Below are 60,948 nucleotides of genomic sequence, written 5' to 3'. Positions count from 1 at the left end.
TTGGGACAAAGCTTATTGTTGTTGTTGTTGTAAGAAAAATTAATAATACTTTTTAGAGTGGTGTGTAGGGGATTCATCTTCTCAAGGCTCCAACGGAGAATGGAGAAAAGAAAAAAAGGGAAAGATGTGATCGAAGACTTTGAGAAGTTCATAGGAGTCCCATTTTTATTTCTCATTCAATTTAACATTATAAGAATCCAATGGAGTCTACAACCCGATTAAGTCTGGTTAAGATTGATTGTAATGATCCGATTATGGACCGAAAACCGACATGACGTATCGACATGGTCCAAGATTGGACTGGACCGAATAATTAATAGGCTCTACTAAGTCCAACTTTTTTGGACTGATAGCCCAAGTAGGCCCAACCGAGACTGGCCCGGCCCAATCAATTTGATAACCCCTTGGCATCCCTTCCTTCAAGGAGACTCCTCCATCCCCATGAAGGAAGGTTCCCCAATTTAGCATGCAAAAAATCACTCTTAGGAAAGTAAATATCCTTCATCATTCTAGCCCAAGTGGAATTAGGATAAGACCACAATCGCCATGCATTCTTAGCAAGCAAAATTTGGCTGTGTAAATAAGGACATCTCAACCCAAGACCACCCTTCTGGTAAGATTGACAGCCCAGATTTGTTAGACCCTTGTGGTGAAATTGGATCAGAACCTTCCCTCAACAAACCAATCTCCTCACAGGATTCATTTGGTTCAGACACATCTTGATGATCAACTGGTTCAGATTCATCTTTCTAGTTCAAACAAAACCCAGAGTGGTTGCAATCTGATGAGGCAATTTGAAAGGCGCCACCAGGCTCAATTATCAACACATTCTCAACAATTGGTCTCTGTTTTCTCTTCTCTTTTTAATTTTCCAATTTTCATATTGGCTTTTTGAAGCTCCAGACTTTCTTGTTAAATATAAAGAAGGCCATAGATTTGAGAGAGGATCTGTGTTTTTGTGTTGATTGAGATTGAAGAGTTATAATGCCTGGAAACTATTTGGAGAATTGTTCATAACAAAAAGTAATGAGTCTTGTAACTTGGAATGGAGTGGAAGATTCATATTCAGATAACATATTCTTCAAAAAGCAATTGCACCAAACCTATTTATAACTGTACAAATAGCAATTAATTAACCAAATGGATATAGTTTGTATACCATACCAAACACACATTCAAATGGGTACTAAAAGGAGCTTCAAGTTAGTTGTTGAGTGGTAACATCATATATGTTCCCTTTGGTCGCTGAAATATCCTTTTAAGTGCTTGTTATCGTACTCTTAAAAGTTAAAAGATATTGTTATCACATAAGAAAGCTCAACAATAAGTTTGTCATCATGAAAACTAACACTGAAAGACGTATATAAAGAGAAGCATCTTTATTAAGCAAAGTGATCTCACTTCAGTCGAAAGTGACATAGATCCTTGAATCTAGCACTTAGATGACTTATTTTAGATACACAAGCATAAGCATAAGCATAAGCATATAACTAGTAGAGTTACACATTCTCCTGCCAAGCCAAATAGGTGTGTATCTCTCCTATTAGTTTCTAATTAAGTAAGCTGAATTGTTGAGTCATATTCAACTCCAGGCATCCATTCACTGGAAATCACATTATTCAACTGCACCCATTTTGGTCCATCAACACTTCCGGTCACCTGGAACCGCAAGGTAAGTGCACCTCTTGGTGGGGATGGTGTATCCCAATATGTGCCAAATGCCCTTCTCATTGGTTTCCACTGTTTGTTGTCATCCTGCACCCAAAAGATATATTTGTTAAGTTTACATTAAAAAAATTTGTTGTCACTAAAGAGGTGAACTATGAAGTCGTAATCTTTTTTAAAAATACCCTTTATTTCATTCCTAAAGGATAAAAGAAATTTAAAGGGAGAACCTTATTGTAACAAACCTTGGTTAGAAAATAGTTTTTGTTGCCAAACATACCTGCCATATCTCAACAGCTACAATATCATATAAGCCACCTTGGTATAAGAAGACTATGGCTAAGTATTCAGGAAACTTGCTATGTTCATGAATCTTAACCACAAGGTTGCGCCCAGGGTACTTGCATGGAATCCTGCACAACAATAGCATATAGTTAATTAACTAAGCAATAATTATTATTTTTTTATTATTATCAAATGAGTCACAAGGATTGGAAGCTCATAGGCCCAGAGAATGGGAAACAGCAAGGATTGAGCTTCAGTGCTGCATAGGGTGAGGATGGAACTAGTGGTCCAGGTCGAATTTTTTTACCACTTATTTCATTTTTTTTTAATTTTTTAACGTCTTCAACCATAACTACCTATAACCGAAGAAAAAAAGAAAAAAGAAAAAAGCAAAATGAGTGGTTGAGATTTCGACCTCGACCACTCATTTAATCGTGGCCATACACAGCACTCTGAAGTTAAACCCAACAAGGAGGGAGAATTGGGGAAAGTGTTGAGGAATAGAAGTTCGAATTCAAGACTTCTTTAAACTAACTGCCCGTAAAGGAGGCTACCATCATTAGGGCAAAGCACATCTACAACCAACAATAATATAAAGTCCATGAAATTATTGTTTTTAGCACCACACCTTTGATATTCAATGTCAGCAACACCAAGAGCCAATAAGTCTAAGGCCACGTTTGGGTAAGCCAGCCTTGCGAAGGCACTAGCGCTTAAGATGAAGTCAGCACTGTCACTTGCACCATGGTCAGTGATCACAATGTTCACTCCTTCCTGTGTGCACTTTCCTGGGATCTTGCACCTAACCTGATTCGTGACGATGAATGAGCATCATTAGATATGTTGTAGAGTTAACATTCAGTTAAAAGGATTGTGTTTGGTATGTCTTGCTTGGCATAGATTTTTGGTACATACATTTTGAAATCCAATTATTCTCTCTTTTCTTGTTTCAGAACGCCTTTTTGGACCCAAAATATATTCCAAGAATGCATACCAAACACAAGTCAAGAATTTGAAATTAAGAATCACTGCTATGTTAGATACAGAAGCTCCATGAGGTAGAGACGAACCTGGTAGCATGCACCACAGCCGGCGCCGCCCTTCCAGAGTGTAGCAGTGGCTCCAACATTTCCATCGTTCACGCTTCGTCCATAGTCACCATACCCACAAGCTCCTCCTGTTTCAAACAAAACCATTAGTCATCTTCACCATCAGTTGTTCATATTATATATTCACTCTCAAGACTTGTGTGTGTTGTGAGAGAGAGGATAAAGAGAGGCATACGTGGGTTCCCTCGGCAATCAGGGCTACCAAAGTAAGTTGCCTTGGAGCTTACAAATTTGTCCTGGGAAGTACATAATGCTGGGAAGAGCAAAATGAGGAACAGAAAACAAGATGGGAAGCCAAGAGAAAAACCCATGTTTGAGGGAGAAATATCAAAAGGAATGAGAAAATTCAACTACTGAGCTCTGAAAGAGATGAACAAGGAAGGAAGAGAGCAAGTTTGTGGGTGACAAAAGAAGTGTAGAGAGAAACCTATATTTATAGTTGGAGTTATGGGACTAGTGCAGTTAACATGGGATTGCAATGTGCATCATGTTCAAATAAGAGAGACTTCCCCAGATAGAGCTACAGTGCTGTGCAATTAATGCGCAACATTGAGCTGCGTACGGTGAGGATAGAACGACTGGTCGGCCACTCATTTCATTTTTATTTTATGTTTTAAACTTTTTCAACCATACCGACCTATAACACACCTAAAAAAAATGCAAAATGAGTGGTCGGAATTGCGACTTCAACCACTCATTCGATCGTGGCCATACACAGCACTGAAGTTAAACTCCCTTTATTGTACTGAGACTTGAATATTTTGCATTAAATGCATAGAACTTAAATTGAACCTTCTTTGTTAACCCTTGAGTGTCAGACTCCCTTTCTAGATAAACTTGAAAAAGAAAAATCTCTTTTAAGAAGAGAGGAGACAAAGAGAATGTAAGTAGACATGCCTAATTTTTCTTCTCCACTCTCTCTTTTATCATTTTTGGTCTTGCTCTTTTCAACACATGTACTAAAAGAATCCAAAACAATTCTTTCTTCCTCTGAATTTGATTTAGTGGTTAATTAAAATATTCTTTCTCTAACGGTGAGTTGAAGTGAGTGGCTAAAAACTATTGGCTTATATGGGTTTGGTATTGACTACTGACCCACTTAATCCGCGTTCTTACCTGTGACTCTCTAGGCTTTTTCATCTTCTTAGAATTTGGGGCAAAAGCACTGAGAAAAACGCATAAGATATTCTCACTAGATCATTGATTTGATCCATTAGACCTATCACTTTTACTCTGAAAATGGTCTTAGTAGGGTACAATTGTATTTAGTAGAAAATTACTACTCTTTTTAAGTGTGTAGTTATCCAAATTTTGTAAGTCAAATAAATGGATAAATTAAGGTCAATTAAGGTATGTAAAATGAGACCAACTGGGATTCAGATACATGCACTTGTTTCATTTTTGTTTTGCAAGCTCACTTGAAATGGAGTCCAAATCCTTTCCATCTAAACTACTTATACAGTCATATACTTACACTCACATAAATGTGAAATTTACACTTAAACGCCTGCTCATTTCAGAACAAAGTAGATTGGGTCCCACACTCAAGTGATTGTGGGTGTATAGTTGTATAGATAGAATAGGTGGAGAGGATCTAAATTCTTAGGGATGTTCACATAATTTTGCATGTCTTCTTAAAACATTTCTCTCTTTAGGGAATTTTTTTTATTTTTTTAACTTTAAAATCAAATAAATATTATTTTGGAAGTATAGCAATTATGCTAGCATTACTGAATTGGAGGATGGTTGTACGATTGAACTCTCAAGCAACTTTGACCCAGTTGGGTTCAAGATTTTGGCTCTAAGGGTGAATTACAATTAAGGTTAAGTATCTAACTTGACTCAATCCAGCCTAGCGTTTTAGGGTTAAGGTCAAGGCTAGGGCAAGAGAAGGATATTTAAAATCAAAATTAGGGTTTTGAAAGTCCAGCCTAACTTGACCCTATTGCAGCTCTACTGATCATGCATTCCATAGTTCTATATCACGCCAGTAGATATGTTGGTTTGATGGTCGATAATCGACTTCTATTCTTGAAAATTGAAATTTGAATTTGAATTTGAGATTAATTGCTAACCACTAAATCAAGAGATTTGCCTAGATGATACACTAACAACTGAATGGTGCATAATAGACGCACATTCAAGAAATAGAGGAGCTCCGCGTCCTTTTATGTTCTATAACAAAATTTATATCGGAAACCATGCCAATTTTCTCCATGACTGTAGACTGGTGTTTTGGGTGAAATTTTGCTACCCAAGCTGTAGGGATGCTCCTGCTGCCTGATATTGCAGCCCAAAAAAAATGAGATAATTTTCTCTCAGGGTCTCTCTCAGGGTCATAGTGTGTTAAAAAACTGAAACATCTAAGATTCCATTTCTTTAAGTTGGGACAAGCAACAGGCTCACATATATTTGACTCTTCTCCTTAAAAAGTCTCTCCTTATAAATTATAAGATACTGTTATATATAACATTCAAACCAAAGATATTCATTCCTACCCAAAAAAAAAAAAAAAACCCAAAGATATTCATTGGTTTATCTTAAGCTAATCCTTTAATTAAGATGTTACACGTGATTAAATCTTATAGCTGAACCCTGCAAAAAAAAAACAGAAGCTAAACATTTCACCAGAATATCTTTTCAAGAGTCGTGGTGTGTTCTTTAAAAAAGAAAGAAAGATGACAATCGTGGTAGGTATCCAGTGGGAAAGACTTTTATAATTACGCGTGGGTGGAGAGTGATTCATAAATATTTCCGTATTCCATTTTGAGTCCATGTACGTCCGTCCCACTCATTATGTTTCGGGCTTCATATCTTTTTCTTTTTTTTCTTCTTCTTATTGTTCTGGTTTTCATTCTATTGTGAAGTCAGATTTATCTAATGACAGTGCTCAAACTCTGATTGGTGTTAAGTTTTTATTCCTTCCACCAACCGCACCCACCATGGAAGACGTAACTTAGCTTCAGGAACGCGTAGAGCCCATAATATTTGCATACAGCTGTGGAAATCTTGATATCTCCCTCTTACACCTGTGAGGTAAGAGCAAAGAGAGGAAGACAGAATAGAATGTGGGAGATGATTGAGACTTGAATTAGATCAGTTATGCAGTCAGAATGATTTCATTTGCAACCAACAATCTCAGTGCAGAAAGAAAGCAAAGCAAAATTACTACATAGTCAATGCAACTACTTGAACACCATTTCCAGATGTCTAATCTCCCCTAGGGTACTTGAACCTGCATGATAACATGTGGCAATGAAAAGAACAATCCATTGTCGTTTCTCTTCCAGAACCAGCTTCCACTTGACATTATCGTACTCAAGAACAGGAACTAGTGTGCCCTAGGCACATAAATATGGCAACTGATTGAGACTGAAATTCGATAAGCCATTTTGATGCCTAAAAGCAACTAGGCATGCTATTGTGATAAGGCTAGGCCATGAGAGAATTCTGAGTCCTGTTGTCAACTGAATAATTATATTGATTTACAGCAGATCGTAGTTTCAACTTTCATAAAAAAAAATTCATATTGATAAGGGAGGAAAAACAGAACAGTTAAACATAAGGCATGTAAAATGAAGCTCCAAGAGTAATGCTATAGACAAATTTCTAAAGGATGATAAAAACAAAGATTCTCCCCCATTGGAGGATTGATTAAATCCATAAAACTTATCTTACAATAGTAGATTCAGCTTCTGGTCACTCTGGAGTAAAATTGCCACCATATTACTGCTGTTGACCAGCAGAGTTCATGACTGCTTATATAAGTTGAGCCTTTTTCAGGTCAGAAACAACTCCACGATCTTCACTTCCTCTTTCGTTGTACAGTACCTGAAAGATGTTATATGATTAAGTCAAGTTTGTAGCAATAACAGAAGGAAATGGTTGTACTTTTTCACTGATGATACCTTATCAATAATACCATACTCAACCGCCTCACTAGGACTGAAATATTTTGGACGCCTGATGTCCTCTTCGATCTGCTCATGTGGTTTTCCTATATGCCTTGAGTAGAGGTCAACCTTGAGAAGAAATAAAATAGTTTAGACAAAGTTGGTTTCCCAACAGCAAATACATAGTTTACTGAAAAGTGCCATAGTGGCTTGGAAAGCAATTTTATTTAGAAACAATTGACCTAAGAAATTTATTCATGTAATTTTTTTATCTGGACATAAGTTACAAAATTTAAAATCTGGAGCCTGGAAAAGATACGATTGAAGATATTTTGCCTTTTTATAGCAACGAAATTTTCCCCAAAAAACTATATTATGAACAAAAGGTTAGCTAATGAGATGCTTAAAACTAATAATACATATTCCACAAAAAAGCTTCCATTTAAACCGGCTAATAATGTAAGACTGATGCCTGTCCATGCACTAGTGGAAAGAAATGATGGAAGGAAACCCAGACTGGAGATAACTGTATCTCATAAGGTGATAACATTCCTGTGCTCAGCTGGGTTTCATCCTACTGTGTGGCCCTTTTCTATTTCTATTTTTTATCTGTTTTAATTGCTGTTTCTTGGAATAATTACTTTGTTGTTGGATGTCATAGGCTTTCTTATTAATAAAATTGTAAATTAGCAAAATATATAAACACTAAAACCACATCACTGGTATTATAGTATCTAAAGTGTCAGCATCTTGCATGTGATGACACAGGAGATTCACCTCTTAAGTCTATGCAACAAAGTCGCTTGTAATTCTCTCCAAGTCAAGGTATCTTACAACGAGAATTGGACTTTGAGGTCCAAACTGACTTAAAAAGGGGTAAACAAAGTTGGTTCCATTTTAGACACTAAATCAGCAGGGGTGGAATTTCACACTTTTTATTACAAATTTAAGTCCAAGATCACAGGTAGGTAGGGAAAAATCGGACACCATTAGAATCCTTCATCATCCCTAATGGTCCAGTTTCAGTTCGTACGATCTGAATGAATGGTGCTTGATAGATAACCCACCAGAAAAGCAAAGCAATAAAATTTGATATTTAACCTCAACTCGTTTAGATTCTACTTCCCTCCTAGTTTGATGGATTACCAGTTTGGAGCCAGATCTTCCAAGATCTTTAAACAACCAACTCAACTGACCAAAAGACATGCCCTCCAAGACTCTTTTTTGTTAGGGATACACTTAAATGATGTTGATAGGCCACGGATTTCACAAAGTTTAAACTCGTGGGATCAGGTCTTGGATTGTCAAAAAACAAAAACAAAAAAATGATGTTTCATAGAGATGTAGGTAGGAGTCTTGGATCTAGAGATGTTGTGGTTGGATGGGGATGAAAGTTGGGGGGAACTTAGGTACTCAACTAAGGGAGATGATCCAATGGGTAGATTAAGATAGCTCTAGGATCTAGTTTTCAAGATTTTACGAGAACCAAAAATTCAAGAAAGGAGCCAACCCTCAGGCCTAGGACTGTAAATTGATGTGGACTCTTGACATGGTGAAGGTGATGGTCTATATAGGCTGTGGCATGGATTTTCAGCAGATTCTAATGGAAATTTTTGGTCTGTAGGCGGATCCCTATGAATGGGGTCTCCAATAACAAGACTAAATATTAAATGGGAATGAAGGGGGAAACTGATGTGAACCAAGGAGAGAGGGGCCACCGATACAGGGTTTAAGCCCGCAGCTAAAGGGATTAGGGTTTACAGCTTGTGGCTAGGGTTTCTAGTGTTTAGAATCAGCAAGGGGTTGATGTTTAGGTTCAGACAATATGATTTGACAGGGCTAGGGTTCTTTAAATTAAACTGAATTATCCAATTTCTGCAGATTCTGTTTTAGGTCTAGGTTTTGGGGTTGCACAAGAACAATGGTCGAGTTCTAGGGTTTGGAAGGGGAGCAAATTACCATGCTTCTGTAGTAGAAGTTAATGGGGGTAAGGCTGAAGCTAATTCCAAAGATAATTAAGGTTTTGGATCAATGGAAAGTAGGGTTTAGGGTTTTAGGGCTAGGGAAGGTTCTAGAACAACTGCAGGAAAGAGAGAAGATAGAGAGGGCTGGGGGAGGCTCTAGGGTTGGGAATTGGGATGGGGATTCGTATTTGCTGGAATTTGAAAAAGGAGTGAAGAACAAGTGCTGCTGCTGCAGGAATGCTTTACTTTTGTTGATAACAAGTCACTCTATGGATTCCACAGGGTTCCCTCCTCTTGGAATCCCTACTCAGCCAAACTCTCCTTGGCTATAAATTCCCTGCAATTTTTATTCAATAATTAAATCTGAATGTTTACAGTCACTGGTCTTTTAATTTATAGCCAAAACAGAAGAATTCCTAATAAAACTCGATACCTAGGGACTAGGGAGTCCTATTCAAAACAAACCTACTACTTAGAAAAACCCATACTCTTAACTAGGAGGACTCCAACTCAAATGAGACTTATCAACTACTAACTACAATCACATTCAAACGAAAAATTAAATGTAAAGAAAGGATTCTAACTATTACTTGCACTTTGACTGTAAGAGTCCTCTACAAACTAGGACTCTGTCATATAAACTTGAGAAGCAATCCATTAGCAAAGTAAAAGTAGATCTGGAGTCCTAGTGAGCTTCTAATTCTTCTGAGACTACTCAAAATGGGATAGGGCACCTGGAAAACGACCAAGATGCCCTCACTGGTGCAGCTTCTCAGTGGGAAAGGGCTATGCCCTAGGTCCTTGCGGCCTCTATTGGGGGGGGGGGGGGTCCTGGTAGTTGACATCAGAATCATGGATTGATCTCTTCACATGGTAGCAGCTTGTAATGGCAGATCTATGAGGACTGATTTCACAATCAGCAGTAAGAGTTGGGATTTTAAACATCTAAGGGCACAAAAGTAATCTTCTTGGACTTTGAACTACCAGGGCAACAAAAGGATCAATCTCTCCAGCAGAGAAGGCATCCACACAAGGGATAACTTAGGTTTGCTGAGCAAAATTTTAATAGCCATAAGTGTCTTTGTTCTTCCATCAAAGGGGTTATGGATATAACAAAGTTGAGTTGAAAAAGGAAAAGAGTAACAAATCCTACTAAAACTTGAAACACCACCAGGAATGATGGCCTCTCCATTTTCTCTTGTGAGGTTTCTAAGCACACGTGGGAAGGTGCATGGTGGGAGATCTCGCAAGATCGCGAGATATCTTGCTATTTTAGCCCAGCGAGATGAGAGAGGGGAGAGACGGGAGATGGGAGATCTCGCCTCGAGATGGCAAGATCTCGCCACAATGGGCCCAATCACATGCTTTAGGGGGTTTTAAAACCCCCTATCTCGTGCGAGAGAGGCAGATCTCGCCTCTCAACTCTCCAATCTCACTGGAAAATCAATTTTTTGCCTGAATTTTTTGGGGATTCAACTAGATTTTAACTTCCAAAAGTCCTTAACACATTTACAACATCAGATTATCATCATTTAAGCCTATTTCAACTAGATCTTCAACAAAGGTAAGATTTTTCCTCAAATTTGAATTTTTTTCAAATAGAATGTTATACAATAGGTGTGTGAGTCTAGTATAAATATGCGTTGATCTACTAGTTTTGATCTACACTTTCATGGAAACAAATTTAATTTTCTGCTATTAATTTATTTTTCAAAATTTTCGTATTTAAAAAATATAATATCTAAAAAATTAAAATTAAAAATATAAAAAAATCTTATGATATGAATGTGATTATCACTTATGTTAAACTACGTTGAGAGGGCTACAACCCCATGTAGTCATATTTTGATTATCATGCTTGCTGTATTTTTTTTTTACTTAAATAATTATGTAAAATAACATTTTATTAAAAAAAAAATTTAAATGATGCCCACGTTATTTTGTTTATTTTAAAAATACAAACATGTCTGTTTGAGTATTGTATATATGTATGCTAGAACAAAGTGTGTGTTTTGTTGTTTTATAAATTATTTTTATATGTTCTTAATTATCTAAAAATTATTCTAATGATTATTTGGGAACATTCATGTATGTATTTGAGTGTTGTAAACTTGTAGCTTAAATAGCAACTAATGGGAGTGGTAGCACTAGCAATGGGACTCAAGACATTGCTTGGCAACATGGGGATCCACTGATTGCCGACAAGAAAAATCTCAATGCAAGTATTGCCTCAAAACCTTGAATTCTAGTAGTTCAACCAGATTAAAGCAACACTTGGCTGGTGGCTACAAAGATGTTGCCAAATGTCCCAAGGTTCCTTGTGAAATGCAACAAACAATTGCAGCAACTTTAAAGGGAGGAAGACAAATAAAGGAGGATGAGATGGCACAAAAGCAAAGGGAATTTGAGGATACAGTGACTACACAGACCTTTTGTTGTCATTGATGAGGAGTCGGACAACGATGATGAAAGGAGGCGTATAGGTATTGAGTCACATACCGAGTGGAGACAGATAAATGCTGCAATGGAAGCTAGCAGACAGTCCTTATATTTTGAGAATGTGAGACAATATGAACAGAAAAGAGGAGCAGGTGGTTCAGGGTTAGGGGCATCCATGCCACATAGACATTTTTCATGGAAGTGAGAGGACTGAAAGGAGGAAGACTGCACATTATAATGTCACATTTGACCAAGACCCCTCCCTCTTCAGGCATCAAGGCACCTATTAAAGAAACATTCCATATATGATTGTTGGAGGTAGAGAAGGTAGAAAGGAGGAGGAAGCTAAGTTGGCGATTAGCAAATTCATGCTCTACAACAACATTACAGCCAATGTAGCCAAAACATCATACTATCAAGGGATGATCAATGCAATTGCTAGGGCAAGCGTAGGGGTTAAAGGCCCAACAACTTGGGAAGTAATGAATAAATATTTACCAAAGGTGAAGCAGGAGGTGGAGGAATACATTGGTTCATTGAAGGAAAGATGGACAACATATGGTGATACTATGATGGCTGATGGATGGACTGGTCCTACTAGACAGTCCATCATTAATTTCATGCTAAGCTGCAATAGAAAGACATCCTTCCTTAAGTCACTGGATGCCTCAGATAAAATCATAGATGTTGACTACCTTTACAAGCTTCTTAGGCAAGTGGTCCTCAAGGTAGGGCCAAGCAATGTTGTCCAAATTGTCACAAATAACGATGCTAACTTCAAAAAAGCTGGTGAAATGTTGATGAAGAAGAACAACAACAGGATCCACCTATTTTAGACATCATGTGCAACACACTCGATTGATCTTATGTTGAAGGAGACTTGGGGAAGAGAAAATCAATCAATGCTATGGTTGAGAGGGCTAGAAGGGTCAACAACTTTATTTATAACCACGGTTATGTGCTGAAGATGATGAGGAACCATTGTAAGGGTGATCTAGTGAGACCTGGTCTATGGCACATGTTTGCAAGTGGGGAGCAGTTTAATTGGCGTAGATCTAGTCATCCTGATGCAGTAGTAGTCCAACAAACCATCGACGATGATTCCTTTTGGAGGCAGCTGAATAGGACAGTGAGCCTTTTAGAGCCTATTGTGTTTGTTTTAAGGATGGTGGATTCGGAGAAGAAGCCCACAATGCCCCACCTATATGCTAGCCTCCAACAAATGAAAGAGTTGGTTAGAGCTGCTGCCCCTGGCTCCTTCAAATCCTACGAGAGGATCATCAATGATAGATGGGAGACGCACTTGATGCATCCTTTGCACTTGGCTGGTGAGTCACTTTTTAAGTCTTTAAGTTTTTGTTGTATACTTCAATTTACATTGTTAATTTGTTATAACGTATAATTTATAAACAAGTAAACGACCAAATCACTAACCAAATTTTTTATTTCCACAATACAAGCTTACTACCTCAACCCAAAGTACCATTACAAGAATGATCTGGGCCTTAATGTAAAGTTGATGGATGCAGTGAAAGACGTGGTAGAGAAGCTTGGGCCAAATCCCGTCATGCAAGGGACAATCAATGGAGAGGTGAGAACTTATTCAATTGTTTCTTCAACTTCTTGCATTGGTGCATATACAGTAGTAAAAGTACAATAATTAAATAATTGTTGTACAGATCAGGGAGTTTAGGGATGCCTCTAGGAGTTTTGGAAAACCTTATGCAGTTGCAACTAGGCAAAAAAAAAATTATCCTAATAAAAAGTGCATTACTATAACTCTATAAGTGATAACTGATAAGTCCATAACACTACAACCTATAAGTTATGTAACTATTAAGATTTACTTGCCTAATGTATTCTAATATGCAGCCACCGTTTAGAATCAGTTGATGTAGAATGTTGAGTGATACTCTTACAGTCTTGTGAACTTATGGATTATGATTTATGACTTACTAAAACTTCTTATTGTTGTACAATTTTAAGACATTTAAGTTCTTTGATAGTTTGATGTATAATGTATTTGATACTTGACAGCTACTAACTTGAATCACTTGATATATCTACATTATATGTTGTCTAACATTGCATTTCACAGCATTCCGATTTTACACATAGGGTCGACTTAGAAGACATACATAGGGTTATTTTTTTCACAAATCCAAGGTCACTAGTGTGTTCAAAAGACCTTAAATAAGCTAATACCAAGTTTCAACCCAACGAGATGGATCACCAAGTTTATGACTGAAAATGGTGCATCTTGACCAAGATCTCGCCATCTCGCTCGAGAGCGAGATCTCACACCATGGGTAGGTGTACCTATACGGTTATGAATGAAGAATATCAGTTGCACTTCCCTATAACCCTTTTGCGCACGAATTTTGTTCGACAAAAGATTTGATAACCATTCACTAAAATTGCTCTTGTTATTTATTTTATCACATGTCATCTTTTTTGGAATATGATCCAACCTAGGCTTGTTTTGCTAATTAGAAGCCCAAATGGGTGTTGGATCTGCATCATTCTGTTCTCTAACTAGTTCATCCTTCCCAGAGAAGTGACATCAGGAATCGCTGGATTAATAGGCCTTTATAACCATGAAACAGCCAAGAAACCTGCAGCTGACCGTCATTGAAGACATATGCTGGATGACAAAGCATGACCTGAGCAATAGTGGGCTGTTTTCTCATACCGGCAACTTCACTAATCCTTTGAACACATGGTGAGATTTATCGGCAAGCAAGGTGCCTGCAAGGCTGCAACACCAACAACAGCTGGTATCAATCTCTGATTAGCCGGAGAAAGAAATCCCTCAAGATCTCTCTCTTTCTCTCTCCTCTCCCCCCCCCTCCTCCACAGCTTTCAACCAATCTATTTCTCTTGCGCTCTGTATGACACCATTAAAATGAATGATTCTGCTTTTTGTGTGGGTTTTTTGGAACGCTTTTGGAACAAAGCAAATATTGTGATGTGCACATCTATGATGACTGAACCTATCCTTCCATTAGATAATCCTGTTCTAGTTCCTTATTCGAACAAATTCAAATCAAGGAATATATTAGCAAGCCAATAACGGGTTAGAAAATGGTTTAACCTGAGATCATTCATATTAGCCCTATATTAAAAGATCTGTGAGATACCAAAATAGACAAATTAATAGCTAATCGATTTTTCAGAACCAATAGCAAATCAGTTCAGTTTTGGTATGGCATCAATGGAGCGAAGGGCCTTGGTCATCCCAACCAAGACAAACCATACTGGCCATCTGAGATCTGACCCATTTAACCACAAGACGAAAATATCCCCATGAAACATGAGAACTGGTCTGGTTGGAATTTGGAGTGCTACCCAAAGAAGAATCTCCTCCCAATCTTAACTATTTATCATAATCATGAGAATTGAATCTCTCACCATCAACACTGATGCTTAATAGTACACAAGACAACCCCTCAGGCTAAGATCTTACTTTGTAACTAGTAGATATAACTCATTCAGAAATTTTAAAACATAAAATATTGTTCTTCCTTATCCCATTTTCTAGCTTTTTAGGGATTCGCTGCAGTGTACGCAAATAACCAGGTGGACTTTGAGTGTGTCATGAATATTTTTCATTAAAAAAATTTTGTACTCCCTTCATCAAATCCAGGTGGAGTATTCCAATAACAATGCAATTTCTATTAAAAAAATTGCAGGAAATATACAACAGGAGTACTTCACAACTACATTGAAACTGCAGCAAAGTCTTACCAACTCTTTCTTCACATTCTTTACTTCCTTTCTGGCAAGGTCAACATCTGTTGCTTGACCTTGAAACCTAGCAATTGGCTGCATATATAGGAAGAAAGATTGTTTTAATATTAAGATCCCATTAAAGATTGTTTTAATATTAAGATCCCAATGACGTAACTAGATTAGGCAAACGAAAGATGAAATGGAAGGCAAAACTAGATCATACTACACATGCGACTACACAAAAAAAATGGACTTAGCAGCTTTCCATCGCTAAGAGAAACCTGTTTTATCATGATGGTCGAAGAGGGCAAAGCTGAGCGATTCCCTTTAGCACCAGAAGCTAAAAGCAGTGCTGCTTCTCCCCAAGCATTGCCGACGCAAAGGGTGAAAATTGGTGGTTTTACATACCTGCAGTAAAGAAAGCTTTAATGGAACAAACTAATAAACACCAACATTTCATGGTATGAAGGAATTTATTTTTAAATGCATATGCATACAAAGTTAACCCTAACATTTCAAGTCTTAATAACGTATTGGTATTAGGCATCATATTAGAAGAGTGATTTATCAAACATACCATATTGTATATTCGCATCAGAGAAATGCAACATGAGCTAAAAATGGGTACGAAAATAGTCAAGAAAAATATGGAAATTCTTAAGATAAATGCAAAATACAGATTCTGAAGCATGTAATAGTATAACTAACTAATATGCAAAGTGTAACATGTATAAAAAACGACAACAAACAATAAAGAGACAAATGCATTCTACTGATTGTGTAAGGGCCTGTTTGGTTACATGAATCCGGAGATTTGAAATCTCGGGATTCACAAATGGGAGATTTATACCCATTTGGTTGTGTGAATCCTTGTATTCATGAAATCTAGAGATTCATCTTTTTACACTAAAAACGTGAATCTGTAGATTTATGGGTATGAGGTATTTCACCAATACTAAAAGCGTCAAACATTTGAACCATGATTTCATAAATGTTTTTTCAGGATGAATCTACAGGTTTTATTCCAACGATTCAAGCTAACCGAAGGGTTAATTTTATGAACCATGACTCCATTGATTTGAAATTTATAGATTTGAAATCTCTAGATATTTAAATTCTCCAGACTCAAGTAACCAAACAGGCCCTAAGGTGTTGCTTCCAAGATGTAATAATACCATTTTTTTAGGAATTTGTATCAGTACCATATCGAGTCAATACCTTGAAGATACAAGAAGCATTGATGCACATGCAGGGATAATTAAAACCATGGTGCAATACAGAATTGTTATCTCCAACTTCTTCTGTTTTGGAAGAAACTCACATGCACAGTAACTATAATTTGATCTCTAATAAAATGAATAATATAAATTACAAATAAGGAAGCACAAAAGATATGCTTCTGACAAAGTGGCCAGAGCTGCCAGACTAAATGAGAGGAATCCACGGAGACAACAAGAGGAGAGACACAAGAAATGATGAATGTATTTTCCATGCTTCATGGCTCAGATGTCAAGTCTTCTGTTTGGAATTTCTTATGACGTGTGAGACTGAGTTGGCAACCAAAATGTATTTTCCATGCTTCTTGGCTCATCTTTCAAGTCTTCCTAGTTGTCCGTCTCTTTCTCATCTCTAGTATGAAGCATGGGAACCGGGAAAGCATCATAGATCCTCTTTTCCTGCACTTAGTTCACCCCCATAATTCTTTATTATCCTTCGTGCATTCTGACATTTGGTGTCCTTCGTGCACTTGGTTTTTCCTGTTTTGTTAGTTTTGTTGATAAAAGTTCTAAGTTGACTTGAGCGCATTTGTTGAAGAATTGGTCTCACTTTGTTTACTATTCAGCATTTTTATACTGAAAAGCACACCTGGTTTAATGTTTCTATTAAAAAATTTTTGTTCTAACAAAGCCTTTGAATCTGTTCAAAAAGAGATTATGGGTTTTGTTTGTCCGGTGGTTCATGAACCAGCTATAGCAAAACAGGGTTATTGAACGCAAAAATAAACATCTCTCAGCCATTGCTAGGTCTATAATCTCTTTGCCGTTGCTATGACTCATTTGAAAGCTTCCTCAACCTAATCGCCATTCATAATTTGTCAAATGTGTTTTAATCATAAGAGAGCAAGAAATTTAAATTTCTGAGCCTGATCAGAGTATGCATGTCTTCAAGAGAATAGGTAGTAAATGCTTTCAAAGAATCATGAATCAGGATATATAACCTCATAACATCATAAATGGCAAATGCCTCTGTTTCATAACCCAACTTCTCCCCACCCTGGAAAAAATACAGAATTGTTATCAAAAGTAAGAAATATAACATTGAAGAGCAGGAAAAAAAATCTTATATGCACAAAATAAAAAAAAATGACCTACTAAGAAAATCTTACTGTCACATATAAGGAAAAACAATTAATTAATAAAGAAACAAAAACATCATTAAGCAAAGTACTCTAACAATTCAACACCCAATATTTTATATATATAATCGAGCTCCAACTTTAAACTTGTCAACATTCCAAGTTGAGGAAACATTCTGCATCCTACACTAGAAGGAAGAAAAAAAACCAGTACTTCCCAATGCAACATAGTCATTGATGCTTTTATTTTGGAACACCAGAATGTCTGACTAGCCATGACTAGAAAGGTAGAATGATGATCAAGACCAAAAAAGTCTGGGGTACAGATAATCCAGTGTAGGTCTTGAATGCAATACAGTTGAAAAAGAAACAAGGGAGATGGGGGAGGGGAGGGGAACAAAAGAAAACCTCGATCTGCTCCTGCAGTCAGAATCCTCTTTTATGCTGGGATTTGAGGAGCAAGATGTGATGATGGTTAGAAGTTTTTGAGCTTTAATCTAGAAAAAGGGCAAAGCACAAAAGTGACGAAGAGAAAACATTGGATGGTTCCATGAACAAATCATTTTGTTTATAAGTGTGATTATGGACAACTATGTAAATGACTGAATAGCACATGGAGGACAGAATTTAAGCCCCTGTTGCTGGGGTTTGACTCGGTTGAATCCAGGAGAGTATCAAAAGCATAATGCAGAAAAGGAGTTATGTGTCAGCTATTGGAATACTCTAAAGAATGTTGAAGAAGAGGGAAGCCAAGCCTCAACTTGCTAAGTGTAGCAGACCAGCAGCAGCAAAGAGGATAACGAACTCCCTTTGTTCTCAATGAGACTAGAGCTCAAAATTCCAGTCACAATCAAACTACCCAATCATGCAGTTAAACATTCAGTTAATCATGGCTACTTATGTAACTTTCATCTAATTTAATCTCGTTGAAGACTTGGAGTTGTTCAAGTACAGAATTTTGATTGTATCCTGTTGGAGTTGGTCAACGATAGAAGCTGGTAGGAATTTGAGTTTGAGTTAATTCAGAATCATGTTTTAGTTTAGATTACACTTGCGAATCAATGAGCCTCTCTGATGTAAACCCAGATTTTAGGGTTAATCTTCAGGATCTTCTAATTTGGAACCAGCACACAATTAGGGATTATAGGGTGTTTTGGCAAAGGCAGAATAGGGGTTTAAGCGTGTGGGGATTGTTATTTCAGACCTGAATTTATACGAGAATTAGAATTCAGACTTGAAGATCAGATCCTAGACCAAGTAGGACTTAGGTTTAGGGTTTCGGTTAGGCTAGGGTTGCCTAATATCTTGCTGTTCCACCCAGATTGGTCCTCAATGGAAGTCCTTTCAGTTAGGATGAATTCCCAATTGATCAGACTTTAACAAAATCACAATTCTGGAAATTTGAATTTTCTGCAAATCTCAAGGTAGAAGATGACTTGCAGAATTTTCAAACTCACCAAAATAATTCAGATTTGCAGAAACTAAAAGTAGGACTAGACTCACAAGCTTCCTGCAATTCTAATGAGGGAAAAAGGGGGTGAATGGGGCGGGGATTGATGATCTCATAGAAGGAGTAAGACCTGCTGCCGCTGGAAGAAGAAGATGATGGGGAAGAACAAAATGGAATAGGGGAGGTTTGGAAAAGAGCTGAAACTAAGGGGAAGGGATGGGGAATGACTTGCGATGGGATTAGGGGCAACTCTAGGCCTTAACAATGAGGGAAGGGGGCTGGGATGAGCGAATCCAAGTTGGAGTGGGAGCTGAAAACGTGGGGAAAAAAGGAGATGGGGAATGGCTTCTAAGGTTTGGGAAAGGGGCTGCAATGATGGGGAAAGGGGTTGTACTTATTTGTATATAGAAGGAACTGCAGAATACTCTTTGTAGGATGCTTGACTAGGTGATTGAAGATCTTGAGGTTGAAGAACAATGCAGAAATCCAGTCGCAGGTCACCCTCCCAAGGATCCCACAACTTCCCAATTCTATTTTCTCAAACTCAGTTCATTCAATTCATCTAATCTGAAGAAAAAAACTTACACTAGAAAGGCTATTTTTAGCCTGAAACAAAGGACTCAAACTCAAACTGGGTTACCCTGACTGTTAGGGTCCCATCACAACTTAACTTGAATTCTAAAAAAGGTATCTAATTACTATGCAATCTCAGCCCTTGGATCTGAGATCTTACTTAAGTTACCTAATACTAATTAAATAACTTAAGATTACAAACAAACTGGACCCAAAAAAAAATAACAGTTTCTTAATTTAAGTTATCCTTAAAAGTAGGACTTCTTAAAAAGGAAACAATACTTTTACAACCCTATGGCTCTCTTCAAAGCACCTAACTTGACCCCCAAAACTTCAAAATAAACTAAATTACTGAACTTTTGGTCTTCATTATAGCTCGATCCAAGGGTAGGAATTGACCATTCTACCCCTGGGATGGATTCGGCCTCCCTGGTTCAAGTTGGACGTGGGCCCTTTTTTTGGTTGGTTGGGGGGGGGGGTTGTTTCCAACCCTAGATACATCACTCTTACTAGATATTTTGACATTGGATATGTTCATCAACCCAACTTAGTTGAATCAAATTGATTAATTATTTTTTCTAATTAAGTGGTTGTCACGATTGCTATTTTTTGTGTAACAAGCCAATAGTACCATTACTTGTTCTCAACTATGAACAAACTTGGACACTCTGTTTTAGGATTGACATACTGTACAATCCCCAATAGTCATTGGCTAGAAATATGAATGTGTACAATATTGATCCATAAAATCCCTAATTGGTTTGCCATTAGTTGTTTATGTCAATAAGAATTTCTGGTAGTCTCTTACTCTCTTTATCCCATCCTTGGGAGGCACTTACTGTTGTGGTTGAATTTTGTGCATCTGTAATGTGCTAATGGTTGATGCTTATTGACAAAAGTAAGTACAAAGTATATAATAGTTGCTTAGCATACATGATATAGATGATAATCGGGGTGTGATATATTAGTCTTAGCCTAGCTTAGACTGACATAATCCACTCGGAGACACCAGACCAAGGGCTGGTCCTAAACAAGCTTATTGGTCTGGCAAAGGCTGGTAATATTTTAACTACTTTATCATGGTTTGATTATTTAGAGCTTCTAGATAGTTTCCTAGCTTGAGTAAGGGTTATTAAGGTTAGTTTCTTATATTGAGTTGTTTCCATTCTAGTCAAGTTTCTATTTTTATGCAAGGGCTATGACGTATTTATTCTTGTCGCAATAGTAAGTACTCAATCATGAGATTTGATTATCGAAGTTTACATAAAAAAGCTGTGTGGGACTATGTAAATGTGACCCATCGCTTTCCTCCTTCTCATTCTTCCATCTTTCGTTGTGAAGCCCAACACAGCAAATCACTTTAGGAAATTGAACTACATCTTATCCCTACATCCGAAACCCTACAACCTTGCATGGTTGTCAAAGCGTCCGCCTAGGCGGCAAGGCGGTTGAACCGCTTAATTGACGCCCAAACTACGAAGGAACTACAAGGCCCAAAGTGACCTAGGACCTATTTTTTGCTCCAGGGGCGCTGCCCCCACCACCCCAGCTGAGGCGGCCTCCCAAAACCCACACCCGCTCACCGGGGAGTGGGACCCCGTGCCAGTAGGCAACAGAATGTAAAGTATGAGCCTCAACATCAAAAATCAATGAATCAGTAAATGCCTAGACAGACGCTTTGACAACCATGGTTTGATCAAACTAACTTACGTTTGTGTTCTTTTTTTGAATAATTTTTCATAATTATGATTCTTGAATGCTTTTTTCCTATGAATGAGACTATTGAATATTTGTTTAGCTTATAATAGAAAGTAGTTGTATTGAAAAATTTTGACCCAACTGCTTAGGTCGTCTTATTGCTGTCTAGGTGCCACTTTGTCGCCTAATTGCCTAGGCGGAGCCCTGATCGCGTTGTCTCCTTGACAACGTTGCAACCTTGTGGTGTTCAAGAAACCTATTCGCTAATATTAGATTGGTTCTAAATTTGAAACACCATCTCTTTAGCTCATCTTGACATTCCACAGAAATCCTTAATCAAACCAACCATCCAGGACTCCAACTTAGGATAACCTATTTTCAGCCCAAAACACCCTAAGCGAAATTCCAAGAGTTTCCTGTTTTCCCTTAACTCGGGCTGCTTCTGATTGAGACCTTGGCATTGACCTTCAATCTACTTGAGGTTACATTTTATGAATCTAGGAGGATAATCATTAGTAAAAACAAAGATGAATGTCTAGATAGTAAAATGATTTTACCAGTTTACCACAAAATTTGAAGTAGGAATAAGTCCAAAATTTATAATATAGTCAACCCATTCATATAACTTGCATCAGGAACTAGTCTAAAATGATTGTTCCTTGTTTCATATTGTTGTAATTGTTTCAATTGGATCAACCATATGGATCAACTATTTACAAGTAAATTATACTTGTTAGGTTAATAAGGGAAAGCAAAAAAGAGTTGGTGCGTGTATGGTTTCAAGAAAATTTGACAATGTTAAGAAGAATTGGAAAAATAATCCATAAAATTCCTACATGTTCATCCATGCTCCACAAGTTTGGTAAAATAGAGAATGGTGTTTACCTTTGTTGTCCCAGTGGAGTTTATATATAGGTAGATTGGCTTTTCAGCATCTTCATACTGAAGGTACAGAAATTCAGCTAGGATCAACTCTGTGACAGAAGGAACAAGAGACATTCCCAAATATACAATACGATTCTTGTATAGGTACGATGCTAGATCTGGAGGAGGTTGCTCCCATGCACTTCCTCTCAAAAAAGGAATAACCTGTTAAAATATCAATTCCCATGGAAGCCATAGAAACCAAATGAAATGCCAATTAGAAAATGGAGGCACAATCAGATATATTACATACAATAAGTACAAAATTGGAGTGTTAGAAAAAATGATGCATAACTTCAATAAGAAGCAAAGAAGAAAAACTATGGACAACACTGACATGACCAATCTAATAGTATTATAGAAATACATAGCATTATGAGTCTTATGACATAATAAAGGATTAAATAAAAGACAAAAGAAAGATATTTAAGGATAATGATAAACTAGATCATTCTGATTATACTGAGAAATAGATACTTTCTAGTTGGGTATGTTGAATGATGGTAAATAGCTTGTAAATGAGCCCTTGAAGCTCAGTTTTTCAAGGATCGTCATCAGAAACATGCCATAGAGTAGGGCAAAAAAAGTAATTCGTGCTCACACTAAAGGCTGCATTCATCTAAAAGATGCCCACTACTAAAAATAAAATAAAATAAATAACATAAGTAGAAATAAGAATGAGGGTACTTTCCAAGTAAGAGACAATTAGCAACTCAGTGTTCTGAACCTTAAATAAATTTCATTATTAAATCATCTTCGACCAATAGGTTGATCCTTTTGGTCGAAACTACACACATCTTTAAGTGAATCAAGGACAAAGCAAGGTTGGTATCAGGAATGTCAGAAGAAACAAATCTGTTCAGTTTAACCCTTGATATCGATATAATAACCTACTGCAACGAGAATCTTAAAATTCAGATATAACTAGCGCTACAAAAGAGTACTAGTTCACCAACATTGATGAACAGAATAACCAATATATATGAATATCAAAGCATCCCATTTTGCAAGTCCAGAGGAGGGAGATACCCATTAGAATATGCATGCCATTGTTTACTTAAATTCAGTGTAGATGGTAGAACTTCAACTCAGTTGGAAAAAATGAGCGGCATGGCTCGGTAATTGATACAACCGTAAAGCAAGAACTGGAATAAACTTGTGTAAGTTGGCCAATTGCTGTGTGAAAGGGAAAATAATTTCCTGAATCATACAGGTTCTAGCAGAGGGACCCAATTACATTGAAGAACTCTGGACTTCTAGCCACCCAACCATATTTTACACTTCCCAGGAAAGAGGATGCCTACAGCTACACTCAACATCACAAGGGCAACAACAATGTGGATCGGAAATACAAAAATCCCGTCCTAACTCGGTTCTCAATGAAATAAGATCCTAAATACTATAACAGGAATATCAAACATTAAGAACTCCAAGATTGTCTAATTGTATATTCCAGACACTTATCGTTTAACGTTTTCCTCCATTGTCCGGAATCCAAGATACTACTTTGAAAAAATGCAGCCAAGAATGCAGTTGGGCGCCAAAGAATTTACCATAGTGACGACACCTCTCTTGCCGCGGGAACCGGATGAGATTGATGACGGATTGAGAGACGAAGGACGGATTTTTTGACCGCAGAAATCGCCAGTCACACTCCCGCCAACAAATGGAGCAATTAGGTTACTGGTAAGAGAAGCTTTCCCAGAAACACTACAAGAGGAACTAGAGAAGTGTTTTGAGTTTCTAGTTCTGGAATTCGGATTCACATAAACACTAGAACAGGGATTTGAGAAAAGCTTTGAGTTTCTCGGAGTCGATAGAAAACGCCCGTCCGGCGAACTCAAAGACATGGTGGCTACTTCCATGATGAGTGTGAGAATACTAGAGATAGGAGAATTCTGATGAACTTAGAAAAGATCTTCTGTTTTGGTAGAAGCACCTATAGAGAATCCAGAGATTTACCCCGAAAAAATAAACCACAAATAATTTGGGGTTCTCCAACTTTGGTTTTTCTCTAGCGGATTTTTACTTAGCGGCTGCCGCCAACGCTCAAGATACAACCACGTTTAGAAAACAAAGTCTAACAATGAGGATTAAAATGCGGAGGGCATAAATGTAAATATGACTATATTTTTACCTTCAAATGTTTTTTATTTTAAAAATTTACGATATCAACCCCTTCTCTCTCCATCTGCCGGATTGCTTCACCCGAGGACGAGGATCTCGTTAATCGGACGAGTATGTACCGAGACAAGCAGTACTCGTCGTTGCTTCTTTCCATTGAAGATCAGGGCTTTCTTATCTCTCCCCCACCCACTCTTTTCTATTATTTGATCAGCAAGTAGGGGTGTCAAAACCTAACCCGAATCGAAGCTTAATGGGCTGTGTTTGGGCTGAACAACCTCAGCCCGCAATGGTTCGGGCTGGGCCGGGCCAGCCAGTGTGTGGCCCGCTAGTCCGAACCGTTTGACCTGAAATCAGCCCGAACCTGAACCAGCCCGTAAACCCGTTATAAAGAAATAAAATAACTTAAATTTAAATGTAAAAGATAAGTAAAACCCCAAGATATCCATTTGTTTTTCTTAATTGTTTTGCTTTGGAATATGCAAACAACAAGTTTGTCAAAGCCTTCACCATTTGGAAGATGGGGTTGGTAAATATTTAGCAAGTGTATTATCATTTTAAAATCTTTTAATGCTTTATTTTGATCGATTTTTACAAGTGTCAAGAAGGGGGAGGAAAATAAGCAGAGACAACCCACTAAAATTCATCAAGATGCTAGCTTTCTTTTGTATAATAGTTCTATAAGTTTTATTTCTTTGTAAAAAAAGGTTTTTGGTTTTGAACACCCAACACAAAAGACTCGAAGATAACTTAATATTTAGAGCAAATTGCACTGGCACCCCAAAATGGAAGCATAAAAGCACTGACACCCCACTTTATGTTTAAAAAACACAGACACCCCAATTCAATAAATACACTAGTCCATTCCGTTAGTGAAACTGTTATTCCACTGTTAAAATCTTTTTAATTCCAAAAATACCCATACTAAAATCGGAATTCATGGACGGAGTGGTTGGTTGGCGTTTCTCCGGTGTTAGGGTGTGGATTTGATTAGTATAATCATGGCCATCTCCAGTTGCGCTAGGGTTCTTCCTTCTTGTTCTTTTGATTGCCGCCCAGATCCCCATTTATCCGGCAATCTTTGCCCTGAGATACCTTCTTTCTCTTCCGGCAAGGCTCGCTCTCTTCCTTTTCACCGTGGAACATCGCCTTCCTCTCCCTTTTATGGCTCTGGTTTGTCTTTGCTTATCCTGAGGTTTCCTCCCAACTTTGTTCGTCAGCTCAGCAATAAAGCACGGAGGAATTGCAGCAACATTGGCGTGGCCCAAGTCGTTGCGGCTTCTTGGTCGAACAACCCTTCTTCTCGCTGTACACCGCTTCCCACAACCGCCGTCAATCCCACTACTGCTGCTCCTCTTGACGATTTCAACGTCATCAATGGTGCTCCAGTTGTGGTCGATAGTGAATGTTCTGATAACACTAACACTAATGTACAGTTTAAGGGTTCGGCCGCTTTAAGGGCCTCATTTTTGCGCTCCGATGGGAGCCTTGCCATTCATGCCGCCACAGTCGTCACCTACCTCTCCATCACTACACTCCTCCATCTCAAATCAACGCCACGCCAGGCATCGCTGAAATCTCTGCACATGAGAATAAGAAGGAACAACAAAAAGTCGTCTCCGCTTCCAAGTTTTCTCCGTCTCTTGCTTTGTTGAATTTGTTATCTTCTCCTTTACCACCATTAAAGCTCTGGTTTTGACCTTCACAAGAGCTCCAGCCGCCATTTTGTTAAGCTAAAGAGTAAAGAGCAAAGAGCTTTGTTTTCTGATACGGTTCCTATTCAGTTTCAGGTTGAACAATAAGCCAACCAAAGCAACAGAGCCAGCAATCGTCTCACCTCAGATTTTCCTTCATTTTCCTAATCGCTCTTTCTCCCCTGCTTACACGAAGCAACTGATACTATAGATTACGGTTGTGGAACACGACTCACTCTTACTTGTTCGGGAGGAAATTCTCGCCCGGATTTATTTGCAGCCCTTGTTGGAGATTGCAGATAGCGCCGGATTGTTTGCAGCCTTGAGGGTTCGAAACTTCCGAGTGACTTCGGGCGAACTTTCGGCGAGATGTCGCCGGTTCGCCTGGTCCGGCAGTCTCGTCTAAGATTTGTTCCCTGGTCAAGGGTATAATAGTCTTTACACAAATATGACTAACCAGGTAATAACCATTTTAACAAAATAGGACCTATGTGTTTTTTAAACATAAAGTGGGGTGTCAGTGCTTTAAGGCTTTCATTCGGGGTGCCCAGTGCAATTTGCGTTCACATACTTTTGATAAATTTACATATCAACAATGTACTCAAAATACACTGTTAGTAAACCCAATTCTAAACCGTTAGCCCAAACCGTTAGTTAGCTCGAACTCAAATCGCACCGGCCCAAAACCGTTATTTTCTTAATGGGTCGTGTTTGGGCTGAGTGTTTTTCAGCTCAAAACCCTTAGGCCCGGTCCGAAACCGGCCCAATCCGAACTGGTGACACCCCTATCAGTAGGATTTTAGACATTTGGGTGTTTGGGTTTCTAAGTTCTTGAGCAATATTTTTGTTAACTTCAATCTCTGGGGTTCAGGTTTTCTTAGCCAAGATGGCAACTCATTTACTATGTTTCACACCCTCTGTTACTCGAACTTTAGTTGGAGTTTCAGCCGTTCTAGGAGGAAGAAATTTTATAGAGAATCGTATTGGTAAAGTTTGTCCCTAAACCTGAAGTTATTTGACGAGAAGAATCTGCCTACTGGAGCCAACTATAAGACCACTTTTAGTTTGGCCCATTTAAGATGTTTTGCCAACTCCCATAGTGCTAGCCAGTATCATAGTAAATATCCACTTCTAGTCTCTCTCTCTCTCTCTCTCGATTTCAGTTTGCATCACTTAATCCTCCTGTTTATGCACTTCGATCGGATTTGTTACTGGGTTGTGGTTTCTTTCCAGATTCTCTCGGAATATGTTTAATTCCTCAATTGATAAGCCACTTTGATGAGTTGCTTGCTTTAAACTTTTTCTCTTGATGCATCGCTCGCAACAGGTTTAGGGTTTAGAAAATTCATTTCTGCAATTCTTAATATGGTCACCTGTAACAAATAATTTGGAAACGGGAAGAAGCAGTGACGACTGCCGGCTTGTCTCGGCACATACTCGCCCGATTAGCAAGATCCTCATCCTCGACGGTGAAGCAATCCGGCAGATGGAGAGAATGAGTTGATATTGCAAATTTTTAAAATACTAAACATTTGAAGGTAAAAAAAATTAAGTTATTTACATTTATGCCCTCCGCATTTAATCGCAACCGTTGTATTTTGTTATAAAAATCCTTCTCTACCACCTCTATTTTTATAAAATAATAACAGATATATTTAGCATACTGTTATTATAAAAGCATGTACTCCTCTTTTGCTGCAAATCTTTCACTTGTATTGTATCTTTTGTCTTTATTTAAATGTCATCTTTTTTATATTAGCTTTGTAATCCTTTTTTTTTTTTTTGTTGCCAACCCCGGTTTATAAACCGGTGTTCGACCCGCGTCGTACACTTGGCTGTGGTGGGTGAGTCTCCCAGCAGGGATTTTTTGATTGTCATTTTATATTTTACTAATAAATTATTGGTACCCTTTTTATAAAGAAAATCTTTCTCCTTAAATTCACAAAATTTTTAAATCAAAATCACAACTTAGAAAAGAAAGTAGAAGAGATGAAATATAGCAGGTTTCATAGTTTACTAACGCAAGACTATTTCTATATTTTTGAATTTATTAAATTTAAATAATAATAATATTAGTATTAATAATTTGTTAGAAAACTTTCTTCCCCTCTAAAAATTGGTTTCTTTGTTTGGAGGCCGTTTCAAGTAAAAAGAAAATATTCTTAAATTCTTTTATTTCTATCCTCCTCTTAATTAGATTCTCTAAGTCTTTGGAATACATCGTTCATGTATTAGTAGTAGAAACCAAGGTTCGACATGTCGACTCGTGTCGCCGTGTCGGACTCTGGCGACACGGCGACACGGGCGACATGTCGCCAAAAGTCGCTCGACTTTTGGTAAGGGTTCGATGAAAAATCGAACCCCTGTTTCGAAGGGTATTTGGGGTCATTTTGACATGAAATTTGACGTGTAACCTAATTTGAGGCCAATAAACACATTGGGGGTGTTATTTTGACCTAAAACATCACCTAACCTAAAGTTTATAATTGGCACATGTCCAACTATATGCGGGCAAAACTGGAAGTTTGGAAAATTCATATAAACTAATGTAAATATGCAAAGAGAACACAAATACACAAGTAGTAAAGAGATGTACTAAAGTTTACAATTCATTATACAACTATGTTGAGTATGGCTCATGCTTCACATATTGTTGCCGACGGATACGGGGGTCCCGCTCCCCGGTGAGCGGGCGGGGGTCCGGGGGAGGCGCCCCGGCGGGGGTGTGGGGGCAGCGCCCCCGGAGCTTTTAGAGGCCCTACATCACTTTGGCAAAAAGCGAACGAAAAATCGGCGAAAAACAAACGAAAGGCTGCTAAATATGACGAATGTAGCGACATATCGCCGATTTTTCGGCGATATATCGACTTTTCGGCGACATATCGCCGACACAGGGCGATATGTCGCCGACATTTGGTAAATGTCGTGTCGCTGGGGGGAGTCGTGTCGCCCCCCAGCGACATGACGACATATCGCTCTGTGTCGGCGATATGTCGCCGACACAATGAACTATGGTAGAAACCTCTCTTTCGACGAATGTCTCTAGCAATCCAATAGCCAAAGTCTAGGTACCATCTAATTCTCTGTTTGCCAAACTCAAATATGCAGCCGTTTCTCTCAATCTTGTCATTCTTGAATTTAATGTTCTTATTAAAGTTGATGGATTTATGCAAGTGTTCAACATAAAGTAGTTTCAGAAGCAACCAAACGGTATTTCTTTCCCTCTCCTTTATTTGGTTACAGTTTTCCTTTTTAATTGAAGAGATTTCTTAGGTTAAGGAATTTTCTAGAGGCACTTCTCAGGAATTAAGCTTATAATCATGAAACATTCTCCTACTTCTCAAGGATACCTTTGTACCCCGTGCGAGTGAAAGCTTGCTGCTCTCTTGGTCGTGAAACTGCATCTCTTTCACATAAAGAACACCAGTTCTCTCTTCTCATGGCATCTTTTATGTTACATAAGAGTAAGGCTCTGATGCATGTGTGTATGTTTGTGTTTAATGGTGGGGCTATGGAAGTTGATGGGATAGGCATCATAAGATTCGCAATAGTTTATACTCTTCACTCGCTCGGTGTTGTCCGTACTAGGTCTCAAGGTGTCGCTTTGTGGCTTCCATGGGCAACCAAAATGAGGAGAATCAACTAATGATAGGAGGCCCAATCATCCAGGTACTAAAATATACATGTTCCTGGTTGCCTTGGCCTTGAATATGGCGATGTCGTGAGGAACACAGACAAACCGCCAGTGCCACCCTACTCAAAACCAGGTGTCTCTAATACAAAGGCTATGAAATGAATTTTGTGAAGAAAAATTTTGGCCGACGACGGGGAAGAAACATACTGGAAGTCCATGTGGATTCTCCAGGTGTTGTCTAGACTAATTTCTAGGGAAAATGTAAGGTATCACTGTGGTTGTCATCATTACGTGTTTTCTCACACTTGTGAATGTTTTATTCAACATCTATTGCTACTATTTGATAGGAACTAGATAAAAACATCAAAGGTGTTAGGATTTTTTTTTTTTAATTTTTTTTTAATTTTTTTTATTTATTGTTGAATCAACATGAATTACCAATGTTTTGAGTCCTAATCCTTCGCTTAGCAATAGGATTTGAATAAGGCTCTTAATAACTGGTGAAGTTTGGATTTTACTCAAGAATGTTGTGTTGTGTCTTGGATGGGGTATTGCTAATCCTGCTCATTATAAAGCATAAGACATTGTGTGAAATCCAGTGTGAAATCCAGCCCTATCCTTACCCTGATCCGGAACCCTTGATGTTTGTAGGTCCGAAGACTTGAAGTGGTAGTAGAAGAGACTTGTGGGCCCTACTAGTTGATGATCTAGTGTCGGAGTCCGAGCCCATGGGCATTGACGATGATGCCCCTTACTTGAGTACATTGTTAGTGTTTAGTGAAAATCTGCGCATCGAAGAGGGATGAACTAGTTGAAGTACCTAATGAACTCCCGTGCACAATCCAAAGGTATTCCCTGAAACTAGACTTCTTGATTGACTTGTAGAAGAAAACCTCACTCAATTTGACCCTAATCCCTGTCTGAAGTTGCTGAACTAGTACTGATTTTTTTGCTGAAACTTGTTTGGTCGATCCTCCTTGGCCCATCAACCAAGAGCATCGACCAAGGCTACCAGATTCGAGTTAATGATTCCTTTGGAATATTCCCTACCCTATTTATGCTAGCCTCGTGTTTTGAACCCTATTATAATCATTGCAACACTTGAGAACGTGGAGAAGGTTCCCCAAAGCTCCTCCTTGATATTGGTGAAGGATATTCCACTATAATCATTGTCAATTATTGTTCTTTGTCTCTATCATCATCTACAAGGTATGATTCATCACTCTCACTCTCTATTCTATTCTTTTCTATTCCTTTTCTTGCTGTTGTAACCATGGAATTGATGCTGCAACCTTACAACCATCACTCCAAGTGTACACTCTTAGCTAACCATTGATCTTATTCCATTTCCATTGATGTTATGCTCTCATTTCAAGCCTTGCATATGCAATCCTTTGATTCTCTTCTTAACTTCATGCATTCTTGTCCTAAACTAAAGTATATAGTGTGCTATGTCTATGTTTATTGCTAGCATATGATTCTAATCCAATTCCTATTAGTTCCCCTAGCTAATTCATGCATTTCCAATGCAAATGCATTTGATTTCAATCCATGCTTTGATTCTTGTCTATAGAACTTAGTAGTCCAATTTGGGGCTTTCTAATTAGACCTTTAGATTGTATTAATTTTTTTGATTAGTAGTGTTCTTATACTGTTATTAATTATCCCTCCAAGTTTCGGATCGATCCGAACCCCGGAAGACCGATTTCGGACCAAAATCCCAAAATCCACTATGTAGCCCCGAGACTGTCTTGGTCGATCCTCCTTGGTCGATCCCATCGACCAAAAGCATTGACCAAGCAAGCTGCTGAACTGTGTCCTTCGCCGTTTTGACCCATTCGACCTCCGATTTCCCCGATTTCTTCTCTAATCTTTCATTTATGTTTGTCTAGGATCATTTTTGTGTGACCTTTGGATCATCATCATCACAGCGTAAGGTAAGGACGGTTATCACCATAAATACATAGGCTATGTGATTATGTCTTGATGTTCATAACTGAGTGCACATAGTCTCTTTATTACTTTTGGATATCATAGGACTGCTATACATGCTTTAGAACAGTAGTATTGTGTTTTTATATATTATTGTTATAATGATTAGTCATTCTTGTTACTTATATATATGATGAATCATTGCAATGTTATGACTTAACTTCTATTATGATGATGTATCATTTGTATATGATATAATGGACTTGAGCATCTGATTGCTTAGGTATAATCTGGGATTGGGAAGTGTCCTATTGACGCTTTTGTCCTTGGGCGTCGGAGGGAATAGTATGGGATGTTCTCCGAAGGTGTGTGGCTAGGATGTCCTTGTCGTGTCAGATCCGAATCGGAAGGGCATTGAGACCGAACGACCCGGGGTAGTGTATAGTTTGATGGGCGCTCAAGACCGGTAACCAACCCGTGAAAGGACATAAACCATGCTACGGATATCCGAAAGGGGCATTTATTGGTAGGGTTGCAAATAGCTAGACTTGGGCTCACGGGTGCTCGAGACCGGTGAGTCATATCCGTGAGAGGTCATGAGAGCTTCCCGTATACTATTTGTGGATGACTAATAGGGTTGGTGAGTCCGGTGGGTAATATCCGTGACTCTAGTGTGAAGGGTACCGAAAAGGATCCCGGGATGGGAGGAATGGAAGTATCCGGATTTGACTTAATACGACTGAGTAGATGACTTGTATTGGGCTAGGCCTTACCCTTAACATGCGCCAATACTTAGACCAAATGGTAATGTGAGGGAGTGGTGACCGAAACCCCAACCATGGATTGACCGAGAGGGATGCAAGACCCAATTCCCCCCGGTGCTGAGTGACTAAGACTTACCTAAAGAAGTATGGTGCTATGACTTAAAGCATGTCTACCATAGAGACTAGCATTCATAGAGTTAGAATTATATTTGCATCATGTGTCTCATATCATATTACATCATGTTATGAATTGTACTCATATGGTTTATGAATTATGGAATAATTGCCTTGCTGAGTTCTTTTGAACTCATTCCTTTTGTGCAAATGTTTGTGAGATTATCCCACAGGTGTTGAAGACCCCGATGGAACAACCTACGAGACGGACCATAATTCCGCATACTACCCTCTGGGTGGTGGCTACCATGAAGATCAGGGTTATGGTACCGAGGAGGATTACACTGCGTACCAGGGTTAGCCCTACAGTGGTGAGGGAGTGGCCGTGTTGGGCTTTCTTCGTCTACACATACGAGAATGAACTTATTAAGATAGAGGAAACCCTTGTTTAGTCCCCCACCCCCTGGATTTTGTTAAACACTAGGATATGTAATTAACTTTCACTGAGTTACTCTTTAGATATTGGATTGTAACTTAACTTGATTTCTTACTACTTTTCCGCTGCCACTGAGGGAGTGACTTTTGCTCACTCTCTCTTTTTTTTTATCACACTTATACATTTGGTATCATTTTATTCCACACTCTGATTATCTGTTTGTATCTTATTCATGATATCTTTTATTATTTGTCTTACCTTGATTATTATTGTTTATGATTGTGTTATCGTGTATGTGGGAGGCATGGTCCCTCGATGCTTGATCCTTGGACTGTGGATCACATACCCAGGTATGCCAGGTAGGTTAACGGCTGGGTGGATGTGACACATTGGGATTCCAAAGTTGAGTTAATATGTTGGGTTCAAAACTCTATTTATTCTCTCAATGCTCTATTCAAATAAGAAGAAACTGGTTGAGTTGAACCAAAATCAGATGAAAGCATAAACATAATAACTGAAATTGGGACTCACTCCATTACGCCGACCTTGATTTCACATACTCTTAGCATAAGTCTAGTCCAAGTTACATCTATAAGAGAAACAATGCCTTGTATAAATACATTTTTACTTTATTTATTTATGTATTATTGTCTTCTTATAAAAACAATACAAATAGTGTTCTCAAAAAAATCAGTCTTGGATTAATAACCATGTGGTTAGTAGTTGGTACAATCAGAAGCCTCGGCAGTTTAGTTTGACATTTTCTAGTACCGAGAGCCACCTAACAGACTACCACACTTAGTGAGCTGGGCTACTATGGGAGTTTAATTCATTAATACTGATAATGTCTACGGTGATAAAGAATGACGAATTGAAGAAGGACCCAAATTATTTGTGTAATTGAAACTTAGTGTCTTTCTAGGTTTGTCAATAGAGACACTCCCCGATCCATATCCGGCATAGAAGGACGACGCCCGAGAAGAAATGAAAGATCCTAACCACATGCCTTGGGGGTGCATAGATAAGTTGTTCAGGTCATGGATCATCAACACATTGTATGACAGGATGTTTCAACATGCCTATGCAATTGAGACTTCAGCAGAACTGTGGAAACGCCTTAACGATACTTTCCATAAAAGCTCAGAAGCTTGTAAAGTCGCGCTACTTAGCAATCCCCATTAAATGAGGAACGGGGAGGACATGAGCCTACAAGAGTGCATATGGAATTCTCAAGGTCTTTGCCACAATCTATCCTTTGTTGGTAGCGTTGTCAAAGAAGAACAAAAAGTATATATGTTCCTTGTTGCTCTTGGCTTTGAGTATGGTGATGTTGTGAGGAACATGGTCAAACTGCCAGTGACACCCTACTCAAACCAGGTGTCTCTGGTGCAAGGCTATGAAACTAATGTTGTGAAGAAAATTTTGTCCAATGATGGGGAAGCAACGAACTCGAACTCCTTGTGGATTCTCCTGGTGGTGTCCAGTCTGACTTCTTGGGAAATCATAAGGTGTCACTGTGTTCGTCATCATTACGTGTTCTTTCACGCTTGTGAATGCTTTATTCTCCATCCATTGCTACAATTTGGAAGGAACCAGATAAAAACATTAGAGGTGCTAGAATTTTTTTTTTTGGTTGTTGTTGAATCAACAAGAACTACTGATGTTTTGAGTTCTAATGCTTTGTTTAGCGTTAGTTTTTGAACAAGGCTTATAATTATTGGTGAAGTTGCATTTTTTTGCAAGAATGTTGTGCAATCATGCAGTGTCTTGGATGGAGATATGATTATCCTGTTCGTTGTAAAGCCTAAGACATTGGGATTCTAGAGTTGAGTTTATAAGTTTGGTTCAGAACTGTACTTATTGTGAGATTCCATGTTCAATTCAAATAAGAAGAAATCGGATAAGTTGAACCAAAATTTGTTGAAACGACTATTTGAACAACTTAAACTAGGACTTCCTCCATTAGAACGGCCCACCCATTATTAGCTTATGTTTGGTTCAAGGTACCTTCTATGAGCGAAACAGTGCGATGTTTATACACATTTTTCCTTTATTTGATTACTATATTCTTGTCTTCCAATGGTGATCATAGAAAAATGAGTTTCTGATTAATAACTGTGGGCTTGGTGCAGTCTGAATACTAGGCAAATTAGTCTAATATTTTCTAGTACCAATAACCACCTAACAGACTATCACACCTAGCGAGTAGGGCAAGTGTGGGGTTCAACTCCTTAATATTGGTGATGTCTATAATGATAAAGAACGATGATCTGAAAGGAGGACCCAAATTCTTTGTGTAATTGAAACTAAGGGTCCTTCCGGGTTTATTAATGGAGGCACTCGCCGTCCAAATCAGACATGGAAGGATGATACCGAAGAAGAAATGATGAATCCTAACTACGAGCCTTGGGTGTAGGTAGATAAGTTTATCAGGTCCCTGATCATCAACACATTGTCGTCTAATGGGATGTTACAACTAGACTATGCAATCGAGACTTTGGCAGAATTGTGGAAATGCCTTATTGATACTTTCCGTAAAAGCATAGAAGCCCGTAAAATCGCGCTACTTAAGGGGGAGGACACAAGCCCACAGGATTTTGTAATGAATTTCGAAGGTCTTTGATATGATCTAACCTTCATTGACAGGCCCGTCAAATGGTATAGTTGTTCCTGGTTTCTGTTGGCCTCAAGTATGGTGATTCTACAAGGAAGATGCTCAGACCACCAGTGCCACCCTACTCAGACTTGGTGTCTCTGGTCCAAGGCTATGGAACTAATGTTGAGAGAAAAATTTTGGCTTGTGACGAGGAAGCAACGAACTTGAACTCCATGTGGATTCTCCTAGTGGTGTCCTGTCTAACTTCTAGGGAAATGGAAAAGTTATCATTGTCTTCGTCATCATCACGTATTTTCTCACACTTGTGAATGCTTTATTCTCCAGTCATTTCTATCTAAAATGAAGCAGATAAAACATTGGAGGTGCCACCGTGCCAGGAACTTTGAATTGACAGGAGCTACCGATGTTTTGAGTTTTAATGATTTGCTTTGCAATAGGTTTTGAACAAGGCTCTTCATAATTAGTGATGTTAAGATTTTCTGAAAGAATGTTGTGCAATCGTGAGATGTATGGGATGGTGTTATGCTAATCATGTTCATTGGAAGGCCCTAGACGTTGGAAGGCCTTAGACTTTGGAATTCTAGAGTTCATATGTTGTTTCAAAACCATATTTATTTTGAGATTCCATGCTCAATTCCAATAAGAAAAAATCGGATAAGTCGAACCAAAATCATATGAAAACAGAAACATAATAGCTGAACTGGGACTTCCTCCATTAGGGCAGCCTTGATTTCACCCATCATCAGCTTAAGTTTGGTTCAAGGTACCTCATATGAGGGAAACAATGTCCTGTATAAACACATTTTTCCTTTATTGTATTATTGTATTCTTGTCTTCCCATAAAACAGCACAAAATGTTGGTCATAGAAAAATGAGTTCTAGACAAGGTGCGAAAATTGCCAACAAAAGGGGGTTTGCTAGCTGGAAAAAGCACGAAACCCTTAAATGTCGACGATATTTCACCGACATTTTAGGGGCGCCGCATTTTCGACATGCTTCGGTAAAGATCAGTCAAAGTGTCAAACTTGGTTTATAATGACAAGAAAGGGATTGAATCCGTTGTTCCGCTTCTCTGCCCATTCCTCTTTAATTCCAAGCCTTCAACTTTCTCTTCCCTCTCTCCGTATCTTACTATTGCAAGCCTTGACCTTCTTTGTCTCACTATGAGATGGCCAGGTTAGAACCTAAAAGCTTCTCAGTTCCAATAGATTTAATGTGAAGAGCTTTGTTGTTGGTGGGTTTTTTATTTCACTTTTGGTTATCTCAATTCTTCTCTTGCTATGTTGACCAATCATCGATTCGGAAATAAGAAAATATTAGTTTTAGGGTTTCAAGATGTGTTTCGATCAGCAACAATTGTTATTTTTATTGGAACTAATCGCATGATCTCCAAAGACATCTTTGCATCTCCATCAAAATACTATGAAAATCATTGCAAAACTCAAATTGTTTACCCTATTGGCTATCTGCCCACTAATCCGACAAAGAAATCTAACGCTATTTGGTCGGCATGAAGATCTGAGTTTTCTTTTACCGTCGATTCTTGGTTGGTTGTTCAAGACAAAGAAACCGAAACAGAGTCATCTGAGGATATATGGTTGAGAAAAGAAGAAGAAGAAGAAGAAGATAGTGGAGAAGCAAAGAAATCTATGAAGGAATAAGATGATTTAGCGATTTTCGCTAATGTTTCACAGGTTCAACGATTTTCCATGATATTCGATTAATCTCATTTTCGGAGAGTCTTTTAGTTCGTTGACTATCGAACAGGGCAAATTTTGTCAAGTTTCGGCCAAAATTTGCTGAAACTTTTTACCATGGTTCCAGATTAATAACCATGGGGTTGGTGTAGTTTGAATCTTGGGCAGCTTAGTCTGATGTTTTCTGGCACCAAGAGCCACCTAAAAGAGTATCACACTTTGGGAGTAGGGCAAGTATGGGGGTTCAACTGCTTAATATTGGTGAAGTCTACAATGGTTAAGAAGGATGATCTGACAAAAGGACCCAAATCTTTGTGTACCTGAAACTAAGGGTCTTTCAGTGTTTATTAATGGAAACTCTCCCCGTCCAAACCAATGTGGAAGGATGGCGGCAGCGAAGAAATGACAAATCCTAACAACGAGCCTTGGGTGCTGATGGTGTAAAATGCAGCCCTAACCCTAACCCGGAAACCCTGTTGTTTTTAGGTCCAAAGACCCAAAGTTATGGAAGAAGGCAACTATGGGCCATCTCAATGGAAGACATGGTGTTGGACCCAAAACCCATGGAAATTGATGATGGTGTTCCATACTTGGAAACTTTGTTTGAGTTGGAGAAGAAACTACACATTGATGAAGGAGAGCCTGTTTGTTGGACCTAAAGCCTACTTGGACATGGTTTGAAGGCATCCCTTCATGCTAGGTAAGTTGTTTGATGAGTTGTGAGAAGCCCATTCAAAAATATTGAGGTTTGGACCTTGAATACCCTATTTTGGGCTTTTTGTCAGCATTGGTCGACTGACGGGTTGATTGGGCCAGTCGACCAACCAATCGACCCACAGTGATAGTAGGGTCAAAATTGTAAAACTTTAATTTTTTTAAAGGGTTTTTGTTCTAATTTAAAGGGGAACTCCGTGTTTTTCACTCATTATCAATTCTAAGCCTCTGAAGAATGTGGGAAGAACCCTAGAACTTCCTCTTCGAAGCCAAGGAAGATCCCCAAGCATCCGTCTGAGTTTCTTCGTCAAATTTTTTTCTACAAAGGTTAGTAATCAATTTGTTTCTACATTCATCTATTCTCTCTTCTATTTTCTTCTGATTGTTTGATTATGAGGAATGTATTACACTACTGTAATGGCCTCTTCTCTGATCCTCTTAGCCTTAGAGTGAATCCCCCATTCACTCTATGTTCTTGAAGCCATATGGTGATGTTCCTTGTATTTGATCTTACCTGAGATCTTGATTACTCTTTCCTTAATTTTCCTACCTATCTATATGATTGTGAGGAAGGTCTCAGACCATTACCAAGACCTTCCCTTGCATCCCCATGATTGTTGGGTGGATCCCTATTTTTCCCTTGCTCTCTATGAATCTACCTTGGGTTTATTTTGAAGGAAATTTTGGTAACCTTCTAGAAAGGGTATCCAAATTGGGAACCATGATTTATCTTTTATTTGCTGGATCCTCCCCAACACCTTTCTTGATTGTGAATTTCTATTTTTCTTTCCCTACAATGAATCATTATTCTCTCTAGTCTTTCCATGAGATCCATGGATTGTTTGCGATGAAACCCTAATCCTATGATTCAATTAGGATTCTATCTTTTTGACCTTGTTTGATGTCTAGAACTTCTTAAATAGTCTTAGTATGTTTTTGGGGAACTCCCGTTCGAATTTCGGAGCAATCGGACTTCAAACGAAGAAGTTATGACCGATTTAGGGTTTTCTGCCCCGTACCGTTCCTTGGGTCGACTGGACCAAGCTGCCCAAGCTGACAGTAAATTGTTTATTCATCTGATTTGATCTTTTTGACTTCTAATCTTTTAGGGTTTATTCTTAATGATTGTTATATTCTTGTTTAGGGCTTGTTTGCTAGTCTTGGACCTCTCCTCTTTATTCTCTGGAATTCTTCGAAGATTGTTTAAGGTAAGGACAGTTGATCCCTAATAACCTAATATACATGTCTACTTGTAACTGAATTGGATCACATGATCATACTACTGTTGTATTAGTTTTCTTACAATTGTATTGTTGTTGTAGTTTCTTCAACTACAGTAGTACTTGTTTATATGATTCAATTATTATTTCAGTCATGTATGAATGATTATTTACTTATGTTTTGTATTATCATTTGTGCTTGTGAATGATTGATTTGAGATTGTGATTGCTTAGGTTGTGATTGGGGAATAGGGAATGCCCTTTTGGTGTTTCTGTCATTAGACACCAGTGGAGGTGGTATGGGACGCATTCCTATGGTGCCCCTTGGCACTTTCCCTGATTATTGGTTGACATACCTAGGGCATGTCTAGAAGTGTTTGGCTAGGATGTCCCTATTATATTAGACCCGATCGGAAGGGTATTGAGACCGAGCATCCCATGGCAGCCATTCATTGGTAGGGTTGCAGTAGTAGGTGTGGGCTCATGGGCGCTCAAGACCGGTATCCAACCTATGAGAGGACATGAGAGCTACATGTTTACTATTTGTGGATGACCAATAGGGTTGATGAGTCCGTAGTCCGAGTTCGTTGTAGCCATAGGATATGCCGATTATAGGGAGAAGGATACCGAAAAGGATCATGAGAGGCGAAGAATGGAAGTATCTGGATCTAAGTTGATATAACTAAGTAGAAGACTTGCATTTGGCTAGGATTAACCTTGACATGCGCTAGTACTCAGACCAAATGGTAGATTGAGAGAGTGTTGACCTAAACCCCAGCCAAGGTTTTCCAAGAAGGTTTCAGGACCCATTGCCAACCGGAGAACCCAAGATACCGAGATGGTTGAGGGAGAGTGATTTAGACCCTACCCAAAGGAGAATGGTGCTATGACTTAAAGCATGTCTACCAATAGAGACCAATATACATAGAGTTAGAATCATATATGCATTGTCTGTTTCATATCATATTGCATTCAATATGGTTTGCTATCATGTGCTATTATGTTATTATGGAATGAACTATCTTGCTGAGTTCTTTTGAACTCACTCTTTTTTGCAACATCTTTGTTAGACTTATTTGCAGGAACTGATGATTATGATGGTCAATACTATGAAGACCAAAATGATCACTCATACGGTACCCAAGGTATTGGCTACGGTGAAGACTACCAGTACTAGACTGGAGCTTGTCAAGATTAGTCCGACTCTAGCACTTGTGTTCCAGTGATGGGACATAATCTCTTTTACTTATGGTTATGTCTTATATAGATTCGAGGAGACCTTAGTTTAGTTTTGTTTCCTTCTTTTCTTTTCCATTTCTTTTTGGGAACCGATTGTAATCTTTCTTTTATGTTTGATCTACTTTTCCGCTGCTACTGTAGAGTAATTTTCCGCTACACTCTACAATTGATTTATTCTATTGGTATCATTGTCCGCACTCTAATTGTATTCTTTGAATATTATCTTGATCTCTTGATTAATATAGTTAACTTTGATTTAATCTTGTTCTTGATTATATTATTGTAAGTGTGGGAGGTTGATTTCCTCGATACTGATCTTTGGGGCTGTGGATCATACACTTGGGTATACCATATAGGGTACCCACTAGGTGGATGTGACAGATGGATAAGTTGCTCAAGTCATCGATCATCAGCACATTGTCCGACAAGATGCTTTAGCACACTTATGCAACCAAGACTTTGGTAGAACTATGGAAATGCCTTACTGATACTTTCCATAAAAGCATAGAAGCCCCTAAAATTGCACTACTTAGCAATCTCCATTGCTTGATGAAGGGAGACGAGATGAGCCTACAAGAGCTCATAATGAAGTTCGAAGGTCTTTCATATGCAACCCTCCAAATGCATGATCAACAGTGGACCACTAAGTCTCTAAATGGATTGGCTACCATTGTAGGATGAAACAAAGTCACATCACCATTATCACGGGTCATTTGGCTTCAACGCCCTTGCTGAAAGGGTAGTAGCATGTATGGGTACCTAACTATGCAATCTAGACATCCTAAGTATGTAATCCAGCAAACATGATAATGCTAGGGGCATCAGAGAATATTAGCAAACATGATAATGTCCCATATGACAGTCCCTAATATCCCAAGCTAGGAATACCCAGCGTGTACCTCAATCATAGTTACAACATCTCATCATTCAATATCACATAATAAGTCATTCAGTATCACATAATTAGTTGAGTACATCTAATCATCATTCACAACGTATTATTAACAAGAACTCATTTGAAACTACTATAACATCATGTTGTAAGGCCACTTATGCATTCAAAGTTATAAACAATTCATCACATTACATGTCAATTCATAGGTAAGGAAATGTAACCTTACTTGTCGAAGTGAAAAAGCTATTGAAAGTACAATTAAACTTCACCAATAACAAGTCTAGTAGACCTCAGAGATCACCTAGATTAGGTTACGATTCATTAAGATCACAAGTCAAAACAGAGCAATGATCAAGCTGATAGGGCCACTGTGACCCAACCAGTCACTTATGGTGGTTGGTTGGGTCAATCAACCGCCTTGATTGACCACCCCCTTCTCGGGCAGAATCTCAAGTCCAAAATTCCAACTTTTGATCACCCCTCCTTGATCTGATTTTGGGATGATCGAGAGTTCATCTCATTCTAGAAATACAGAAGAGGAAGTTTTAAAATCCGCTTCATCTCTTTCAACTAAACAAACCCTTGATTCAAATATAGAAATCCATGTTCGGGTGTGATCTAGTCGTATCATCAATGGAAAGATCCTTACCAGCTCAACTTACTATTTACATAATCATAGAGGGAAGAAAAGCACACTAAATAACAAAGAGAGACAAGTTGGAAGAGTGTGTGATTAACTAAACCTCCAATAGATTTGAAAGACCAAGCAAGAATCAAACATTCTCTGTGATTCAAGCTTTCTTCACCACCAAACATGTGTGCTTTGCCTCCTAACTGTCCATAGTAGTCTCCATGAATTAAATAATACGAAATTAGGTCGTGGGTGGCTATTTATAGAGAGCCGAGGCAAACCAAGGTTTAAAACCCGCAATTAGACCTGTCCAGTCACTTGGGGCGGTTGGTTGGGTCAATCAACCACCTTAAGCAACCGCCCCCTAGTACTTTCTAGTACTTGGGTGCTTTAACCAGTTGACCATCGACACCAATCTAACTTAAACTAACACATGGGGGGTCCCTTCCTTGATCTCAAACATCTTCAAACTTGACTTGTTTCAGGCTAGAGATCCATCTTCCCAGTCTATCAGGGTTTCCATTGGATCTCCTTCAGGTTCTCAGTATGGCAGGTTCTTCATCGGTAAAATCAAGGTCCATGGGCTCAGGGTATGGATCATGGGCTTCAATCCGGATAGCCCACAACTTCATTTGGTTGGAACTTCAGGTACTCAGACCTGCAATACAAATCCTGGGTTAGAATTACATGGGTTGTTACAAAGACCATTCAATTCACTTGCAAACCAATTCTCAACCAGTCAATGTTCAGCCATATAGGTATCCACACTTTCAAAAGGAGGAAATTGAGAAATAAGTGACCCTGATGCTTGTTAATGGCATCATAAGACCAAGTGTTAGGCCATTCTCCTCTCCAGTGTTGTTAGTAAAAAAAAGGGGATGGAGCATGGAGGTTTTGTGTGGACTATAGGGCTTTGAACTCCATCACGATCAAGGATCGATTTCCCATCCCAACGGTTGACAAACTTTTTGATGAGGTTACATGGAGCCCGCCATTTTTCTAAGTTCAATTTACAGTTTGGATACCATTAGATAAAAGTTAGAACAGAGGACGTGCCCAAGACCGCGTTTCAAATGCATGAAGGGCATTATGAGTTTTTAGTAATGCCCTTTGGGCTAACTAATGTGCCCAACACCTTTTAGGCCATGATGAATACAATTTTTAAAGCCCATCTTCGCAAGTTTGTTCTATTATTTTTTAATGACTTGTTAGTCTATAGCCCATCTTGGGCCCATCACAAGCAACACCTAGAAGTGGTCCCACAAACACTCAAGGTCCATAGCCTATTTTCAAAAATGAGCAAGTGTACATTCGACCAAACTAAGGTGGAGTATGTGGGACACGACGTATCTGGTTCAAGTTTAGAGATGGACCAAGAGAAGATCTGAGCAGTGCTAGCATGGCCGGTTCCAAAAACGGTTCAAGAAGTAAGGGGTTTCTTGGGACTCACTGGTACTATCGTTGGTTTGTGAAGGGCTACACTAATATCACCTCCCCACTCACTGATCTGTTGAAGAAAGGCAAGTTCACTTGGATGCCAATAGTAGAGGCATCCTTCAAGGAGCTGCGGCATCAATTGATACAAGCACTAGTACTGGCCCTCCAAACTTTAAGCACCCATTTATAGTGGAGACTAATGCCTCCAGTTCGGACATTGGGGCCACGCTTCCCCAAGATGGCCACTTGATGGCATTTTTCAATAGAAAGCTCTCCGTTAGGGCACAAGCTTCTTCCACTTACAACAAAGAGATGCTAGCCATCACCCAGTCTGTTGCATGCTAGTGGCAATATTTGTTGGGACATAAATTTTATATACTCACGGATCAACAAAGCTTGTGAGAGCTCTCTTCTCAAGTCATTCAAACACTAGATCAACAAGGATGGTTGGCAAAGTTGCTAGGGTTCGACTTTGAGATTCAATATTGGCCAAGGAAGGAAAATCAGGCTGTTGACTCTCTATCTCGCATGCCAGAAGTAGAAGCCCTCGCACTAACTATAACAATGCCAACACCTGTGTTCTTGAGCTATCTGCGAACTGAGGTTGCAAGCTCTTATACACTTCAACAATTGGTTCAAGAAATCAAAGCTGGGATGCCAAATACAGGGGAATTCCCAATTTAAGGAGTTCTTCTTAAGGGAATTCCATAACACCCCTATCGGAGAGCATTCGGGGTTCCTTTGGACATTGAAAAGATTGACTTCTAACATCATTGGAAGGGGATTAGGAGTCATGTGAAGAATTATGTGGCCAATTGCGCGAATTGCCAACAGAACAAGACATTGCATGCAAATCCCGCCAGCCTACTTTAACCTCTTCCAATTCCAAACCAGGTATGGGAAGACATCTTTATCGATTTCATTACAGGTTTACCCAATTCTAAGGGAAAGGTTGTAGTGATGGTGGTGGTGGATCACTTGTCAAAGTACACCCATTTTATTGCTCTTCCTCCCCACTACAGTAGTCACAATGTTGCGGACATCTTCGCCTCTGAGATATTAAAACTCCATGGAATGCCAAGCTCCATTGTCTCAGATAGGGACCCTATATTCATGAGTGACTTTTTGAAGTAGCTCCATCACTTGTAAGGGACCTTTCTTGCACACAGCACCAGGTATCATCCTCAATCATGTGAAATCCCACCTAACCCTAACCTGGACACCCTGTTTGTTTTAGATGAAGAAGAACTTGTTTGGTGTTTCACCTTAAAGTTGGACCTTGAGTACAGTGTTGATATCTTTGGAAGGTCCTAGGAAGTCATGTCTGTTGGTGCAACCTAGAGGGGGGGGGGTGATAAAGTTCAACTAGTGGATTGTCCCAATTTTTCGGTTTGTGCGGAAATACAAAGTAAATTGAACATTCAAATGAAATTAAACAATACAATCAACCACAAGACAAGTATTTTATAGTGGTTCGACTTTGCAAGTCTACGTCCACTCCTCTCTTGGCCTCAAGAGAGTATTCCACTAGTGATTCTCTTTCAATACAATGGGTAGAGATCAAACCCTTTACAGTCTTTGTTACGGGGCAAGAGCACCCTTTACAATCTTTGTTCATCTTAGGGCAAGAGCACCCTCTTCAATCTTTGTTCACGGGAAAGAGCACCTTCACGGGCAAAAGTACCCAAAACCAATGCTAATCTACCTAGACTAGAATTGAAAACAGTTACAAGAGAAGGATGTTACCTTAACAAGAGGTGTGACACTTTACCTCTTGTGTGTGTGTGATGCAATAAGAGTTGTATGCTCAAGATATGAAATGCATGCACCACCAAAGCCTTCAATCACCTCAAGCTTGACTTTCACAAGCTTACTTTAACACCTTGGTATGTTCTTCAAGGTTGGGGAGAAGGTGAAAGGCAAAGCACAAGGCTTTCTTGCAATTTGAGAGCTTTAGGATCACTTGGGGAGTGGGTGATCAAGTGTGAGTGTTCTTGCTCTCAAATGAGGTGAATTGGGTTTATATAGAGCACCTTTGAGTGCCAAAACCCAATCCCCAACGGATAGAAAACGGACACATTTTTGTCCTGTTTTTCAGCCCAGACGGACGTCCATCTGGTCAGACGGTCGTCTGTCTAAAAAGAGCCGTTAAACTAGCCGTTATAGGCTGTTTTTACACCAGATGGAATTCCGTCTGGGCAGACGGTCATCCGTCTCAGAAAAGAGCCGTTGCAAACTAGCTGTTATGGCTTAGTCAGGGCCAAACGGAGGTCTGTCTGCCCACGGTCATCCGTCTGGCCTGGACTGGCCCAGACGGAAATTCCGTCTGGCCTTCTATGATTGAAAACACATAAATGCTGAACCATACGGGCATCCGTCTGCCCAGACGGTCATTTGTCTAAGCCCTGTTTTGTTGAATTAAGTTGGGGCTCGGACATGGCTTGGGTTTTTGGACTTTTTGGTCAACCCTAAGCATTGTACACCTCACTAACATGTCCTAGGTCACTCTAGTAATATGAATTACATATAATTGATGCATTTACATGAATGTGTATGCGAGAGTGCCCTAAGCCCTAATTCAGCCTAAGTCTTGATCTTCGACTTGATTTTGTGCAACGATCTTCATGTCCATCTTGGCATGATCTTGGCTTTGACTTGGAGTTGGTCCACTTCTTCTCATCTTAAACTAAAACATCACAACTCAATATAGCCATTAATAATTCATGCTTATTATCATCAAAACCAATAGAGGCTGATGTGGCAAATGCTGACATGGCATTTTCCAACAATGTCAAATATCTCCTTTAGTGTAGAAGCTGACCCGAAGTGAAGGAAGAAGTCTTTGTGGGCCATCTTAGTGGAAGACATGGTGTTTGAATCAAAACCCATGGAGATTGATGATGGAGTTCCCTATTTGGAAACCTTATCTGATTTGGGATGAGCTACATCTTGATGTTGAAGAGCTTGGTTGATGGACTTGAGGCCTAGTTGGACTTGTTTTGTAAGGTCCCTTGATGCTAGGTAAGTTGCTTGTTGAGTTGGGAGAAGCCCCATGTGAATTTGGGCTTGCTATCAACCTGAGTCGACTGGGCCAAGCTACCTAGCCAGGCTGCCCAGTGACAAGGGCTCATGTGTAATTTCTGGATTTTTAGGATTTTTGAAGCTCTATTTATTAGAATTTCGTGGTGATCAACCCCATTATGTTCCTAAGCCTCTGAAGAATGTGGGAAGGACCTTAGAACCTTCTCTTCGAAGCCAAGGAAGATCCCCAAGCATCCGTTAGAGTTTCTCCGACAAATCTTCTTCTTCAAGGTTAGTAATCGATTTGTTTCTCTCTAGATCAACTCTCTCTTCTATTTCTTCTAACTGTTTTGATTGTGAGGAAGGTATTACACTTATGTAATAGCTCATTCTCTAATCCTCATAGTCTTAGAGTGAATCCCATTAACTTTATGTTCTCCCTTGAAGCCATACGGTGATGTTCCATGTTTTTGATCTAGCATGAGACCATGAGTTACTCTCTCTTTGTTTTCTATCTACCTCTGTGATTGTGAGGAAGGTCTCATGACATTTCTTTTGACCTCTCCTTATATCCCCATAATTTTTGGGTGAATCCCTTTTCCCTCTTTTACTTTGTGAATCTACTCTGGGTTGATTTTGAAGGAAATTTTAAGGTAACCTTCAAGAAGGGGTATCCATTCGAAGACCTTAATTTCTTTTCATGATTAGACCCTTCCCAATGCCTATTCTTTATTTTGAAATACTATTCTTTCTTTCCTAGAGTGAAACCCCTTTCTCTCTAGTCTTCTCGTGAGATACACGGACTCTCTTCAGTAAAACCCTAATTTTATGGTTTGATTAGAACTCTATTACATTGACCTTATTTGATGCTTAGACCTTCATAGATAGTCTAGGTATGTTTATGAGGAACTCCCCTTCAAATTTTAGAGTAATCGGACTTCAAACGAAGAAGTTATGAGCTATTTAGGGTTTTCTGTTCCGTACTGTTCACTAGGTCGACTAGGCCAAGCTGTCCAGCCAATCGACCCACATAGTCAGTGACCTCAATTTTGCTCTATTTTTCTTCCGTTTCGTCAGCGATCGTTAAGGTTTGTTCCTTATGTTCAATACATGTTTGTTTAGTGTTATTTTGGTGATCTTGGACTTGCCCATTGATCTCTTTCTCGAAGTTTATGAAGTCGAATTCAATGTGAGTACGTTCACTCACAATACGCATATTTACATGCTTATTATGATATGATTCGAATGCATGAGTTAGCTACTGTTGTTTTACTTTCTTTACGTTATATTACTTATGTAAGTACAATAACATGTTCATTTTGAGATTTACATATTAGAATTGATTATGGAGTAATGTGAATGTGATTTGGACTATGATGTGAATGTGATATGTATGGAATCATGATATGATGTGAATGCCTAGGTTGTAGATGTGGAATGGGGAATGCCCTTTTGGCGTTTCTGTCTTTGGACACCAATGGAGGTGGTATGGGATGCTTTCCTATAATGCCCTTTGGCGCTTTCCCTGACTACTGGTTGACATACCTAGGATTGGTCTAAGTGTTTGGCTAGGAAACCCTTGTCATATCTGACCCTATCGGAAGGGGAATTGAGACTGAGTGACTTGTGGCAGCAATGGGGATTTGTGGGCACTCAAGACTGGTAACCAACTCGTGAGACGACATGAATCACATTGTGGGGGCCATTCATTGGTAGGGTTGCATGTGGTAGACTTGGACTCGTGGGCACTCGAGATAGCATGAGAGGGCACAAGAGCTTCCCGTTTACTATGTGTGGATGATCAATAGGGTTAAGAGTCTACATAGCCAGGAAGGAGACGATGACTCTAGTGGGAAAGGTACCAGAAAGGATCATGGGAAGCGAGGAAGGGATGTATCTAACCCTGATAGATGTGACTCTGTAGATGACTTGCATTGGACTAAGATTAACCCTGTACACGCGCCAATACTTAGACCAATGGTGATGTGAGGGAGTGTTGACCTAAACCCCAGTCAAGGTATGTTCGGGAAGGTTTCAGGACCCAATTACCAAACGGAGAACCCATGATGCCGGGAAGGCTGAGGGAGAGTGATTTGAGACCCACCCAAAGGAGTATGGTGCTATGGCTTAAAGCGTGTCTGCCAATAGAGACCATCATATTTAGAGTTAGAAGCATACTTGCATACATTGTTTCATCTCATTGCATTTATTCTTGTCACATCCCCCCGGCCGGTACCCTAATAGGCATACCCGGGTGTGTGATCCACAGCCCCAAAGATCAAGTATCGAGGAAATCATCCTCCCACATATGCAATAACATAATCATGAACAGAGAATAATCAACGTTTTAATATTATATACAAAAGATCTAAAATAGGAAATGAATATTAGTATAATCAGAGTGCGGAAAAATGATACCAGATGTAAACACATTAAAAGAAGTAGAGTGAGGCGGAATCTCACTCCACAGTTACAGCGGAATGTAGCACGTAAATCTAAAAAGAATTACAACTGTTTCTAAATGAGAGTAAGGAAAGAAAGTCAAACTGAACTACGAGTTTTCTACTCTATAGATAACATCTTCAAAATAGTGGATTTCATCAATCCAACACAGATGTTCCCATTCTACATTATGTCTAATTGTAGTACGCAACGTGATCGCTCATGAGATCATCAGTGTGTTCTTCATTGTTGGCAGCACCTTGCTTGTAGTACGCTTCATCGGCTTGCGCTTCATCGTATTGTCCTTCATAGTAGTCAATGCCTGTAGAATAATCTAACAAAAAGATTGCACAAAAAGGAGTGAGTTCGAATGAACTCAGCAAGGCAAGTTAACTCATAACAACATAAATAACATGCAACAGAACATAACAAGATGCAATGCAATATAAAACAGATAATGTATGTATGCCTCTAAACTCTATGTATGCTGGTCTCTATTGGCAGACATGCTTTAAGTCATAACACCATACTTCTCTGGGCAAGTCTCAGTCACTCGGCTTCGGTTGGTAATGGGTCCGGCATCCCTCGGGACATTCCATGGCTGGGGGTTAGGTCACTGCTCTCTCACATCACCATTGGTCTAAGTATTGGCGCATGTCAGGGTTAAGCCTAGCCAAATGCAAGTCATCTACTCAGTCACATCAACTCAGTTCCATATACGTCCATTCCTCGCCCCAGGCGATCCTTTCCGGTATCCTTCACACTAGAGTCCTCATAGTCCCTGACTATGGACTCATCAACCCTATTGGTTATCCACACATGGTAAACGGGAAGCTCTCATGTCCCCTCACGGGTTGGTTACCGGTCTTGAGCGCCCATGAGCCCAAGTCTATCCATATGCAACCCTCCCAATAAATGGCCACCACAATGTGATTCCTGTCCTCTCATAGGTTGGTTACCAGTCTTGAGCGCCCATGAATCTCCATTGCTACCACAGGTCGTTCGGTCTCAATACTCTTCCTACTAGGGTCTGATATAACGAGGACATCCTAGCCAAACACTGCTAGACAGCCCTAGGTATGACAACCAATGGTTCAGGAAGGTGTCAATGGGCAACCCCGGAAACATCCCATACTATTTCCGTTGATGTCCAAGGACATAAGTGTCAAAAGGACACCTCTCAATCCCAAACCATACTTAATCAAACACATTCTCAGATTAATCATGACATACAAAATCAACACCTCATCATACAAAAGAGAATGTTAAAGCATAATCCAATCATTAAACAATATGCAGTAATAAGCATTTCATATAAGTTTGAATAATGAAAAAGAAAACATAAGTGAAGTGCTACTGTACTTACAGTAGTACATCATAAATAGAAAATACAATAACAGTAGTTAAACTCAGAGTTTCTTAAATTAGAAACCTAAGTATACGCGATCTATGTTATTATGAAATAACTTTCCTTACCTTAATTATCGTCGAAGATAATCCAAAGATCAAAGAGAGAGGTTCCAAACTTAGCAATTAAACCCTTAACAATCATAGATACAACATTAGGAAAGAACCCTAAAAGATTGGAGAGAAAACGAATCAAACTGAGCAAAAAACAGAGCTACTGACTTCATTGGTCGATTGATTGGTCTACTGACCCAGTCGACCAACAGAGTCAGTACGAAGCAAATACAGGAAATTTGATCCGAAACTCAATCTACAGGTTCAGAACTTCACGAAACTTGGAGGAAAACTTTAGGATAGTATTCTAACACTAAGGGAGCAAAGATTAGGCAGTAATAATGATTAAAAACACTACCTTCTAATTTGAAATCATGGTTTCCCCAATTGGGTGAAAACCCTAGAATTCGATGAAAATATACTATGAAAATCACAGAAAAGACTAGGGATGATTTAGATCTCATCCAAGAAAAAGGTAATCAGAATCAAATACAAGTATGTCATGAAAATTAGATTCAGTCGGCTAAGAATTTAGATCCATAAGAAGGATTAGGGTTTTAAGAAGAATTTTCAGGGTTAGGGTTGAGATCACTATGATGATCATAGACCATAAAGAAAAGAATGAGATCATGGAACATATGGTTGCAAGAATGCATCATCTTCTTCCCAATCTCAAACAAGAACAAGATCGAAGAAGGACAAATCATGACACCGAAGAGATTACTAACCTTGAATTGGCAGATCCCAGATGAGAGACTTTAGATCTAGCGGAGAATTCTTCGAAATCACCGAAGAGAGTTTCAAACAAGTCTTCCCACGTTCTCTGAGTGTTTTGGAGGCAGAGGACACTAAGAAACATGAAGTGTGTTTAAATAGAGAGTGAAAAACCCTAAAATTGGATTTTCTAGGATTTAACACAAGCTTGGTCGATCAATCGACCAATCAGGTCAGCAAAGTCCAAACAGGGAAATGGAGGATCAAATGAACACCAAACCTAAAGGGCTTTTACACACACATCAAGTGACATACCTAGGGTGTAGAAATGCCTTCGAACCAAGTTAAATAATACTCCAAGTCTTTCAACTAATCTCATCTTCAATCAGGTGCAGCTTCCTTTCTAGATCTGCACAAACTTCCAAGTATGGAACTCCATCATCAATCTCCATGGGTTCTGGGTCAAACACCATGTCTTCTACTGAGATGGCCCATAGTTGGCTACTTCCTTTACTCCGGGTCTTCGGACCTACAAACAACCGGGTTTTCGGGTCAAGGTCAGGGCTGGGTTTCACAATTCTGTCTTGGATTGTGTGTGAAGATGTTTATTGTGATTGGACTACTTGCTAAGTTCTCTTTGAGCTTATCCTTCGGGAGACATGTTTTTGGATGCTTTTGCAGGAACAGAAGACAACACGTGCTACGGTATGGAGGACCCTTCCTTACATGTTGCAACTTCGGAAATCCTTGAAGAAGGTCATGACCAGTGGTGTGACCAGCACACAAGTTTTGACTACATTGACGGCTCCTATTGACAGCAGTCGGCATCGTCTTATCTTCCGTCGGGATTGTGAGCTAGAGGCTGACTCGAAGTTACAAGAGCATAACCCTACGGTGAAGAAGATGAAGACTGAAGAAGAAGGAGAGCCGACAGAAGTTTTTGATTAGTTTACTCTTGTTCTTCTATACTTTTATTTTAATTCTGATAGCTTTAGACTTTCCTTTAAATTTCGATCTACCTTCCATGTTTGTTTGTGGGGTATATTTCCATTATACTCTACAATTATCTTTTGATTTGGTATCTTTATTTTCGCACTCTGATGTTCTTTTGTGATCCTTCTGTGATCCTTTCTTGATTTTATTATTAAATTACTTGAATACAATGATTTGTTCTTGCTTTTGATTATGTTAATGTGCTAAGTGGATATGATCGTTCCTAAACTTGATCTTCGGGGCTATGGATCACACCTCCAGGTAATCCAGATAGGGTACCGGCTAGAGAGATGTGACAATCAGACCAATTTGTTGTGATTCTAAGTAGGGGGTTGAGGATTAGCAGAATCTGTTTGAAGAATAGAGAGAATTTTTACGAAGGTTCAGAGAAATTAGGTAGGAGGAAAGAGTTGATAATTTTATTGCCTCTAAGGTTCTCAAAAAGGGTTATTTATAAATGATTCATAGCATTCCGTTTGGCAATGAGTGTTGCCAAAATCATTGATTCTAACCCTATGATGACATCTGTAATGCCTGCCCTCTAAATGGAATAATCCTTCAAATATGTTGGAGCCTTGCTCATGCGTTGAGGCCTTTCAGAATGTCTTGTCTTGCCTTTGTCCTTGTCACCTCCGTAGTGTCCAAGTTGCTCCTTCTCAGTGGTAGTCCCCTGTCCTACATGGTTCACAACACCCTGGCTCCAAAGAAATTCAAACTCTTAACCTCATACTACGAAGTGTCAATCTTTTACCAACCAACAAACCCTCAAGGTACTCATATTGGGGCCGATTGTATTCAAACAACAATTTATCTCTACTTGTTTTAGCAGTTTGAGCCAATTCTTATTGAAACATAATCAAATTGGTAGTGACTGATCAATTCACCCAACCTCAGTGTAAAAGGGACAACCTTTTTCTTCAAAAATTATTTAAATTTTTATAATAGATGATTAAGCTTCAACCTTGTCAGTCTCACATACTCTTTGTGGTTAGGATTTCTAATTCTGCTATTATGAGAATAACAATAATAGAGTGGAACGCAGTGCTCTACTACAGAACATATCTTCACCCAGAAAGGGCACTATGGAAAGTATATCTTTCATTCCTTCTTAGTGGGCATAAAACCGACTAAGGATACTAGGTAGAAAGCAAAATCAGCCTAGAAGCATTCACGAATACACACCAAAAACCCCTACAAAAATGCTTCAACCATGATAATATGACACTATCTTTGAGGGAACTGAACCAAACTCAAAGTGAACATTAGATGGAAGAGAGATGTGAAATCGATGGGGGCATGGGACAAGACATCATACATGAAGAGACAGAAGGGAGGAAGGGAGAATTCATCATATTATATCTTATTGTTTGGATAAAGAGTACTTTACTACTATGTCTTATAAATCATCGCTAACAATATAAGTTACAAAATTGTAAACAACTTCGTTCTCACAAGACTATCTATAATCCAGGAATAGGGAACTGGCTGGCCAAAGCTTCAACTCTGCTTTGCAGATCAATGATACGATTCTTCAAGGGGAACTCCGGAGATTCAATGAAGTTAAAGAAATCCTGCACCTTTTTCCCTGAAACAGCTTGTTTTGCCTCCCGAGTTATCTGAATACCTTCGTGAATGAAGTCTGCAGTTGCAATGAATTGCTTCTCCCCAAATCCTCTGGTAGTCATTGCTGGCGTACCAATGCGAATGCCACCCGGCACTAGTGCACTCTTATCACCTATACAGTCCCAAATAGGAAGTCATTATCGAGTACAAAAGAGGGAAAATAAGAGACATTATCAAGTACAAAAGAGGGGAAATAAGAGATATTAAAAAAAAAAAAAAAAAAAAAAAAACCAAAAGAACAGAGGCACATCCTCAGGCTTTTTTCTTTCTGTGAGGGGATTACCAGCAACAGAGTTTTTGTTGAGAGTGATAGCGGCAATATCAAGGATTTTCTCAACTCTAGCTCCATCAATGTCCTGTGATGGGAGAAAACAATCATGAATAATGTGAATAAAGGGGAAAAAAACTTGAAAACAGTGGACAGTTTGCGATAGAATAAATCACAACAAAAGGCACAAGCACCCACTCTGCCAAGCAAGTTTGACCATGAAATCAATTTGTCAAAAAGGCAGAGATTTTTCAAAAATTATTTCATAAAGGATGTTCAGATTTACCCACATGGTGGAACTCAGACATAAAAAAACTGGAAGGCAATAACAGAGAATAACTCAAAAAGTATGCTTTCAATCACCCAAAAGAGAAAACCCTCCACCCTCTAAAATTTAACTGGGAATGAAAGTCGAAATAAACAGGAATGGATAGAAACTCTTATACAGTGAACTAGAGGCAGATAATAGACGAACTCGATATGGTTAAAATATGGACCCACACAGGGAGAGAGGTTAATATTTATAAAAATAGTGGTTAGCTGAACAGAAACAGAACATAGAATTCAAGTTGAAATATCAAGTCTTACAGAACTATCGAAGAATGAAAAGACAGTCTGATGGATAGTTATGCAGAAATTGTAAAAACAACAAATACTAAAATCAAACAGGAAACCAACATTCACACTATAAAAGTTGAAATAGACTACCATACTTGAGAGCAAAGTGATGACTTATAAGAGAAGATATGATCATTAAGAACTTAGAAAACACATTTCAACAAGGGTGGGGGGAAGAGACAATGAAAAACAACAGAGTACCTGCAGACTACAATATTCATGAAATACTAAAACCTCAAACTCTATTCCAACTTTGAAAAACCAAAATTACGAGTTAAGGAACAACAGGCAAACATATAAAATGTAGATAACCACTAGTTAAATGCCAGATGACACACTAATAACTATCTTTTCATATATTATAAGCGCAACAGAAAGAAGTGAGGGCCAGAGAGGAGGGAGAAGAGGACTGCTATGACTAAATAACTGAAAAAAACCATGGATCTATTAAATATTGGAAAAAAATAGACAAGAGTAAAATTTAGCATTTTACCATTGGCCTCAAATTGACAAGAACAAGATGATTATCACTCCCACCAGAAACCAGTTTGTAACCATGTTCAATCAATCGACCAGCCAGAGCTTTACAATTGGATATCACCTGCAATAGGATGAAGCAGAGAGATCGACTTGGATACAGAGGGAAGGAAAATGGGCTATTCTTCATCTCTTTCGAACATCAAAAGGGAAGTGAAGTACCTGCGCCTGATAAGCTTTGAATTCTGGGGACTGGGCATGTTTCAAAGCAACTGTCAGACCCCCAATTGTGTGGTTATGAGGACCTCCCTACAAAGAGGCAAATAATGTTCAACTTGTTTAGGCACAATAAATTCACAATTAAAGAAGCCGAACACAGAAACATGTAGGATGGAACATGGACCTAGATCAAATGTGAGATCAAAGAGCAAAAGTTGCTTCCAAAACCAACCTGCAAGCCTGGGAAAACAGCATTGTTGATGCTAGATTCCAAATCAACTCCCAGAACAGGATCCTTCTTGAAGAAGATCATACCACCTCTAGGACCTCTCAAGGACTGCAATGCATTGTCATGATTTATCAGATCAAATAGCCATAGTTATAATGGGAGGAAAAAGACAGGCTCTATGAAGAAGACAAGCCTATTTCTAACAGACTGGAAACAAACAAACAAACAAAAACTATTTTTTGCATCTAGTGAAACCAATAAACAAAATTGCCAGGATCCTTTGTTCCTGTCTGTGATTCAAACGTCACATATAGGATATCTATTTGTCTAAAATAGGACATTAAAAAAGAATCATGGAAAGATGGAAACACATCAATCAATAATAAAAGAGGTCATTAATAGTTCAATATTAATTCTACCATAATGAGCTACCTTCCTACTTAATAGGGCAGCTCTAAAATCAATTTTTCCTTCTCCTTCACCCTCAATTTTTTTGTCACTAGAAGTTTAGGAATGGATCATCAAAGCTGAAAAGCAAGGAGAGCTTAGGGTAATAAAATCTCCATAGAGATCAGCCAATAATACAACAGAATAGTGGATAACAGCTGGAACTTCATCTATACTGCAGTCTTTGGCATGATTTTTGTTTTTGATTTGTAACCAATAAGTAGAAATGGTAGTGTTTGGCTCAATTTATACAGCTTATTTCTATTTAAAAAGGACTGAAAAAATACAAAAACCAAAATCAAGTTGACACCTGTTTTTTTATTTTTCAATGAAAATCACTTTCATTTGTTTTTTGCAGTGGTCTTGAAAACACATGTGCTCCAAATGCCTAGGTAAATTTGTAACATTTTATAATTTTTTCTTCAAAATGACTCATGTATGATCAGTAACCTGCGAAATCAGTTAGCAGCAGAGAGAACTTTGTCCTCTTCAGTGCATTCTTGGTCTGTGCGGTTTGGTGTGGCTGTTCCTTAAAGAGTATTTTCCTCACCAAGAGCTCTGTACTCAAATTTGCTTCTTCCTCTGGCATCTGTGGGACTCTCGCTGTAACTTGGTAATGGCTGGTAAAGATGCTTCTCTGAAGGATGTTATTCACCGAGTGTTTTGGGCTGCTTGCAAGTTTCGGCAGGCCATAATGCCGTCAGTGGGGATACAACGGGGTATTTGTGGAACCATCCAAACGACCACCTAGCGCAGGCCCACCTATGTCTGTCGACGTGTTGATCCTTCAACGTGATGCTAGCTTCATTCAACAGGGTCACATGGGAGGTCTCGGTTATGCCTTCCTCTCTCACGTGGGTGAAATTAGATATGCTGTTTCCATTCCTTGCCCTCTATCTGATATTCAAATGGAAGAGGCTCTAGTGATTCACGAGGCATCAAAGGGATGCTGTGCAGATTTTGGAGTTTTTAACATGAAATGCAGATTTTGGGTTATGAATCTGTTAAGCCTTACATGATCTCAATAGCTAGTGTTATTATTTCTACTTGTGCTTCTCATGGTGCTCCAGATCAAGGGGGAAGGTCCTACAAAAAAGAAAAAGATCGAGGGGGGACGGATATATAGTTATTCGGAAAGAAGTGGGTAAGAGTTTGACCTGGTTAATAGGTACTGCACTTATTGACACGTATGGGAAACGTGAATGTGTGGAGAGAGCAGTTGAAGTCTCTCTAAGGATATACTGAATAAGGATATCTTGGCAAGGACAGCTATCATTTCAGTTTTTGGTTTTCATGGGCTTGCAGAAAAGGCCTTTAGTCATTTTGAAGAGATGAGAATGCGAGAGGAAGAAAGCCAAACCCAGTGACATTTGTGGCTCCGCTATCCGCTTGGGCTCATTCTGGTCTGTAGATAAAAATAGGCTATCACTATTTCAATTTCATGAGACAAGTTTACTCCATTGAGCCACAGGTTAACCATTATGCTTCCATGGTTGATACATTTGTCATCAATTAGCATTCTCCCAAATGCCCTAATTGCTTTGCATTCACGTTGTGATTTTAGTGAGGTTGCATTTACAGTTTTCAGTGAAATGTTAGCAAGGGATCTTGTCTCTTGGAATACCATGTAAAGGATTGATGTCTCTATGAGATGCAGTTTGATCGATGCCGTAGAAAGGGTTTTTTAGAAGAATCGTCTTTACGACTTGGAGGATTCATATATGAAAAATTGTTTTGCTGAAAGATATACCAAACACATTTTCTAGTAAAAAAAAAAGCTACTTTTCTATTGGTTACCAAACATGTTTTGCATTTTGGTCAGAATTGATTTTTAATACTGATTTTTGAAAAATAGGTAAAAATCAAAAAGAAAAACTATGCCAAACACAGCCTTAATTTTCTAATTTAGTGGATGAACTTTCATAGCCTATTCAGAGTGAACTATTCAACAAAAAGGTAAAGATGTTTATCAAAAATGTCTTGGTGGGTTAAACAACCAGGAATATAAAATGCCAGAACACAAGATTTAAGTTCCTAAATGAGTAGCCTTGTGTTATGGTTTAACTCATACCTTATGCGTAGTTGTAGTCACAATATCACAATACTCAAAAGGGTCAGCAACCACAGACGCAGCAACTAGTCCACTTATGTGAGCCATGTCCATCATCAGAAAAGCACCAACAGCATCCGCTATCTTTCAAAGGACACCAAATGGCACTCAGATGTAAACAGACCAGAAAAATGCAGAGCAGGGACATGAAACTAATATATTGCAATGTCTATGATTTATACCTTTCTCATACGAGGATAATCAAAATCCCGAGGATATGCACTGGCACCAGCAATGATGAGCTTTGGCCGAAAAAGAGTAGCTGTTTTCTCAAGCATCTCATAATCAACGAGACCTATTTACAAATGTAGAAACAAACTTAAACAACTCATGTTCAACAATCTCCACAGAACAGCTAATTCAATTATAGCTAACAAAGAACTGAAAGCAACACCTGTAGATTCATCAAGCCGGTATGGCATGGACTCAAAATAAATTGATGCAGCAGAAACCCGTCTTTTAGGAGTCATGAACCCATGAGATAAGTGCCCCCCATGTGGTAGGTCCAAACCCTAATCAGTTATTTGAAAAAGTTGGCACCACTTCAAATGTCGAAGAAAATATAATACCATGACTGTAGTTTAAAGGAAGAGGGGTAAAAAGAATAGGCATACCATTATTCGATCATGAGGACTAAGAATTGCAGTGTAAACCGCAAAATTCGCAGGGGAACCTGATAGAGGTTGAACATTGACACCCCAGATCTTCGGATCTAATCTATATGCTGCCAAAGCCCTCTCCTGACAGAGCCTCTCCAGCTCATCTATGTACTCATTGCCACCATAGTACCTATGAGACAAAAGAAAGTTATTGATTGAATGCACAAATAAAAAGAAAAAGTCCTTAAATTTGATGTGTAATATTTATGTCAAAAGTTTACCTTTTACCAGGCAGCCCTTCAGAATATTTGTTCGTGAGGCAAGATCCCACTGCTTCCATTACTGCTCGAGATGTGAAATTTTCTGAAGCAATGAGCTCTAGACTTTTGAACTGCCGTTGCTTTTCCTTGTTTATTATTGAGCATACTTCAGGATCTACTTCACTGAGAGCATAGTCTACGAAACTACTGCCACTACCTGCATAACACAGTATAGTATTAAAGTACTTGCTTGATAAGCCATACCTAAAGTGCCATCCTAGTACTCATTCCTTAATCAAAAGCCAGTGATTTTCTATTCATTATTTTATTCTTGGAATACAAATGACATATTTTTCTGCAAAATGGTACGCATCCAGATAGCATCCATGGATTTCAATATTTTCACATTGTTTGAGATAGGTAAGTGAAATGAACTTCCTGGTGTGCTCATTCTCTTTGAAACAAATCTTCTGACATGGTATGATGTAGCGGTTGGTAAACCAATGCTGCATTTTTCTTTTTGTTCTTTTCAGATTAAGTGATGGTAGGACACTGATGCAGATTACAAGATATAATTAAAAAGGTTATCAGTTGGGAGGTGGGGATTTATGAGGGTTCTGTATATCACACTGTAGAAGTATCAGGGTCTCTAGTGTTTCTGTGGCAAAAGACAAACATTTTTACAAATTATAGGAAAATCAGTGGATGAGGAGGACACGGCAGGAAAGCCAAAACTGTAGTTGTTAATGCGTAGAATAACACAACATATATTAACAAGAAAGCAAAGATTGTAAGCAACACTACCAACATAAGATCCAATGATCCAATGCTTTATAGTACTACTCAAAAAACCAAAGAACAATTCAATCAGTAACAGACTTGGACCAAAACCATCACGCAAACAAAAAAAAAAAAGGGAAAAGAACTGGGGAGGATGAAAGATTACCGCTAGTATTGGGCACTTGAGCTGACAGGTCAGAGGCTGGTCTTCCAGTCGCCAAGCTTCCTTCAATACAGGACGTTTTACAGGTCCTGGCGGATTTGAATTTAATTTGAAATGGAAATCCAACCCCAGTAGAAACCTTCGGTGACGCCCAAGACCCATCACTCCAAGTGAGTTGATGAAGGAGACCAGTTGCAGCAGTTCCACCGTAAGCATGCATCCTCCCTTCTAATGGATGTGAAATTGAAAAAGATTACAACTTTAATAAAAGAGAGGAGAAAGACAAAAGGTAACTGAAGAAACAGAAAGGAAAACAAAGCAACCATTAGAGAGTCCAGAACAGAGGAAAAAATTCCACTGTTTTACCTGTCAATTGTTATTCTGTTTCCGCTTTCCTTGTCTTCTTATCCCCCTAAAATCTGCTTCTCCAAGAAGACCCAAATGAAGAGCTAAAGCCCTCAGACCATCGCACGACAACGATGCTCAAACGAAGAGCTTGAATAAACCCTACAAAGATGCCAACTTTGTTATTGCGAGTTATTCGGCAATGCAAAGAAACGGCTCCGGTTCCAAATCCGGCCTTCAAAGCTTTTTTTTTTCTTTTCCTCTTTCTCTCTCTCTCTGGTCCATTTCAAACTGATAAAATTCCCTTGTGCCGTCAGGGTTAAACCCACGGCCTCTTCTCTTTCACTAAGAGCCTAAGAGGTATGGGTCTACCAGTCGACCAACCTGCATGGGCAAACTTTCACCTTTCCTAAGAAAAGCTAAAATAAGTAAAGCGTTTTGTTTGGGTTTATGGTTTGAGGTATTGATAATGGAGTCTGGAGACTCTGGACCATCTCGATGCTATGCTCAAATCGTGTGAGAGAGGAGAGAATTTTACACTGCTTTTTTTTTTTTTTTGGTGAAGAATTTTACACTGCTTCGGTTGTCCCACCATGGGCAAAGTTTAAGGTTATTGAAGTTGAACTTCTATCCTAAGCAATACTAATTTTGACATTTTCTTACCACACAATGTGTCAAATCCACGTGTGATGACGAATAAGTCACATGAGTCTCACCTTTATTGTATAGTGGAGAAGCATTAGAAGAATAGCATGTGTTCTCGACCCCCCACAAACATCAACAAAAAATATCCAAACTCTTAATAGTAGTGGTTCATATAGGTATTGGGTCAAGTTGATCTGTATTAGTGAAATCGTTCGATAAAAAGAGAACAAGAGACAAGACCATCAAAACCAGTTCGGATTACTAATCCCAAAGTGTAATTAGTATTTTATTTAATTGG

General features: G+C 38.9%; 3 protein-coding genes across 5 annotated transcripts; all 3 read right to left on the bottom strand.

Moving 5' to 3' along the window:
* Positions 1–1,336: 1,336 nt before the first annotated feature.
* Positions 1,337–3,476, bottom strand: EXLB1 (expansin-like B1). Its single transcript, XM_089141217.1, has 5 exons — positions 3,235–3,476; positions 3,021–3,127; positions 2,579–2,757; positions 1,946–2,078; positions 1,337–1,755 (listed from the first exon to the last, which is right to left on the bottom strand). Exons 1-5 carry the CDS (start codon positions 3,368–3,370, stop codon positions 1,555–1,557), a joined length of 756 nt encoding a protein of 251 aa, XP_088997343.1. The 5' UTR covers positions 3,371–3,476; the 3' UTR covers positions 1,337–1,554.
* A 3,290-nt stretch (positions 3,477–6,766) lies between these two features.
* CLPR4 (CLP protease R subunit 4) lies at positions 6,767–24,069 on the bottom strand. Its single transcript, XM_089141208.1, has 7 exons — positions 23,642–24,069; positions 22,050–22,253; positions 17,306–17,361; positions 15,369–15,495; positions 15,103–15,180; positions 6,968–7,081; positions 6,767–6,890 (listed from the first exon to the last, which is right to left on the bottom strand). The coding sequence occupies exons 1-7, from the start codon at positions 23,951–23,953 to the stop codon at positions 6,819–6,821; spliced, it is 963 nt and encodes a 320-aa protein (XP_088997334.1). The 5' UTR covers positions 23,954–24,069; the 3' UTR covers positions 6,767–6,818.
* Positions 24,070–53,198: 29,129 nt separating this feature from the next.
* On the bottom strand, positions 53,199–60,421 carry LOC149029227 (serine hydroxymethyltransferase 3, chloroplastic-like). Of its 3 annotated transcripts, none has more exons than XM_089141201.1 (12): positions 60,027–60,421; positions 59,664–59,888; positions 58,739–58,934; positions 58,473–58,647; positions 58,253–58,370; positions 58,041–58,153; positions 57,820–57,942; positions 55,305–55,409; positions 55,082–55,162; positions 54,870–54,977; positions 53,774–53,846; positions 53,199–53,602 (listed from the first exon to the last, which is right to left on the bottom strand). In XM_089141201.1, the coding sequence occupies exons 2-12, from the start codon at positions 59,878–59,880 to the stop codon at positions 53,328–53,330; spliced, it is 1,584 nt and encodes a 527-aa protein (XP_088997327.1). In that variant the 5' UTR covers positions 59,881–59,888; positions 60,027–60,421; the 3' UTR covers positions 53,199–53,327. The 3 variants fall into 3 exon arrangements, with proteins under 3 accessions (XP_088997327.1, XP_088997323.1, XP_088997319.1); XM_089141197.1 differs by having other exon boundaries at positions 55,076–55,162; positions 59,664–59,885; positions 60,027–60,420; XM_089141193.1 differs by having other exon boundaries at positions 55,076–55,162; positions 60,027–60,419.
* Between the last annotated feature and the right edge of the window lie 527 nt (positions 60,422–60,948).

This window comes from Hakea prostrata, chromosome 1 (assembly GCF_041222555.1).
Source record: "Hakea prostrata isolate BN-2017 chromosome 1, UWA_Hpros_2, whole genome shotgun sequence".
Taxonomy (NCBI): domain Eukaryota; kingdom Viridiplantae; phylum Streptophyta; class Magnoliopsida; order Proteales; family Proteaceae; genus Hakea; species Hakea prostrata.
Note: the sequence above shows the minus strand (reverse complement) of the source record. Positions and strands in the feature narration are given on the sequence as shown.

Coding starts and splice junctions, on each gene's coding strand:
- EXLB1 (XM_089141217.1), bottom strand. CDS start 3,370: ATGGGTTTTTCTCTTGGCTTCCCATCTTGTTTTCTGTTCCTCATTTTG. Junction 3,128..3,234: donor TGATTGCCGAGGGAACCCAC/GTATGCCTCTCT, acceptor TGTTTGAAACAG/GAGGAGCTTGTGGGTATGGT. Junction 2,758..3,020: donor GCTGTGGTGCATGCTACCAG/GTTCGTCTCTAC, acceptor GTCACGAATCAG/GTTAGGTGCAAGATCCCAGG.
- CLPR4 (XM_089141208.1), bottom strand. CDS start 23,953: ATGGAAGTAGCCACCATGTCTTTGAGTTCGCCGGACGGGCGTTTTCTA. Junction 15,496..17,305: donor GCCATTTATGATGTTATGAG/GTTATATATCCT, acceptor TCTTTACTGCAG/GTATGTAAAACCACCAATTT. Junction 7,082..15,102: donor AGAATGTGAAGAAAGAGTTG/GTAAGACTTTGC, acceptor TTTCTTCTCAAG/GTTGACCTCTACTCAAGGCA.
- LOC149029227 (XM_089141197.1), bottom strand. CDS start 59,880: ATGCATGCTTACGGTGGAACTGCTGCAACTGGTCTCCTTCATCAACTC. Junction 58,648..58,738: donor GAAGGGCTGCCTGGTAAAAG/GTAAACTTTTGA, acceptor TTTGTCTCATAG/GTACTATGGTGGCAATGAGT. Junction 58,371..58,472: donor GTCCTCATGATCGAATAATG/GTATGCCTATTC, acceptor ATAACTGATTAG/GGTTTGGACCTACCACATGG.